Below are 72089 nucleotides of genomic sequence, written 5' to 3' on the forward strand. Positions count from 1 at the left end.
GATTGCTTTTTAGCTGCGGGTATGGTGGGTTCATGGACTCCTCTCTATAGGTGCAATCTGAATGACACATAAGCTAATTAGATGATTAGATTGCTTGCTCTTTTAGAGGGCATGCATCCTTCTTGACAAGAGAGATGCCCCTTACTAGAGTGCGGACAAATTAGGATGCTTTTCAGTTCGATCATTCATGAAGGTGATCTGCTGGTTGATTTGGGGTCCGATTTCAACTTCTTAACCTCTATATGGCATGTTCAAGCCCCTCTCAAGGTTCTAGCTTTCGGTTGGCTTGTTGGAAGGGGTAAAATTCTCACTCTAGATAACTTTCGCAAAAAAGGTATGATTTTACCCAATGTTCGCTCTCTTTGTAAGCAAGCAGCAGAATCTTTGGATCATATTTTCTTGCATTGCTTATTTGCAAAGGGAATATGAGACTCTATCCTTTCTGTGTTTAAGATCAATTGGGTTATGCCTAGGTCTATCAAACAGATGATGATTTCTTGGATTAGGGGCTGTCCTTTTGTGAAAGATAGCAAGAAATGGCAGCAGGCCTTGTTGGCAGTTTTTTGGAGCATTTGAAAGGAACAGAAAGATTGTTATTTCAGAAACCTCAGCCATCCCCTTAATCATACATTCACTAAAGTCTCTTTGATGCTCAAAGATTGGGATCCTTGACCAAAGGGCTGGTTTGTTGTATTTTTAGGTTTCGTTTTGTGCTTTCTGCTGTTTTTTTTTTGGCTTTGTGCCTTTTAATAAAGCTCATCCTTCAAAAAAAAAAAAAAATGGAAATGTAAGGAAACGTGGGAAAATGCTGGAATTTTTCAGTGAAACTTTTGGAGATGCTAAAATACACATATTTGCATATTTAGGAATCAAAATATCGCAAAAAGAATATATACATAATAAGTTTCCAATTAATAGGGGCCTCAAGAAATGGTCGACAACTATAAAGGAAATGAAAGATTGTGGTCTCGATCTCGCGCATGTTGTGATAACGATAATACCGCGGTGTTATATTAGCATCGACCAATTGAACATCATATACTACCATGTGCCCATAAAAAGTTTTTTAAATGAAATTTTTTTTAGTAAACAATATTTTGGCAATGTCGATACATTGGCAATTTTATTGAAATATCACCAATACACTGGCAATACAAGCAACACCTGCAATTTACATAGTAAAAAATATGGTGATATTGATACATGCCAATACAAGCGACGCCTGGAATTTACATATTCAAAAATATTGGCAATATCAATACCTTGTCGTTATTTAGCGCTACATCACCAATACCTGGAATTTCTGATACTACCAGCGTTCTCAGCATCACCGAGCTGGAGATATGGATAATATCGGGGATTCATCAACCAATGGTCCCAACTAATGATTAGTCCGCATCACTAAATCATAGGCCCAACTTTTCCAAACTGAAAATCCCAGTATATTGTCTTCTGAGGTCAAGGTCATCCTTCCATGTATTTAAATGCATGTTCAAGTAAGTAGGCTAGATAGTCTAGATTAGAAAAGAAATTATCATATTGTTCTTTGGGTTTCATAACTCCTTATTTGTAATTGACATTAAATTCCTCTTAGATTGCTTGTTCATAGGTAGTTGCAGTCAGAAAATGGGGAAAACTGTTGCTATTTGCCAGGTAGGTGGCGAGTTTGTAACAAACAACGATGGATCTATGTCATATACTGGTGGAGAAGCATATGCAATACCGGTTGTTCCCAACATGAAATTTGATGAATTCAAGTCAGAGATAGCTGAAATGTGCAATCGTGATGCAAGTACCTTATTGATAAAGTACTTCCTCCCAAGCAACAGACGGATTCCGATCACAGTATCCAATGACAAGCACATGCAGTGCATGATTGATTTTCATGAGGATTCAGCGACAATAGATGTTTTCGTTTTGGATGGGGAGACCGTTGCTCAGAACACTGACAAAATGGATAACAACCGGTAACTTTTCCTTGGTCAACTCCTGTTCGCGATCAATAACAGGGTCCTGCTCATGTGGGACCCGCGGTTCTGCGATAAATACCACTGATTTCACAGGCTCCGCTGTGGATGGGGCATGCCCTGAAAATCCCCACATCCAAAGATCCTGTTTGTGAGGAATTACAGGGTCCTGCTAATGTGATGCCCCTGGTTCTGAGATCCAGAGCATTGATTTAACAGGATGAAAATCTCCACATCGGGAGATACTAACCCCTTGATCTTTGTACTACACTCCCATTGAGTGGGGACTGTTCCTGCATTCTTCTGCTTAGTTTTCTAGGTGTAGGCCATTGACTGAAAGGTTGGGATCTTCCAATCTGGAAGTTTTTTCAAGGCATTCTCCATCCTTGGTGGGGTCATCAGATCAATGGTTTTGATTACAGAACCATGGCCTCTTGCATCAGCAATATGTGATTGCTGATGATGCTGACCCCTATATGAATTATACTTTTTGCATGAAATTAAATGGGATGCATTCTCTTGCAGGGCAAACAGAGCCACAAGTAGACCCACAAGTAGGACCACAAAAAGGGCTGCAGCCACTGACTCAATTACGCAAACTCTTACAACCATCGACAATGATAGAACTACAGTCCCTGATCCAGTGGCTTCAAATGCTGCCATGGCTGCCCCTGCCAGTGGTGATAACATTGTACGTAGGAACAGGAGCAGGATTACAACAATTGTCACTACAGTCACTGACCCAACCACCCCAATTTCCACCATCCCTGCCATTGGCAATGATAAGCGGCCAGCACAATACAGTTCGCCAGGAAACACTATCCTTGATATGGGCAAAGAATTTGATAGTGTCAGTGACTTCCGTGATGCATTGCGTATGTATGCCATTGCAAAAGGGTATGCATTAACGACCATTTATAGTAATCAATCCCGTGTGACTGCCAAATGTAGAGCTGAGGGCTGCCCATGGCGGGTGCATGCTTCCAGACTAGCATCTATGAAGAGGTTCAGGATTAAAAAGATGAACAATGTGCACACATGTGGTGGGGTTGGAAAAGACAGCCATCCGAATGCATCAATAATCTGGATTGCAAGCATTATAAAAGACAAGCTACGAGATAAGCCACATTATAAGCCAAAGGAAATCGTGAATGACATATATCAGGAGTATGGAATCATTGTCACATATACACGGGCGTGGAATGCGAAGGAGGTGGCCCAGAAGCAGCTTCAAGACTCCCAGCCAGACGCATATAGTCAGTTGCCTTGGTTCTGTAATAGGATAAAGGAGATGAATCCTGGTAGTCTTGTAACTCTGACAACAACAGACAAGTTGAATTTTCGCTGCCTTTTTGTCTCATTCCATGCTTCACGGCATGGGTTTGATAATGGTTGCCGCCCCCTCATTCTTCTCAACGGAACATCTCTAAGAGAGAAATGGCGAGGGACATTGTTAGCTGCGGTATCAGTTGATGGGGATGATGCCATCTTTCCCATTGGCTTCGCTATAGTGGATTTTGAATCCTGTGATAATTGGATTTGGTTTTTGACAGAATTGAAATCAGCCGTGTCAACAAATCGGACCATAACATTTGTATCTGATAGACGCAACGGTTTAGAGGAGGCCGTGCCACAGGTTTTCGAGGACAGCTATCATGCCTATTCTCTGCATCACCTTATTGAGGACTTCAAGCGGGTGTTGAAGGGCACATCACAGCCAGGGAAGGATGCATTGGCCGATGAGATTAAATGCGCTGCTTACTCGTCCAGCATTACCGATTTCAATGCTTGCATTGACAACATCCGGAATTTCTCACATGATGTCGCATCCTGGGTCTTGTTAAGCAAGCCTGAACATTGGTCGAATGCATTTTTTAAGGGCTTGCGATATGACCACCTATCATCGAACGTTGCAGAGTTGTTCTACAGTTGGATATCAGAGGAGTGCGACCTATCAATAATACATATGATCGACATGATACGGTGTAAGATGATGGAGATGATTTATGCCCGTAGAGAGGCTTCAAGCACATGGTCAACGATTCTCACACCTTCAATGGAGCAAAGACTAGAGTTAGAGATACACAACTCGCGCTCACTCAGTGTGTTGTTTTCATCAGGGAGTGTGTTCGAAGTCCGTGATGATTTAGTCAACATTGTGGACATTGAGACACGGGATTGTACGTGCCAGAGATGGAAGATGTCTGGGTTACCATGCATTCATGCAACCGCAGTTTTTGATCGCACAGGTCGAAATACTTATGATTACTGCTCAAGATACTTCAGGGTCGATTGTTACCGTTTGACATACTCGGAATCTATCCACCCAATACCAGATATAGGAAATCCTGTAAGCGAAGATTCTAACACCAAGCTGATTGTTCGTCCACCCCGCAGCCATCCTCCACCCCGTCCACGAGGCAAGCCAAAATCGAAGCAGACAGAATTGTTTGATCCGTATAAGAGGCTAAGGCTTTATGTAAATTGCACTAGGTGTGGTCAGTCCGGGCACACTAGGAAGAAGTGCAGAGAGGTGGAAGAGGGAAATCACTAGTGTTAATTTCAGTTGTGTTTAGGAGCTATTTTGTTTGATTTAAATACTAATGCCTTGAGGTGAATGTATTGGTGTTTGAGTAATTAGATGGTTAAAACCAGATTGAAGATCAACCCTCGGATCGTTTGACCAAAATGTACTCAACATTCTTAATTTTGAAATATGGGATTGACTTTTTTAAGAGTTGAGGTGCGTCTGGTAAGTCATGTTGCTTCAGCTACGTATGCATAGAGAAGCTGATCTCAATTTCTACTTATTCAGTGCACAATTATATTTGGTAAACTACATACTTAATCCTAAAAAGAATCCATAAATTACTTTTGCAACATCACTTGATGTATATCATCCAACATCTGGCCCACCTTTGTTGTAGGGCCATTCATCACGTGGGGTTCTCCTTTAATATCAACCATCCATCATGTGGGGCTTGCCTTTGATGTGTGTCATTCATTATGATGGGCCTACCTTGGGCCTATCTTCAATGTGAACCATCCATTATCTTGGGGTCTACCTTCAATGTGGGCCATCCACTTTGTGAGGCTCACCTTTGATGTGTGTTATCCATCATGCATGTCCCACCTTGGATGTGGCTTGTCCATCATCATGCAGGGCATAACTTTGAAGTCAGTCGTCCATCATGCAGGTTCATCATGCAGGACCCACCTTGAATGTGGACCAGCAATCATTAGGAGCTGACCTTACCTTTGACGTTGATTGTTAATATGACGCGTCTGACATTACCTTTGATGTTGATTGTCCATTAATGTGGGCTGCAGTGATGGTTTTTGTAAATTTTGGAGTTTGGACTTGAACAAAGTTTCATATTCCTTTCAGGAAGCTGTGATTCGAACCATGCCATTGAAACTATTCTTAGCATTCTTGAAGCGGACGATTTTGATTAGATGCTTGGGAATTCTCTCTCTCTCTCTCTCTCTCTCTCTCTCTCTCTCTCTCTCTCTCATCTCTCTTACCCTCTTCTCGGTGGACCCCACATCATTTATAGTCCAATCAATGTCCAAACATCTATTATCATCTATATGCACTATTATGTTCTTATTCAATCTTGATGGTTAGGACAATCAAATCTAATGAATTTTAAGAGGGGTTGGCAATCAAGGGTCACCGACCTTTTTTATTATTTAATTTGTCAGGTAGCTTCTTTCTCATGAAACGATTTCTCTTGAAAGGTGACATGATGATGAATGTCTATTAGTACCTAGGGTGAAAGCCTAAAAAAAAGCTTTTAACGCTTCTTTGTTCACATCAGTCTAGCCAAGTGTGACCCCTATAATAAATGAGTTAGCAGTGACACCTACTTGCGGTTGACCCATGAAGAATCTAATCTATGCATCAAAAGCCTCAGGATAGATGGAAACGCATCAAGCTAGGCTCTTTAAACCATTGGGATCTAACATTCTATCAAACTCGGTCAACGTTCATGGCGACCCACTCTCACTTGAGCCTCTAATCCAAGTAGCCCTTTTTTTAGGGTACCGTGGCCGCACTCTAGTTACCCAAGTAGATCACCCTTTTCATGATATGGCGGCTTTCACATTGGTTTAGGTTGCCCTTTTCTTAGGTTATACCTTATGTGACTCGAACATAGCACATGATGTTGGATCTAATATCAACTTTTAGGAGCCTAACCAATATGTCGAAATTTTCAAAATTGATTGGACGCATCAAGCTAGGCTTTTTAAACCATTGGGATCATAGCATGACTTGTATCCCAATGACTCGTGTCAAACCAGGTCGAGTCTGATTGAGTCCGGCCATATTCAGGTTAAGATTAGGAAATTTGGTATCATTGGCAGTGTGATGGATGATGCACAGGTACTTAGAACTTGCACATGTGGCATATAAATAGCCAATTTATGAGACCCAATTTAAACTTATCATGAAACAAATTAAGCCTATTTGATTATCTAAGTCTTGGATTGATGGACATTTATGGGTGGTTAAAAGTGAAAAATATCAAACGGTCCTACTTCCACAAACAAGTGTACAAAAATTAAAGGATACGATTGTTCAACTAGTCTGATCGGGGGATTGTAACGAGCTGCACAAAACTAGGCGTGCAATTTATGACTGTGCATCAAGCGTCATGGCAACCTGAGTATCATATGATGACTCAGAGAAGAAATTGAAACGTCTATTATTGGTAGTTGACAAATGCTGTAGCGCTCTCACAACTCTAAGTTACAGTGCACCTAGTTGCATCAGGACATTTGGACGGCCCAATCAATTGATCTGAACTGTCCATTGAATTAAGAACATATTTTCTACGCTACCATGAAAAATAGCACTGATGAGATTATCAAAACCATCCTTAATTTGGCCTTATTTTCTGTAGCCATCCTTTCTCCAAGCCATGGATCGGATGGTTAAGATTGCCTAACAAGATCGATTATTTAGAATCATAAGCAATTCATGCTGGCCCCTAACAAATAGATGTATCAAACTGTTGACTGGATTTATTTTACGTAAATGATCCTCACCGTCAATATTCACTGCCATTGATCAAATGGTTAATATTCATTAAATCAGTGTCATGTTTTCATTTTAGGTTGTGAAATATGCGTTGGACGTAGACAACTATCTTAATAAATGGCTTGGATTGCCTACGTGCATCAATGCAACTAGGAGCAAGTGTAATTTAGTTCTCCCAGAGCATTGGATGTATGCGTTGTGCATCCACGCCGTCCATCCATTTTGCTAGCTTATTTTAGAGCATGATCCAAAAAATAAGCAGATCCAAATCTAATTTGGACCGACCATACCACAGGAAATGGTAGTGATTTAATCCCCACTATTAAAAACTTCATGGGGGCACCGGGATGCTTATTTGCCATCCTACCTGTTGATGAAGTCACAAAGATCTGGATGAAGAGAACACACAAATATCAGCTTGATCCAAAGCTTTTGTGGCCCACAAGAAGTTTTTAATGGTTAATTACCACTGTTTTCTTTATTATGGTCCACCTGAGATTTGGATCTGCTTCATTTTTTCGGTCATTCTCTAAAATGATTTTTGAATATAGATGGACGGCGTTGATGTAGTCACATACATCACAGTGGGGCCCACGGTCAGGGGTCTCACCCACCTCGGTGGATTCTGAGTCTCACCTAATCCGCTACCCCCGGAATGGGTTTGACATGAGTCCGACTGGTTGAACCAGCTGATGTGCCTGCAAAGACTGGGAATGGAATTGCCTGTCAGGAGAAAGCTACGTGGGGCCTACTGAAATGTCAGTGAGAAATCGACTCCGTCCATGAGTTTAGAAAGATCACATTAGGAAAGGAGCCCAAAATTGAGGGAGACCCAAAACTCAGGGGAGTCACGCCACGGGAAAAAGGTGGGGATTGAATGCAAAACATTGAAACCTTCGAGAAGCAACGATAATTTTGGATCTGGATAATACGTGTTTTCAGTTCATCCCAACGGGAATAACTTTATGAACGGTTTGGTTGAAATATAAACATCATGATGAGCCGTGAAGGTTCAATCACAAGTGTTTCTTTTCCTGTGGCCCAATTGAGTTTTGGATCTGTCATGTTTTTGGGATCCCTTCCTACTGTGAAATTGCAAAATTGATGAACGGAGTGGATTTCGCACGGGCATCACGATGGGTCCCACATGGTTTCCACAAAGGGCTTCTGTTAGTGGGGCACAGGCGATTCAGGTCCGAAGACGGGTCAATGGTTCAATGGTGGTCTATGTGATGACGCTTCGAGATAGAGAAGGTAAATTTGCAAAAAAAAAAAATCCTCTTAGTTTTATGAAAATTGTTAAAACACCCTTTATTTGGACTATTTTAGTTGCCTCCCCTATTTTAGAGGACTTGAGGATTGTACTAGCCTTCAACTGAGCAGACATCACATCACATGTAATTCACAATATCAAACTAAGCTTATTACCAAAATAAGCATTTCACCATGCTTACTTTCAAATCTCTCCTTCAAAAGATGATTTCATTTACCAGTCCATTTATTCTCCATTCATTTCATTTTCATGCATTTACTTTTGTCAACCTCAAAAGTCATTCACCTCTATTTACTCCAATCCCATCCAAACAGCCCCATGTGTTTTGCTTATCAATTTAATTGAATGGGAAAAATTATTAGGGATTGTGCTACGGAATCACACAGAAATGGATCTAAGATAGTAATCCAAGTGCACAAAGCAAATATAAAAGAACACAAAGATTTAACATGGAAAATCCTTTCAGAAAAAAAAAACACGGCACAAAGTGACAAATCTTCACTATGGAAGCAAAAATTACAAAGAGAAAGGACTTACAAACTTGAGCAATCCTCAAATCTCTCCCTTACTCTACCCTTTTAGAAACCCTATAACCATTTTAGAAAGCTTTAGAATCCCTTAGAATGCTTCTCAATTCCATTTACACCCATATATATAATTTTAGAAAGAATCCCAAACAAAATTGGAAACAAATCCTGCAATTTCGCAATTGCATGGAAAAATCTGCGCAGAATTTTATTAGATTTAAGATATCAAATATAACAATCTCTATCATGTCTTCAATTTTCAAACGTGTAACTCCTTGTCCTACTCTCTTATCTCCGCCTCGCATCATAGCTTCATCAATGCTTTTCGTGCACACTCTGTCCTCCTATTACGTTATCGTCAAGCCTAGAGAAGTTGTACAGAACTTGAACTTCTCTATATGAACAACCATGGTGAGCATGTCTGCTGGATTCACGCTGGTGTGAATATTTTCCAGAGTTACGCCTTCTTCCTCAAGCACCTGTCGGATAAAATGGTGACGAACATCAATGTGTTTAATACGAGAGTGATAAACAGAATTTTTAGATAAATTAATAGTGCTCTCACTACCACAATTAACCGGCACGGCTTCCTAGTGAAGTCTCAACTGATTTATCATGCCTCTTAACCAAACACCTTCCTTAAATGCTTCTGTCACTGTCATATATTTTGCTTCGATCGTGGAAAGTGTCACCAGGGATTGAAGCTTCGACATCCAACTAATTGCTCTACCCGCTAGTACAAACAAGTATTCTGAAGTTGACTTTGTAGAATCCACATTGCTTGCATAGTTTGAATCCACATACCTACCAACTTTGTCCATGTCTTCTCAAAAGTTAAGACGTAGTCTTTTGTACCTCGAATGTATCGAAGTAGTCATTTCATCGCTTCCCAATGTTGCTTGTCGAGGTTTGACATATATCTGCTCACAAAACCGGCTTCCTGTATAATATCTGGTCTCGTACAGATCATGACATACATTAAACTGCTAACCGCATTTGAATAAAGCAAATGAGACATAACATGTTTTTCCTCATTTGATTTAGAACATTGTTCTAAGGAAAGCTTGAAGTGAGCCGCGTAAGGAACGCTCACCGACTTTTCCTGGTCCATCCCATACTTGATCAACACCTTTTCAAAATATTGTCTGTGATAATCAAAGCCTGCTCCTCTTTGTCTTTATGAATATCTATACCGAGATCCCTCTTTGTAGCCCGTAGATCTTTCATCTCGAACGTCCCTGATAACTGAGTCTTTGGTACGTTGATTTCAGACATATCATGACATGCGATCAACATATCATCAACATGCAATACTAGGATGATGAAATTGCCATCACTCAGTGTCTTTGTAATAGACACAGTGATCACATTCACTCCGAGTAAATTTTTGACTCAACATGAAATAATCAAATTTTTTATATACCATTGCCTAGGTAACTGTTTCATGCCGTACAACGACCTCATTAAGCTGCAAACATTTTTCTCTGCCCTTTTAACTTCGTAACTCTCTGGTTGCTCCATGTAGATCTGTTTTTCCAACTTCCCGTGCAGGAAAGCAGTCTTGACATCCGTCTGTTCCAGCTCGAGATCGTATTAGGCAACCAGTGCCAACACGAATTTGATGGATACTTGCTTAACCACTGGCACGAATATCTCTGTGAAGTCGATTCCTTCTCTCCGAGCAGACCCATTCGCTACCAACCTTACTTTGTATCTATCTGTTTCCTTTTGAATAACTACTTTCATCCGATCATTTTTTGGCCCATTGGAAGCTCCACCAGTTCCCATGTGTAATTTTTGTGTAACAAGTTCATCTCATCATCTATAGCCGCCTTCCATTTTTCTACATCAGGCTCATCAAGAGCCTCCTGAATAGTTGACGAGTCTTCTTCATCTGTAATGAGGGCATATGCGATATTAGAATCATCCTTATATCTTGTCGGTAGCCTACGATCACATGGTGGGTTTCTTCTCACAGGTGGCTGCTCCATTTGCTCTTGTACCTCTGTCTGCGCATCTGTTTCTACCTGAGTATCATTTGTGTCAATCTAGACGTCTACGATCAACCTTTCTAGTTCCTCTTGCTCCTTTTGATCATTCTTGCGGAATAGGGAGCTTTCATCGAATCTGACGTCACGACTAGTGATGACGTTGCGTGTGACCTTATCAAATAACCTGTGACATTTCACACCAATACCATAGCTAACAAAAATATACTTTTTGGCTCTATGGTCTAGCTTATCTCTCTCAACTGATGGTACATGGGAGTAAGTCTTACAACCAAATCTGCGCAAATGTGAATAGTCCAGCTTATTACCACTTCATACTTCCTTTGGAATTTTACATTTAATTGACGTAGACGGGTACCGGTTCACCAAATAGCAAACTGTGTTAATGGCCTTTATCCATAGATCTTTATCCAACGCAACATTACTTAACATACATTTGGCCCTCTCCAAGAGAGTCCGATTCATCCTTTCAGCCACACCGTTTTGTTCCAGCGTGTGGCGCACTGAGTTATGCCTGATGATCCTTTCATCCTTTCAATATTCATTAAACTTAGTGGAAGTGAATTCTACATCATTGTCAGTTCTTAAAACCTTTATTTTTCGCCATAACTGTTTTTCCACTATTACTTTCCAATGTTTGAATATGGTGAAAACTTCAGGTTTACGTTTCATGATGTAAACTCAAACTTTCCTAAAGTAGTCGTCAATGAATGAAACAAACCATGGCGACCCCCCAATAGAAACCTCTAGCGACGGTCCCCATACGTCAGAGTGTACATAATCAACGCTCGCATATATCTAAATCAGAATTTTAAAATGCTGAAATCAAACAACGATCAGATAGTATCTTCATGCCCTACTTGCTCATGTGGCCCAAATGAGCATACCACATATGTACAGACGTGGAATCTACAACAGTTGCTGCCGCTCCACCTGTTAAAGTGTTCCCGATCAACCTGTAAAGGTTTTCATGCCTTTCCGCTCTCATAACTGCGAGTGTCCCTTTTGAAACTTTAAGGACAACATCAATACCAGTGAACTTGCACCTTATAGCCTCGAGTGCATCAAAAGAAATCAGACTTTTCTTTATATCAGGAACGTGCCTGACATCAGTCAAGGTATGCTTCATCCCATTAAACATCTTAATGCTCATAGTACCAATAGTCATAACATTACATGTATTGTAATTGCCCATAAAGACCTGTCTACATCGCATTCTTTTGTAATTGGTGAACCAACTCCGATGAAAAGTCATGTGATATGATACTCCTATGTCAAGGATCTACTCATCTTTAAAATTGTCATGCAAGTGTCCGACCATAAACACAGATAAAACATCACATCCACTTGTTTCTTCATCAGATGTGACAACATTGACCTCTTTAGAAGAAGCTTCTGAATTTTCTTTCTTTGCTTTAAGATTTGCGCAATTCTTCTTCATGTATCTATTCATCTCACAATTCCAGCACTTTGGTTTTTCTTTGCCCTTACCATTGGATTTGGATATAGGTCTTGAAGATCCTGTACTTCGCTCAGTATTTTTTCCCCTCATAGACAGTGCATCAGAAGATGTCCCCCATGCCGTTGTTTAGCTTTCTCATGGCCTTCCCTTGAAGGGCTAAGATAACGGTGTTGACACTTAGGGTTTTATTTGCGGTGCACATTGTGTCCCTGAATGACTCATACGATGTCGAAAGAGAATTCAACAACATATGTGCTCATTCCTCATCTTTGATCACTTCCTCCATATCCAGCAGTTTGCAAACTAATTTATTAAAGTTGCTGATATGGGCCTCCAGATCTCCACCCTCTGCGATCTTGAAGGTATACTACTAAGTATATGTGATTTTCAGAGGATTTATTCGCATAGATATCCTCTAACTTCGCCCATAAACTAGCTGCAGTTTTCTCCCTTAAAACATTGTAAAGAACCTCATTCGTGAGACATAAACGGATGAAAGCTAAAGCATTCATGTCAAAAATATTCCAGTCTTCGTCATTCATAGTCGATTTCCAATCCTCAAGAGCCTTCACTTCTCCTTGCTTTGTTAATAGACTAATCATCTTGATCTTTCATAACTCAAAATTATTTTTGACTAAGTATTTCTTAATATCAAACTTAACGTTTCTCATTGATGCTAATCCTGCAGATTCAAATATGTGCCCCGACGATTTCTCTGATACCACTTGTTGGGGATTGTGCTGCAGAATCACACAAAGATGGATTTAGAATAACAATCCAAGAGCATCAAACAAACACAAGAGAACACAAAGATTTAACGTGGAAAACCCTTTCGAAAAAAACTATGGTATAAAAAGACAGATCTTCACTATGAAAACAGAAATTACAAAGAGAAAAGACTTTTTTTTTTTAACATGCACACACACACATACACTCACGCCTTAGTGGGATTTCACCACCTATGGATACTCGAACCCTTGACCGGGTGTTGAAACTCCTGAGAGTCTACCACTGGAACAAGAGTCAGGATCCAAAAAAGGAAAAAAAAAAAAAAAGGACTAATCAAATCTCTCTCTTCCTCCACCTTTTTAGAAAGCTTTAGAATCTCTTATAATGCCTCTCAATCCTGTTTACATCCATATATATAGTTTTAGAAGGAATCCTAAACAAAGTCGGAAAGAATCATAAATGAAATCAGAAACAAATCCCGCACTTCGTAGTTGCGCGAAAAAATCTGCAGAATCTAATTAGATTTAAGACATCAAATACAACAAAAATGTCTCAAATCCAATGGGCTAGACCACAAGGTACAGTTAGCTAAGTAGATAACTTCCAACCGAATCCTTTCAATCGGTTGGACCTACCATGAGGATAGCCTAATGAAAAAAATAATCATATCTATAGTACTTGTCAAGTGGGATACACTAAAAACAGTGTAGCCATTGATAAATAGCAAAATACAAGTGCAGTCGCCTGAATGAGTGGATATGGATTTTTATTTTTATTTGTTGCACAAGGCAGTCCTCATGATGGGGTTAACATATTGGATGGACTGGATCGCACAAACACGAGAAAAATTCCAAGTTATTCTCTGGGTGGACTGTACTTTGGTCCAACTGATTGTACTTGAGACCACCTCCCATTTAATCTGCGACTTACTCCTGCCATTCCAGGGTTGAGTCGAGTCAACCCAACTGCAAGAGGGCCGGCCCCTGCCAAACACAACCCTATATCCAATCCAATGGATTGGCTGCTAATCTGACTCTGTTGGGCTCATCACGATTTGTGTTTTATACATGCGGTCCATCAATTTTAGGGCATGAACCTAAAAATGAGGCAATCCCAAGCTTAACAAGAAGAATATTGGTACCAACCATTGAAACCTTTCTATGGCCCACCATGTTGTTTATTTGTCATCTAACATGTTATACCTTTTTTTAACGCAGATCCAAAACTCTTGTGGCCTTCAAGAAGTAGAGGTATACACGAGTTGATTTGAATTGAGTTGGGCACAGATCAACTCGGCCCGACCTCAACTTGAACTCGGCTCGGCTCAGTCCTTGAGCCTGACTTGCTAGCTGGCTTGGTTCGGCCAGCAGCTCGGGCCAGTTCGAGCCGAGTTCAAACCAAGATCGAGCTGAGTTCGCTTGTGCAGTATTTTCACAAACACATGGACTGCACCTTCAAATTCTCACTGTATGTAAAACAGTAGTAGCGGTTTTAAAAGTATTTCATCAAACACCTTATAAGCAACATTAAAAACAAGAAAAAATAATATTTGTTTGATGAAACATACATTCCTTGCCATCAGCCGACACTTTGTTGTGTCATTCCACCAAACACTGCGCTGAGCAACAGCAATATCAAAGTAACCAAGTCACCAAACAGGTTCAATCTGAGTTCCGTCCGATCCGAGTCGAGTCGATCTCGGGCAAGCCCGAACTCTGGTTCGAAATTTTTTCAAGCCCATCTAAGTAGTGGTTAGAATCTGATATACGTGTGCAGCGACTTCCGTTTCCCTCTTCAACGGTCAGATCTACCTTTACGAAAGAGCCCCTAAACAAATGTCTTTGTTCTCAGACGTCCTTGTATGTAATGACCTCTTAGTCCCTGTTTTAATGAGAAATGAAAAGAAAGACGTAGACGAAGACCCCTTTGATTTTGACGAAAACCCCCCAGCGTCTCTCTCTCTCTCTCCGAACAGCTCTCTGACAAGGTACCTTTTTGTATTTTTATTTTATTTTACCTTTCGATCTTATTTTCCTGCAATTGGGGGGTAATTTGTTTGATTTTTTATTTTTTTTTGCTCTTTGTTAGATAAATTTAGGGTTTTTTTTCCTGAAATTTTAGGGATGTTTAGCAATTTATGCCGTTTTTTCTGGGCTGTTTTTCGATATTTAATTTTCCAGTATTTAGGGGTTTTTACAAATTTTCTGGAAATTTAAGGCGGTTGTTAAAATTTGGAGGGTTTTTTTCTCGTTGTTAGGGTTTTGGCTTTTTCTGAAAAATTCAGGGTGTTTTCTGGTTTAGGTTAGGAGCTGGGGTTAGGTTTCTGAGAACTCAGTTTAGCATTTTTGGATTTCTTTTCTTGTCTTTTTAAATTTAGAGTTTAGGGTTCAGGAGTATTCTGCAAGTTTTAGTTCTCTTTGCCTGATTAAGGTTTATTTTTAGGGCCTGTTTGGGTGCCACTTCAAAATGAGTTTTGCTAAGGGCAATCATGATATCGAATACATAATTATGATTAACTAAAATGAGATGAACTCATTTTCAAGTGGCACCCAAATAGCCCCTTAAGGATTTTCTGGAAAATTTAGGCCCTGTTTGGTAGACGCCTAAAAATGAGTTCATCTCATTTTAATTAACAGTAATTTTGTATCATGATGTTGATCTCTAATACTTAATGAGTTCAAGTTCACATTGGTTATGTATCAGAGAATGAGATATCTTTACAACTGAAAAGGCATTGTACACGGTAAAACACAATGGTCGATACACACTCATGGGCCCACCGCGATGTGTACATCACATTCAAATCTGTTCATCGTGTTCATTCCTTGATGCTTTCCCATGCCACCCCAAAAAACGCCCGATTGATCATCAGATGGACCACATGTGATAATGTCCACTGTTAAAAACCTTCCAAATCACGTCCGGGACCTATTGTGATGAATGCAGGACATTCAATTCGTCCAATGTGTGCGTACTTTGATGCTTTCCTAGGCCAAAAAAATTGAGCTCTTCTTGGCGAGATTTACCACCCCAAGCTCTCTGTGGTGTGAATACCTACTTTATACATTGTAAATACTTTACAAGTTAGCCAAACACAATCTATTTACATATTAACAAATTACCACTTAAAAGCCAAATGGAATAGCATGTAAAGAGTTTACTCCTGAAACTCTTTTTAGGTGTAAAGTGTTTACAACTTAAAACTTTACAAGCATCCAAACAACCCCTTTTTGGTTTGGGAGTTCAAGACTGTGGTTTTAATATAGCTCCAAAATATAGGGTTGTGAGGACAAGTTATTTTTTTGGTTTAAGTTGCCTAGTAGTTGAGGAAAGAAATTTGGAGATAGCGATTTTCCAATGCTTTTAGAGTCTTAGCCCATACATCTAATCTAATAGGTCGGGTGAGATTTAGGATTTTGAGATAATGTTGGAATTAGGATTATGCATGGATGATCTATCTTTAAAGGTTTAGTAGAGAGACATATATAAGGATAGAATAATTCATCTTAGTAGTTGTACGGACGTTGACCCTGGAAGTGGTGTTTTATCAATGAATTTGTATTTGAGAATTGAACAACTAAAACTAGTCTAGCATAGGGGTTTTTTGGGCTTCCGGAATTTAAAAGGGCCTAAAGAATACGTTTCGAGGAAACAAAATCCCTGAGAAAAAGATTTTATTTGTAGTTTTGTGGGACTAAGAAATGGTGTTTGGGTGCTAGGAAAGAATTGATAGGAATTCTATTCATCATTATTGTCATTTAAGCCTTCTCGCAAGGTGAGCTACATGAATTGTTTGGCCATTCACTCTATTAAGGGCCATACCTTTAGTTAGATCATAAGTCATCAGGTCTTTTCTTACTACCTCCATCCATATCCTTTTCGGCCTTCCCCTTGACTTTTTAGAGCCTTCAACCTATACCAACTCACTCCTAACCGGCACGGTTCTTGGTCTCCGGTGCACATGACTAAACCATCTAAGTCTACTTAACCTCATTACCTATTGGTGCCACTCCTAAGTTCCCTCAAATGTATTCATTTCTAATTTTATCCTTGTATTGCCACTCATTCATCTCAACATCATCATTTCAACTATACATCTTTTGAACATGATATTCCTTAACTATCCAACATCGTTCCATGAAGCATGGTGTTCACAACCCCAAGTGTAGGATCGCGATGTAGTAATAATCTCGGTGAGACCGAGGTCGAATCCACAGGGACTAAACTTGTGTGTATTCTGAAAGTAACTAGAACTAGAATTAGAAGAAGATGTAAACCTAAACCTGGAATATTTGAGAGAGTAATTGTGATTAAAGTAATAAAAAACTAACAAATTCAAAGGTGGTAACTAGGGTTTCCAAGGATCCACTTGTAGAGATCAGGGAGATCTATGCTTGATTCAAGAACACAACTGGAATCGGAGTCCCATCTTATCCAATTAGAAGATATCTCAGTAAAATCAAATCTGAACTTCCTTTGACCTAATTCTCAATGGATGAGAGGTGTGAGAACTAGAAGTGATTCCATCACAAAACCATGCCCAGGAGACAAGGCAAACAACAGGATTTACCAATCCCACAACCAACATGAGAAATTTGTGAAAGTTAAGGAGGATTCCATCATCCAACCATGCCCAAGGGACGATGGTGAACAACAAGATTTCTTAATTTCACAATCTCAATACATGAAAAGAACATACTCAAAGCTATCGCAGATCTATTGTAATTTGAGTCACAACAAACCATTAAAAATTGAAAGTATTCCTTATAATCAAACTAGAATCAAAGAGAGTTCAATATAAACATGAATCAAAGCAATAGAAACATCTCATCAACCTAGACCAACACATCCTCAATTATCCCTCTCGGTACACGAATTGAGCGATCGGCAAGTTGTAATGTGGTCCATGTGGATTTCAATTCACCCAAACCTAGTTGTTCGTAGACCGAGTAAGGAATCAGATTTACGCTCTCTCCTAAGTCAAGAAGTGCGTGCTCAATCCGGTAGTTCCCAATTACGCAAGTGATGGTTGGGTTACCGGGATCTTTGTACTTTTGTGGCACATCTTGCTTTAGGATAACACTCACTGTTTTCTGTCAGATTTTTTTATTTATTTATTTTATACTTTGCCGTCTTTTAGTCGTACATAAGTCTTTCAGAAATTTGGCATATGAAGGTATTTGTTTTACGGCATCAAAGTAGAGGAATATTGACCTTGTTTCAACACTTCTAGAATGTCCTGAGAGTTAGAGAGAGGTTTTGGTGCAACCAACCGTTGGGTAAATGGGGCAATCGGCTTGCCTTGAAGTTCTGGTTCTAATTCTTGTGGAGCAGTGCTAGGTCTATCATTGTTGTCCTCTTTCAGGTCCTTGGGCAATTCAGCCCTAACCGGAATGGTTTTGTCAATGGTCTTCCCACTCCTAAGAGTGGTGATAGATTTAACTTGCTCCATCTGATTTGAAGAACTCGGGTCGCTAACTTCGTATTGTGGTTTTGGATTGGGAAGAGGTTGAGCTGGAAGGCTCCCCTTATTTCCAATCATATTCCTTATGTCAAGCCCTTGTATGGCTTTTGTAAGGTTTTGAAAGGCTTGTAGCATCCCCTGATTGAAAAGCTTTTGATTTTGAAGATGTTTTAGAACCGGATCCTCTTGACGTTTGCCTTGATTTGGAATTTGGTTGAAGAAACCTTGAGGGGTAGCAGTTTGTCCATTCCTCCAACTGAAGTTTGGATGATTTCTCCAACTAGGATTGTATGTATTGGAGGTAAGTCCATTGAAAGGTCTTTGGTAATTGTTCACGGCATTAGATTCCTCATTCAGCACCTCTTGAAAGGCAGGTATTGTTGGACAATTTTTAGTTGTGTGAACGTTGCAAGCACAAATACCACAATAGTTTCCTTAAACTTATCATTCTTTAGTTTCATGGCTTCAAATTTCCTTATGAGATTAGACACTTTAGCATTGATATCATCATCCTCTTTCAAAAGGTATAATCTGCCCCTCCTTTAATTGAGTGGGCCTAGAATTGGTGCTTGATTTTGGGGAGGTGTCCCATGATTGTGCGTTTTCAGCAAGTCTGTCCAAGTAGTCCCACACATCATTGATATTTTTATTCATGAATTCCCCATTGCACATTGTTTTGACCAATTGGCGCATGGAAGATGTTAGACCATCATAAAAAAAAAGTGTAATGCACCACGTTTCAAAACTGTGTTGTGGACATGAACTAACAAGATCCTTGAACTCCTCCCAACATTGGAAGAATGTTTCATCCTCCTTTTGGGCGAACTTCATGATTGACTTTCTAAGGGTGTTCGTTTTATAATGTGGAAAAAATTTCTTTATGAACTCTCTTATCATGTCATTCCATGTGCCAATAGATCGGGGACGTAGTGAATGCAACCACGTCTTAGCTTTCTCTTTCAAAGAAAAGGGAAAGAGTTTTAGTCTGACTGTGTCCTCAGACACGTTAGGAAAATATAAAGTGGCTATAATCTCATCAAACTCTTTCAAGTGTAGATATCGTCTTTCAAATTCAAGTCCATGGAATTTTGGAAGGAGTTGGATCACCCCTGGCTTAATATCCATGTCCCGTATTTTCTGGAAAAACCATGCATGAGGGCGTGCTCGCCCCCGCCGATTGTAAATAATCTCGCAAAGTACGAGGCGGGGGTGCTTGATGCGCCTCATTCTCATCCTGGACTTCCTCAACCCGAGGTTGAGGTTGTTTTCGCAGTTGATTAACCGGTTGATTGGCAGCCATGACTTCAATTGACTCTGAGGATCTCGAGTGGTGTATAATCTTGTGATGGATAGATAACCCCTCAACCAATCATCCTTCACTCAAAAGATGTCGAGTGTTGTCACGGACCCACTTGGCCATAAACCTAAAAAAGAAGAAGAAGGAAATAGAAATCTAGAAATAGAAAAAGAGAAGGAATTAGAAAGAAGTTACCAAATTAGAAGTTCCTAAATTGAGATCCTGTAAAACAAAACAAGTTAGTTTCTAAAAACAGAAGTTTTAAAAAGGGAAGTTTCTAAAAACAGAAAATAGAAAGTTTCTAAACTAAAATTAGAAAGTATATCTAAGAAAAATAGAAAAGGAAAGTTTCTAAAAACAAATTACGAAAGTTTTTAATCCTAAAAATAGAAAATAGAAAAACGCTAATCTTAAACTAATTCCAAAACTAGTTAATCTTGAAAAATGCAACCGTTAATCCCCGACAACGGCGCCAAAAACTTGTTCACAACCCCAAGTGTAAGATCGCGATGTAGTAATAATCTCGGTGAGACCGAGGTCGAATCCACAGGGATTAATCTTGTGTGTATTCTGAAAGTAACTAGAACTAGAACTAGAACTAGAAAAAGATATAAACCTAAATCTGGAATATTTGAGAGAGTAGTTGTGATTAAAGTGATTAAAAACTTCCAAATTCAAAGGTGGTAACTAGGGTTTCCAAGGATCCACTTGTAGAGATCAGGGAGATCTATGCTTGATTCAAGGACACAACTGGAATCAGAGTCCCATCTTATCCAATTGGAAGATATCTTAGTAAGATTAAATCTGAACTTCCTTTGACCTAATTCTCAATGGATGAGAGGTGTGAGAACTGGAAGTGATTCCATCACAAAACCATGCCCAGTAGACAAGGCAAATAACAGGATTTACCAATCCCACAACCAACATGAGAAAATTGTGAAAGTTAGGGAGGATTCCATCATCCAACCATGCCCAAGGGATGATGGTGAACAACAGGATTTCCTAATTTCACAATCTCAATACATGAAAAGAACATACTTAAAGCTTTCACAGATCTATTGTAATTTGAGTACAACAAACCATTAAAAACTAAAAGTATTCCTTATAATCAAACTAAAATCAAAGAGAGTTCAATATAAACATGAATCAAAGCAATAAAAACATCCCATCACACCACAAGCTTCACCTCTTAGCCCTAGCTAAGTAGTTTGGCCAACCATAGACATGATTGAATTAGAATCTCTTTAAAAAAGCATAAAAACAACTAAGGAAAATGAAGAAAAACTCTTAGCGATGGCTTCTCTACGCCTTTGCTCCACTCCTCAAACCCTAGATGATGCCTAAGAATGCCCCAGGGATTCCAATTTATATTTTTGCAACTCCAATTTTGGCACCGAGTTGGAGGAAACCGCCTCAAATTTCCATAATTTGTGTGTTGTCTGCATAACCTTAGACTGGTCGAGGATAACCCTTGACTGATCGAGGGTCACCTTCGACTGGTCGAGGATGACCTAATTTTAGAGGATTTTGCCGCTAGAGTTCGAGTCGAGGAATCCTCGACTGGTCGAGCTGGGCCAGGACTAGTCGAGTAGGAGCCAGGACTAGTCGAGGATTACGCAAATTCACTTTATAACTTCGATTCTTTTCATTCTTGACTTGGTTTTCTTAGATCTTCGGCATGTGAATTCTTCATTCTTGGTCTTTTAAGATCCATCCTTGGCTTTGGTGATTCTTGAGCTTTAAATTCATGCTTTTAGCATCCTTTTCAATCTAAGCTCTTAAATTCACCTTGCAACACAAACATGATTAAAATAGAACATTAAGCATTATCATGTTCATAAAACCAAGTAATAAATGGGGTCCAATATACAATATTTGACCCTCAACATATGGCTAGTCTCATAGCTATCCTATAAAATTTTCGTTTTAGTTTGAGTGGTAACATGACGATCACATAAAATTTTAGATTCCACCCATCTTCAATTCTATGGGCAACATCGTTATGAATCTCTCCATTCATGGTATTGAAAGTGGTCAATTTGTGAAGCTTCTTGGTCAACAATCTTAACTAATTCCTGGTTTTCACTCCTATTGTTACTACTATTTTAGTCCGACTGTTGTTGTCTTAACTAATTCCTCGTTTTCACCCCTCCATAAATCTAGCTTTGTTTTTACGCACTCCCTCATCTTTTCATTTAAAACTATGTTATTTATAAACAACATACCCCATGGGATCTCTTCCTATAAATGCCTAATTAGCTCATCCATAACCAAGAGAAAAGGACATACTTAATGTCAACCCCTGGTGCCAACCTACGATAACTGGGAAGTCACTTGTCTCTTTGCCAATGGACCTCAAATTTGTTATCGCTCTCTCATGCATATCCTTAATCACATTAAGATATCCTCTTGAAACTCCTTTCTTTCCAAACATCCACTAGGTTAACTCTCTGGGGACTATTATATGCTTTCTCTAAGTCAACAAAGACCATATGGATCTTCCTCCTCTCCTTGTATTTCTCCATCAATTATCTAAGTAGGAAAATAGATTCAATAGTGGACTTCTTAGGCATGAAACTAAACTGATTTTTTATTTTCTCTTATGTCTTACTCTTTACACAATCATTTTCTCCCAAAATTTCATAGTATGGCTTATGAGTTAATCACTCGATAGTTTGTGCAGCTCTCTGTATATCTCCTTTTCTTTTCTTATAAATAGGTACCAGTACCACAGCAATTTTCTTCCATTTGTCTAGCATTTTCTTTGATCTTACAATCTTCTTGAACAACTTTATCAACCAAAATAATCCAATATCTCCCTTATAGTTCGAAACCTCCATTGGTATACCATTTGGTCCAAGGGCCTTTCCTGTTTTCATCATTTTGAAGGCTTCTTTCACTTCAGATATCCTAATCCTATAAAAGTATCTATCATCTTCGACATCGTTTGAGTTTATGCTTCCTTCTATCCTTGCTCTCAGAGTGGTGGGACAAAGTTTGCAAGCCTATCAATAAAGAGGGAGCTGGCATAAAACCCTTGGCTAATATGAATACGACTCTCCCTTAGAATTAGATTGTTGATAGTTGAATGGGCTTCCTCTGCTTCTAAGCTTAAGGGGTGTAATATGGAGTTCCTCGGGATGTAGTTTAGACGCCATCTTGACATCCCTCTTTGCTGTTTTGCTCCTTTGTGTTGCTTTTTTTCGTTTGCCTTTGTTCTATTCTTAATAAAAATTTGTTATCTTTCAAGAAGAAAAAGAAAAAAGAATATGACTCTCTTAGGGAAATGGATATGGAGATTTAGCGAAGAGGAGGGCAAACTTTGGAGAAGCATGATAGCCGCTAGGTACGGTTTGCAAGAAAGTGGCTTTCTTGTAAAAACCTCTTTATATAGAGCATCAGGTGCTTGGAGAGCCATTGCAACTACACAACGCCTTTTGAGTAGCGGTATCTCTTTTAGGGTCAGAAAAGGATCTCGAGTCCGATTTTGGGTGGATGTTTGGTGCGGCAGTTAGGTGCTTTAGGACTTGTTCCCAAGGGTCGCTAGGCTCACTTCCGACCGAATTGTTCATGTGGTGGAGTGCTTATCTTGGGACAGGGAGCAGCATGTTGCAGGAATTTGGTAGATGACGAATTTGATGAGTTTCTTATCTCGTTGGATCTTCTAAAATCGATGAAGCTTGATATGCTAGAAGAAAGGATTGTATTTTAGGGCAATTCGGAGATGAAACTAAGAAGAGTGCTTGTTCTTCCCAACATATGCGTAATGTGCATGGACAATGAGGAGTCAATCGATCATCTCTCCATTCACTGTCCTTTTGTCATGAGAGTTTGGGATTATTTTCTTTCGTGGTTTCTCACAGATTGGGTCATGCTGAAGACTATGGAAGATCTGTTATGGGCTTGGCATGGAGGCAGAGTTGGTAAGCCCTGGAAAGCTATATGGTGGTTGCTAATCATGGTTTTGTTATGGAATATTTGGGGATCAAGGAATGGTTGTTATTTTCAGAATGAGAGTGAGCGGGTGAATGATGTCATTTTGAAAGTTAAATGCCTCGTGTCGGATTGGGCGGTGTATGTAAAGGTAGCTTCAATTGCCCTCCCCCTTTGAGAATTTCTGTTTTTGTTTCTTAGGTCGATATTCTTTCCTTGCTTGTTGTGAGCTTCTTAATAATAGTGTTATATATATATATATATATATATATATCTCCTCTCCTACCCAAGTTTTATTAATAAAATCCTATCGCTTTCCTAACATCTACAACTTTATCCTTTAAAGCTGTATCTACCACTATCCCCCCACCCCATTTCTGTTATTGTCCTTTCCTATTTAAAATATTGTGTCCATCAATTTCTCTAGTTTTGGCCTTTTTCTGCTTGGTCTCCTGAATGTAGGCCTAGCTTTTGAATTTGTTGGATGAGGCCTTTCGGTTGGCCCTATTCAAAATTTTAATTTTGATGGCCTAAGCATAGCCCATTGCCAGCCTTACCCGAACGCAAGTTTGAACTCTCCTTCATTTCATCGTATTTACTAACTCCATAGTACTCTTACCCGTTTATGATCCTATATATGTAGCAAGATGAATCCTATTGTCCTTGACTAGCTTTATTACCCACCACATCCAGAATGATGCAGGAACTCTTGCTTACTCCTCATAACAACCAGGCGTTGTTGCAACATGTCGCTTATAGGGGACACCTTAAGCAACCCTTCCCCATTTCTCACTACACATGGGTTTAAATGCAGCACGTCACTTACAAGGAATGCCCTAGCATGAGTTTGGAATGTCATATTGTTTGGATTCATGATGGAAGTTATGGCATAAGTTTGATGTTGGCTGCCAACCTGACGCAACCCTCCTTTATCCAGGCTGGGGAATAGCGATGAGAGCACAAAACTCCCATAGGCCCAATGTAATAGACCATAGCATAGGTCGTTATAGGTCGTTTACAATCAAGCAATATCTAATAGTCTATTACATAGGTTGATTACAATCAACGAGTTGTAGGAATTATACTACAAGGTACTATTTATTTAAAAAAACCGGGGGGGGGGGGGGGACGCGGCGGGGGTGTGTTTTCCATATGGCCGCCTACCTTTTCGGCTATGGACCAAAAACCTCCCGCTTTTAAATCCCACTTACCTATTTCATATACGTCCTGCAACCGCCTACACTAACGGATTGAGCCGTTAACTGCAGAAAAGTCTTTTTTATCCCTACTTGTCCGCATTTATTACTGTTTGACCCCTTTTCATTACATTTGCCAAATGACCGTACTACCCTCCATTTTGCCCTCCCATTTTGCTTCGTGGGGCCATTATGATGTCTATGTTTTATCTACACCATTCATCCATTTTTCCAAATCATTTTAGGGCATGATCCCAAAAATGAGTATATTCCAGGGTTCAATTGGGTCACACGATGGAAAATAGTGGGATCGAATGCCCACCATTGTGGTTGTTTGGCCATAGTTGTTCTCATTTTGCATATTTTCAATTTGTGTTTCTACCACTGGATTTTGGTTGTTTGACCATAGTTGTTTTCATCTTTGCATATTGACAATGCAAACCTTCTCATGTTAAAGATGTGTGAGAATCAACTTTGTTGTCCTAAATATGTGCACATTCAGAGCTAGTTTGTCCTCTTTTTTTCTTTTTTTTTTTATAAAAGGATAACTGCAATTTATTAAAGAAAAGAAAGAGAAAAGAAACAAGAGGGAGAAGAACACTGCTGAAGAGGCAGAAGGCTAACTCCCTAGGAAAAGCAAATCAACATCATTAGTCCCCTTTACAACGCCCGCCCATTCAAAAAGCAAAATTTTGGCTCTAGACCAAACTGCTTGGACTGAAGCAGGGATGTCTTTGAAGCAACTATTGTTCCTTTCCTCCCAAACGGACCACCATATGGTGATGATAGCCATCCCCCAAATGATTGTCCTCATTTTCCCTATCTTAGGCCCATGCCAAGCCTCGAGCAAGTTACATGTGGACCTCGGGTTGCACCAACAGATGTCGAATCGAGAGATAATCTCAGTCCAGATCTGGGAAATGAAAGAGCAATGAACCAGAAGGTAGTCGACTATTTCCTCAGCCTGCATACAACAAAGGCATATGTTGACGAGATTCATTCCCCTTTTTTTTTAAGTTATCCACCATGGGGATTCTAGTTTTCCCTACCAGCCATGCGAAGCAAATAAATTTGGGAGGGATAGCATATTTCCAAATAAAAGGGGCAGAAGGGCTCAATGAAGAACGCTGGGCGGCGAGCTGGGAATAGAAAGATCTAATTGAAAAAGCACTGCTCTTGTCCCGGGCCCACAAAATTTTGTCAAGAGAGGAAAGGTTGGGGACGGCCTTAGAGAGAAGGTCGAGGAGGTCTACAAGCTCGGGAATTTCTCAATCGTGGAGGTTTCTGAAGGCAGACACATTCCAAACAAAACCGGCGTTTGAAGCAGAGAAGCAGCTAGCCACGTCGACGCTTTTCTTAGGGGTTAAACAGTAGATGTTAGGAAACCGAGACTTCAACGGAACATCCCCTATCCATAAGTCATCCCAGAAGCGGATGGACTGGCCGTTTCCTAACTCGAAGGTGATGCTTTTGAGGAATTCCTTTTTAGATCGCAGAATGACTTTCCATAAAGGCGAAGCCCTATGAATAGAGGACTCCTTAGTCCACCACCCACCTTGAGAAGTGCCGTATTTACCCTTGACAATGGAATTCCAAAGCGTGCCTCCTTCATTGCCTAATCTCCACATCCACTTACCCAGAGGAGCCTTATTCATGATCGTTAGATTCTTGATGCCCGCACCACCTTGGAAATGTTTACAAACCTCCTGCCAGTCAAGGAGGTGGAATTTCTTCTGGTTATCTTTCCCGCACCACATAAAATCGCGTCTCAATTTATCGATGGCCTTCAGCACCGTAGAAGGACATCTAAAAAGGGACATGAAGTAGATGGGCAGGTTGGACAAGGCAACTTAATGAGGGTGAGATGACCCCCGAGAAATAGGTATCTGCATTTCCACCTGGCGAGGAACTTCTGAAATTTGTTGATGATACAGTCCCACATCGATTTCGGGGGGGGGGGGATATGACGAGAGGAAGGCCCACGAAGGAGGAAGAGAAGCGGAGTGGCATCCAATGGATGTAGTGAAAGAGTGAGTGTCGGCTTCCGATAAGTTGACGCCACAGAGCTTTGACTTGGCCAAGTTAATTCTTAGGCCAGATACAGCTTCAAAGCATCGGAGAGTGGTATGCAAATTGTCAATGTATTCCTGGGATGCCGCTAAAAAAATGAGAGTGTCATCGGCAAATTGGACGTGGAAAATCGGAGAAGGCACACCCGACATCTTGATTCCGCAAAGAACTCTTTCCTCCTAGCCTTTTTGTAGCATTTGAGATAAGGCCTCATCGACCAATAAAAAGAGGAGAGGGGATAGGGATCACCCTGGCGAAGACCTTTGGAGTTGTGGAAGAAACCAGTTGGAGTACCATTGAGGAGGATGGAGAAATGAGCCGATCCAATGCAAGTGCTAATCCAATTCCTCCATCTGGATCCAAACCCCAAGCGGCACAACATATATTGCAAGAATTCCTAGTTGACATGGTCGTAAGCTTTTTCAATGTCTAGCTTGCACAGGACAGCCTTCTCACCAGATTTATGGTAGGAATGAATGATTTCATTCGCGATGAGGGCGAAATCTATGATCTGTCTTACACGAATAAAGGGGCTCTGGTTCATAGAGATGAGCTTCCCCATGACCTTTGAGAGGCGAACAGAGAGCACCTTAGCTAGGATTTTATATGGACCCCCTATCAGACTGATAGGTCTAAATTCAGAAAAAGAGCTAGCCCTTGCAACCTTGGGGATTAGGGCAATGAAGGAAGCACCTAACCCTTTGGAAAGCCTTCCTCTGTTGTGGAACTCAAGGAGGAAATCCATGACATCAAACCTGATAATGTCCCAAAAGGATTGAAAGAAGGCCATCGGAAATCCATCAGGAACCGGGGCCTTGTCCCTACCTAGCGCCTGCTCTACCGCTTTCACTTCTTCCTTCGAGAAGGGATCCTCCAGCAAATTAGCTTCCGACGCATCCAAATTGTTGAACTGAATAGAATCAAGGCGCGGTCTGTTCCAACCTTCAGAAGAGAGGAGGGTTTTAAAGTGGTGGATGGCATGGTCTGCGATCTCCTTCCTATCTTCAATGATGGCACCATCGACAGTGATACTGAAAATAGCTTTAGCGCGGGCACGCATGTTGGCGATGCTGTGGAAGTATTTGGTGTTCTTATCTCCTTCAGCGATCCATCTCACTCTGGACTTCAGCTTCCAGGAGGTTTCATCCTGCAGCGCCCTGGAAGCGATGGCTTGGATGATCTGGATACGTCTTCCCAGGGTTTCAACAGACATCGGGGAGATCTCAACTTGAGCATCAATTTGCTGAAGTTCCGAGAGGAGAGCAGTCGATTCAGCCTTTCTCTTATCTACCTCATCTGCTTTCCAAGCCTTCAGTTTTTATTTGAGGAGTCGGAGTTTACAGAGGAGTTTGTGTTTGGCAAATCCATTCACCTGGATAGAAGCCCACCAATCCACGATGCGTTGGTGGAATCCTTCAAGAGAAATCCAGGTCGAGTTGAATCGGAAGGGTTTAGGACCCCAGTTGTCATCTTCCTAACGCAGCAAAATCGTACAATGATCGGAGGTGATTCTTAGGAGAGCTAGTTGGGAAGCAGTAGGGAAGGCCTCTAGCTAGTCGGCAGTCAGGAGGAATCTGTCAAGTCTGGATTGAATGGGCTTAAGGCGCCCATTGGTCCAGGTGTACCTAGCCCCTGAAAGCGGGAGATCTATTAACTCGTGGGACTGAATCCACTCGGAGAAGGCCTCCATAGCAGGAGAGATTCTTCTCTTCCTAGAGTGCTTCTCCGCGAACCTGATAACATTGAAGTCCCCGACAAAACAGCATGGACCTGAGAAGGAAAGTTTGGTAGCAGTCAGCTCATCCCAAAAAGATGGTCTAGCTGAAGGCAGGTTAGGACTGTAGACGGAAGAGATTAGGCAACAAAAATTAGAGAACTTATCTTTAAGGATGATGGAAACCGAAAATGACCCAACAGAGGAGGACTGAAGGTCCCATTTTGACGACTTCCAGGCAACGATAATGCCACCAGAACTACCCGAAGCATTGAGAGGGATCCCTTTAGCATCCGAGGGATTCCAAAGAGAAGCGAGGAGGCTATCTTTAAATAGGGAAACCTTGGTTTCCTGAAGAGAATCAACATCCGGATCTCATTTGCCTATGGAATCTTTGATGAGGTGCCTTTTCTGCTTGGATCTCACTCCCCTAACATTCCATGAGAGAATTCTCATTGGGTAACTGAGCTTCCCTGAGAACCTTGTCTTCCTTGGCGCAATTTGGCGGCCGACATGAATCCCGGGCTCGGTTAGAGACGTTGAAGTTCCCGGTTGCTTGAGGACCTGGGGGTGTGTTTCGATGGGGTGCATTGGGGGGGGGGGGGGGGTTTGGGGTGGTCTGCCTCTGTTTTCGATGCATTGAAAGAGGGTGATATAGTCTTCTGTCATATCTCCGAACGTCAGTCCAAACGATCTTCCGATGTGGCCCACCGCGTCTCTAATCCATTGTTTATTTTGAATAGTTTCGAACATTTCCTCGCTGCTTGTTTCTTCTTGGGTGGTCGAGTTTGTAACTTCCTGTTGTTGATGGGAGAAGTCTACACACATCTGCAAAGGTTCAATAGCAATCACGTCATCGGGCAGATCCTCTTGGAATAGGGTAATGGGGCCCATGTCTGCCCAGTCCTGAGAGTGAGGTATGGAGGTTGGTGGGGATGAAGGAAGGGATGAAAGGGTTTGAGGTTTGGAGTAGCGGTTGTCTGAGTCATCGGCTTTAGAAGGGTCGTCTCCCATGGAAAAGAATGGGAATAACCTTGGGAGTTGAAGGGTATTTGGTTTAGGACAGGCATGGGTTGTATCAGAGGAGTGGGTGGAGAGATTATCGGGCAGGGATACGACTTTAGGAATAGGAGGGAGGGAAAGGTGATCAGTTAAGGGATTGGAGATATTTGGGCTTAGGAGGGATTGATGGGGTTGGGCCCATGTAGAACCCAGGCACGACTCACTGGACTCTGGAATATGGGCCACATCAGAGACAGTAACGTGGCCCGAAGGAGCTGCCACGTGTAGAAGGTGGGATAGAAGAGGGGTAGCGTTGTATCGGGATCCGTCTTCGAGGTAGGTGGCCACGTGTCGACTCCCCAAGGATCGATCGCCGACGGAGCGTGGGTAGTACAGGTGATGGTGATGTGCCTAGCGACGTGGCTGCATGAGCACTGTCCGCGTGGCCGTATCTGTCATGCACATTATGATGGGCTGCGCTGGCTAACAGATCGTATTAGATGAGGTGCCACGTGGAGCACTCTCCTGCAACAAGAGCTAACGACTCATGGCCCAAGAGACTGAAGTGTCAAGACGCGACGGCGGTTTCTCGGCGATGGCGCCACGTGTGTCTTCTGTGGAGAGGAAGGAAGCGCGATCGTCAACGAGGACAGAGACGTTGACAGCATGAGGATCCGGTGCACTGCGGGAGAAAGAATGCCGTGCTCCTTCGTCACAATGGACGTCCGACAAGAGGGATTGAGTCGGAGGGGGGGTTTCTTTCGCCCTCCAAACGTCACCCCATCTGGGGTAGGCAGCGTCGGGCATTTCTCTCTGCAACGGGAGGAAGATTTGGCGATTATCTTTCTCCACAGTCAGGTGAGGGGGAAGGATTGGGGCCCCTTCTTCTGTCTCACACGGACTCTGATAACTCCTAGCTCCTCTCCGAGCTTCGTCTTGGAATCCAGCTCCAGAAGAGATCCAATACAAGAAGTAGCAGCTATAAAGAAATCATCGTTCCAGCATTCCTAGGGAATGCCCCATATGAAAATCCAGACGTTTTCCATTCCAAAAATGGAATAGTCTTCCTATGGCATGACTCTTACAACTAGCCCTTCCGAGTGCAAGTGGCCCGCCATTAATAACATGTCCAGGTTAATCCCCGAACAAACCTTGACCTAACCCCGGACAAACCTTGACCCACAGGTCGTTGAAGCCAATGGGTTTGATTATATAGTTGCCTGGGAGGAAACCTGTGCACTCCTTGATCCATTCCTTAACTTGCGAGAGCGAAGCTCCTTCCCTGGTCACGATCATCATTGTCTCTGCTGACTCTGCTTTAGCGCAATTGAAACTCGCCTGACTGACTGAGATAGAATGAGGCTTCTGAACTTCATTCTGGATTTCTGTGGGTGTTGTAGGCAAGTTGGTTTGTACCTTACCAGGATCGGCTTAAGGGATGGGTGGGGTGTTTGGGGTCAGTATATGGTTTAGAACGGCATCTCTGAAAGAGTGGCCATCCAAACGGATGGGCTGAGAGGAGGGATTGATGGATGTAGGGTTCTTGGGAGAATCGGATTTAGCTGCCTTCCTGTTCTGATCTCTGTATTTCGGTCCAAATCTCGCACGTTGGACAAGCATTGGAATATCTTCGTATTTTACGCCATGAAGCATTTCAACTGCTCTGGCGAGCTCAACTTCCGAACTCATTCTGACGAGAGCGAATCCCCGATAGAACCTGCTTACTCTATCTTGCGGCATAACTACGTCCATGACCGCGCCAGCTCGCCCAAATACCCGTGAGATGTTAATTGGGAGCCATCCTTCCGGATAACCCTTGACGAAAAGAGTAGGATATGAGTTCCACTTTTTCTTCGCGTGGGAAGAGGATGTAGAGATGCGTTTAGCGTAGGATACCTGCTTCCATCCCTGATCTCCATACTTCTCAGCTTCCGATAGATCGTCATCGTCAGTAGACTCCAAAGTGTCTCTTGATTTACCCCTAACGTCTTCTCTTAGGTTTCCGCTCGCCGTAGAGAACTTCTTGCGACGAACGTCGTTTCTCGCCATCAGTACCCTGACAATCAATGTTCTCTTGATGACAGGATTCTCAAAACCTCGTCATCGTCAGTAGACTCCAAAGCGTCGGTAAACTTCTCAGCTTCCGATAGCTAGTCATCGTCAGTAGACTCCAAAGCAGAGCTAGTTTGTCCTTACCTCTAGAAATCTAGTAATAAAAGAATATATGGACAACCTGGCCAGGCATATAGTGTTTTCTTGGGAATTCTGTCACTACCATGAATTTGGGTGATAACTGATCATATTGTTCTTTGGCTTTCATATCTCCTTATTTGTAATTGACATTAAATTCCTCTTAGATTGCTTGTTCATAGGTAGTCGCAGTTGGAAAATGGGGAAAACTGTTGCTATTTGCCAGGTTGGTGGCGAGTTTGTAACAAACAATGATGGATCTATGTCATATACCGGTGGAGAAGCATATGCAATACCGGTTGTTCCCAACATGAAATTTGATGAATTCAAGTCAGAGATAGCTGAAATGTGCAATCGTAATGCAAGTACCTTATTGATAAAGTACTTCCTCCCAAGCAACAGACGGATTCCGATCACAGTATCCAATGACAAGCACATGCAGTGCATGATTGATTTTCATGAGGATTCCGCAACAATAGATGTTTTCGTTTTGGATGGGGAGACCGTTGCTCAGAACACTGACAAAACGGATGACAACCGGTAACTTTTCCTTGGTCAACTCCTGTTTGCGATCAATAACAGGGTCCTGCTGACATGGGACCCACGGTTCTGTGATAAATACCACTGATTTCACAGGCTCCGCTGTGGATGGGGCATGCCCTGAAAATCCCCACATCCGAAGATCCTGTTTGTGAGGAATTACAGAGTCCTGCTAATGTGATGCCCCTGGTTCCGAGATCCAGAACATTGATTTAACAGGATGAAAATCTCCACATCGGGAGATACTAACCCCTTGATCTTTGTACTACACTCCCATTGAGTGGGGACTGTTCCTGCATTCTTCTGCTTAGTTTTCTAGGTGTAGGCCATTGACTGAAAGGTTGGGATCTTCCAATCTGGAAGTTTTTTCAAGGCATTCTCCATCCTTGGTGGGGTCATCAGATCAATGGTTTTGATTACAGAACCATGGCCTCTTGCATCAGCAATATGTGATTGCTGATGATGCTGACCCCTATATGAATTATACTTTTTGAATGAAATTAAATGGGGTGCATTCTCTTGCAGGGCAAACAGAGCCACAAGTAAAACAAGTAGACCCACAAGTAGGACCACAAAAAGGGCTGCAGCCACTGACTCAATCACGCAAACTCCTACAACCGTCGACAATGATAGGGAAGGAAGGAGAACTACAGTCCCTGATCCAGTGGCTTCAAATGCTGCCATGGCTGCCCCTGCCAGTGGTGATAGCATTGCACGTAGGACCAGGAGCAGGATTTCAGCAATTGTCACTACAGACACTGACCCAACCACCCCAATTTCCACCATCCCTGCCGTTGCCAATGATAAGGGGCCAGCACAATACAGTTCACCAGGAAACACTATCCTTAATATGGGCAAAGAATTTGATAGCGTCAGTGACTTCCGTGATGCATTGCGTACGTATGCCATTGCAAAAGGGTATGCATTAAAGAACATTTATAGTTCTCAATCCCGTGTGACTGCCAAATGTAGAGCTCAGGGCTGCCCATGGCGGGTGCATGCTTCCAGACTAGCATCCATGAAGAGGTTCAAGATTAGAAGGATGAAGAATGTGCACACATGTGGTGGGGTTGGAAAAGACAGCCATCCGAATGCATCAACAATCTGGATTGTGAGCATTATAAAAGACAAGCTACGCGATAAACCACATTATAAACCAACGGAAATCGTGAATGACATATATCAGGAGTATGGAATCAATGTCACATATAGACGGGCGTGGATAGCAAAGGAGGTGGCCCAGAAGCAGCTTCAAGACTCCCAGTCAGACGCATATAGTCAGTTGCCTTGGTTCTGCAATAGGATAAAGGAGACGAATCCTGGTAGTCTTGTAACTCTGACAACAACAGACAAGTTGAATTTTCGCTGCCTTTTTGTCTCATTCCATGCTTCACGGCATGGGTTTGATAATGGTTGCCGCCCCCTCATTCTTCTCGACGGAACATCTCTAAGAGAGAAATGGCGAGGGACATTGTTAGCTGCGGTATCAGTTGATGGGGATGATGCCATATTTCCCATTGCCTTCGCTATAGTGGATTTTGATTCCCATGATAATTGGATTTGGTTTTTGACAGAATTGAAATCAGCCGTGTCAACAAATCGGACCATAACATTTGTATCTGACAGACGCAACGGTTTAGAGGAGGCTGTGCCACAGGTTTTCGAGGACAGCTATCATGCCTATTCTCTGCATCACCTTACTGAGGACTTCAAGCGGGTGTTGAAGGGCCCATCACAGCCGGCGAAGGATGCACTGGCCGATGAGATTAAACGCGCTGCTTACTCGTGCAGCATTACCGATTTCAATGCTTGCATTGACAACATCCGGAATTTCTCACATGATGTCGCTTCCTGGGTCTTGTTAAGCAAGCCTGAACATTGGTCGAATGCATTCTTTAAGGGCTTGCGATATGACCACCTATCATCGAACGTTGCAGAGTTGTTCTACAGTTGGATATCAGAGGAGTGTGACCTATCAATAATACATATGATCGACATGATACGGTGTAAGATGATGGAGATGATTTATTCCCGTCGAGAGGCTTCAAGCACATGGTCGACGATTCTCACACCTTCAATGGAGCAAAGACTAGAGTTAGAGATATACAACTCGCACTCGCTCAGCGTGTTGTTTTCATCAGGGAGTGTGTTCGAAGTCCGTGATGATTCAGTCAACATTGTGGACATTGAGACGCAGGATTGTACGTGCCAGAGATGGAAGATGTCTGGGTTGCCATGCATTCATGCAGCCGCAGTTTTCGATCGCACAGGTCGAAATACTTATGATTACTGCTCAAGATACTTCACGGTCGATTGCTACCGTTTGACATACTCCGAATCTATCCACCCAATACCAGATATAGGAAATCCTGTAAGTGAAGATTCTAACACCGAGCTGATTGTTCGTCCACCCCGTCCACGAGGCAAGCCAAAATCGAAGCAGACAGAATTGTTTGATCCGAGTAAGAGGCTAAAGCTTAATGTAAATTGCACTAGGTGTGGTCAGGCCGGGCACAGAAAGAAGACATGCAGAGAGGTGGAAGAGGGTGATCACTAGTGTTAATTTCAGTTGTGTTTAGGAGCTATTTAGTTTGATTTAAATACTAATGCCTTGAGGTGAATGTATTGGTGTTTGAGTATTTAGATGGTTAAAACCAGATTGAAGATCAACCCTCGGATCTTTTGACCAAAATGTACTCAGCATTCTTAATTTTGAAATATGGGATTAACTTTTAAGAGTTGAGGTACGTCTGGTAAGTCATGTTGCTTCAGCTACTAATGCATCGAGAAGCTGATCTCAATTTCTACTTATTCAGTGCACAGGTATATTTGGTAAACAACGTGCTTAATCCTAAAAAGAATCCATAAATTACTTTTGCAATATCACTTGATGTATATCATCTAACATCTGACCCACCTTTGTTGTGGGGCCATTCATCACGTGGGGTTCACCTTTAATATCAACCATCCATCATGTAGGGCTTGCCTTTGATGTCCATTTCATTATGATGGGCCCACCTTGGGCCTATCTTCAATGTCAACCATCCATTATCTGGGATCTACCTTCAATGTGGGCCATCCACTTTGTGAGGCTCCCCTTTGATGTGAGTTATCCATCATGCACGTCCCACCTTGGATGTGGGCCGTCCATCGTGTTGGAAATTGGATGTGGATCATCCATCATGCAAGGCCCACCTTTGGTATTGACTGTTCATCATGTGGGGCATAACTTTGAAGTCAGTCGTCCATCATGCAGGGCCCATCTTGAATGTGGACCAGCAATCATTAGGGGCTGACCTTACCTTTGATGTTGATTGTCCATTAATGTGATGGGGCTGACCTTACCTTTGATGTTGATTGTCTATTAATGTGGGGCTGAGTGATGATTTTGATTAGATGCTTGGGAACTCTCTCTCTCTCTCTCATCTCCTATCTTTCTTACCCTTTTCTCGGTGAACCCCACATCATATATAGTCCAATCCATGTCCAAACATCTATTATCATCTATATGCGCTATTATGTTCTTATTCAATCTTGATGGTTAGGACGATCAAATCTAATGACTTTTAAGAGGGATTGACAATCAAGGGTTTCATAGCTTTTTTATTATTTTCTTTGTCAGATAGCTTCTTTCTCATGAAACGATTTCTCTTGAAAGGTGACATGATGATGAATTTCCATGAATGCCTTGGGTGAAAGCCTAAAAAAGGCTTTTTATAGGCTTCTTTGTTCACATCAGAGTGGCCAAGTGTGATCCCTTTAATAAATGGGTTAGTAGTGACACCTACTTATGGTTGACCCGTGAAGAATCTAAACTATGCATCAAAAGCCTCGGGATGGATGTAAACGCGTCAAGCTAGGCTCTTTAAACCATTGAGATATAACATTCTATCACACTTAGTCGATGTTCAAGGCAGCCCACTCACTTGGGCCTCTAATACAAGTAGCCCTTTTTCAAGGTATGGCGGCTGCAATCTAGTTACTCAAGTATATCACCCTCTTCATGCTTTGGCAGCTTTCACGTTGGTCTAGGTTGCCCTTTTCATAGGTTATACCTTATGTGACTTGAACATAGCATGTGATGTTGGATCTAATATCAACTTTTAGGAGCCTAACCACTATGCTGAAAAATTCTAAAATTGATTGAACACATCAAGCTATGCTCTTAAAACCATTGGGATCGTTGTCTCCCGATGAATCGTGGTGTGAAACCGGGTTGAGTCTGGTCAAGACTAGGAACTCTAGTATTACTGGCAGTGTATGATGGATGATACACAGGGACTTAGAAATTGCACACATGGCATATAAATAGTCAAATTATGGGACCCAATTTAGACTTATCATGAAACAAATTAAGCCTATTTGATTATCTAAGTCATGGATTGATGGATATTTATGTGTGGTTAAAAGTGAAAAATATCGATGGTCCTATTTCCACAGACAAGTGTACAAAAATTAAAGGATTTGATTGTTCAACTAGTCTGATCATGGGATTGTAACGAGCTGCACAAAACTACGCGTGCGATTTATGAGTGCCTGCGCATCAAGCGTCATGGCAACCTGAGTACCGAATGCATGGGTAATTTCCTATGCAAATAGTGTGTCCGTACAGAATGGTTTGCTTTGGGAAAGTAATGTTTGGGAGCGTGTTGAAAAGACGCCGGGTAAAAGGTGGCGTCTACAATGGTCAATTTCTCGTCTCTTATTGTTAGATGACAAATGCCGTAGAGCTCTGACATCTCTAAGTTATAGTGCACCTAGTTGCATCAGGACATTTCGACGGCCCAATCAATTGATCTGAACGGTTCATTAAATAAAGAATATATTTTTGTAGGCTACCATGAACAATGGCACTGATCAGATTATCAAAACCATCCTTAATTTGGCCTTGTTTTCTGTAGCCATCCTTATTTCCAAGTCATGAATGGGATGGTGAAGATTGCCTAACAAAAGTGATTCTTTAGAATCATAAGCAATTCATGCTGGCCCTAACAAATAGATGTATCAAACTGTTGACTGGATCTATTTTATGTAAATGATCCTCACCGTCAATATTCACTGCTATTGATTAAATCGTTAATATTTAATAAATCAGTCTGATGTTTTCATTTTAGCCTGTGAAATATGCGTTGGACCTAGACAACTATCTTAATCAATGGCTTGGATTGCCTACGTCCATCAATGCAACTAGGAGCAAATGTAACTTAGTTCTCCGAGAGCACTGCCGTCCATCCATTTTGCTAGCTTATCTTAGGGCATGACCAAAAAAATAGAGCAAATCCGAATCTTACGGGGATGCCACATGAAACAGCAGTGATTTAATCCTCACTATTAAAAATTTCATGGGGCCACTGGGATGCTTATTTGCCATCCTATCTGTTGATAAGGTCACAAAGATTTGGATGAAGAGTCCACATAAATATCAGCTTGATCAAAAACTTTTGTGGCTCACGGTAAGTTTTTAATGGTCAATTACCACTTTTTCTATATTATGGTCCACTTGAGATTTGGATCTGCTTCATTTTTTCGATCATGCCCTAAGATGAGTTTTCAATACAGATGGACAGTGTGGATGTAGTCACATACATCACAGTGGATCCCACACTAAGGGGTCTCCCAAACTCAAATCGGATTGCCCATTGAGTTACTTATTATGCTCCTATCGTACAGAGTAAAATCAGTTGGGCCACCGTCAATATATGTGGTCTATCCCTGCCATCCATCCGTTTTTCCATCTAAATTAAGGGGTTGAGCTTAAAATAGAAGCATATCCAAAGGTCAAGTGGATCATTACACAGGAATGGGGATAATGATTTCCACCGTTGAAACCTTGCTAAGCCACACAATGATATTTTTTTGCCATCCAACCTGTTAATAAGATCATAAAGACATGGATCAAGGGAAAAAACAAATATAAGTTTGATCCAAAATTTCTGTGGCCCCTGAGAATTTTTCAATAGTAGAAGTTCAATTCAACTATTTCCTATGGTGTGTTACATCTGAACATTGTATATACTTCAATTTTGGGACCGAGCTCTAAAATTATCTGTTAAAATGGATGAACGGAGCGGATAAAATCATGGTGGACCTCACAGAGTTTACTCAATCTACTTCCTCACCCACCTCCGTGGAACCGAATGCAAATTGTGTCCTACCCGGCCTAGATGATAATTTGTCCGGGCAGGGCTCTATGGGGCCCACCATGATGTAAGTATTTTATCGATGTTGTTCATCTCTTTTCTCAAATCATTTTAAGATATGATACAAAAAACGAGGCAGGTCAAAGTCTTAAGTGGACCACAAAATGGGGATTGAATTTTCACCATTAAAAATTTCTCGGGAGCCGGAGAAATTTCAGATCAAGCTGATATTTGTGTTTTCACTTCATCCACGTCTACATGACCTTATGAATATGTCAGGTGGTAAAAAAAACATAACAGTGGCCCTTAGAAAGCTTTCAACGGCGGGTGTCATTATCACTTTAGATTCCTTTGGTGTGGTCCATTGGAGAAGTGGACCTGCCTCATTTTTGGAATCATATCTTAAAATGATCTGATAAAATAGATGAACGGAGTGGATAAACCACTTACATCACAGTGTGCCCCCACAGAGCCCTGCCCGCCTGGATTATCGTCCTGGCAGGGGTTGGATGCAATCCGCGTCCGGTGGATGCTAGGTCTCACCTAGAGGTGTACACAAACCGAGCTAACTCAGTTAGCTCGCTCGACTCGACTTGAAAAAGCTCAATTCAACTCGGTTCAAAGCTGACTTCGAATTGAGTAGAGCTGATTTTTTGAGCTCGAAAATGAGTTCGAGCTGGCCCCAGCTCGACTCAAGTCGAAGCGAACTCAGCTCGAATCGAACTCGAATTAAACTAGTTCAGTGACTTGATTACTTTGATATTGATGTTGCTCACCCAGTGTTTGATGAAATTATCCAACGAAGTATGGCCGATGGCAAGGAAGGTCTGGATATGAAACCAATACCCTTTTTTTCTTATTTTTATGTTTTTTAGAAGGTATTTGATAAAATACTTGTAAAATTATTGTGATTGTCTTAAATGTAGTGAGATTTTGAAGGTGTAGTCCAGGTGTTTGTAAAAATACTGCACAGGTGAACTCGGCTCGATCTTGTCTCGAACTGGCCTGAGCTGCTGACCGAACTGAGCCGAGCTGGCTAGTCAGGCTCTAGGACTGAGTTGAGCCGAGTTTGTGCTGAGGTCAGCTAGTGGCTGAGCCGAGTTGAGCAGAGACCAACTCGACTAAGCTCGACTCCGTGTACACCCCTAATCTCACCTAATCCGCTCCGGCGAAAATGGGTCGGACATGAGTTTGACTAGTTGAAACAGCTGATGTGTCTGCGGAGATAGGGAATGGAACGGCCAGGATGAAGCTATGTGTGGCCTACCGTAATCTCAGTGAGAAATCGACTTCGTCCATAAGTTTAGCAAGCTCACGTTAGGAAAGGAGCCGAAAATTGAGGCAGACCCTTAACTCACGGGGGGTCACGCCACAGGAAAACGATGGGGATTGAATGCAAAACATTGAAACCTTCGAGAAGCAACGATAGTTTTGGATCTGGATAATATGTGTTTTCAGTTCATCCCAACGGGAATAACTTTATGAACGGTTTGGATGAAATATAAACGTCATGATGAGCCGTGAATGTTTCAACAGTGGAGGTTCAATCACAACTGTTTCTTTTCCTGTGACCCCTTTGAGTTGTGGATCTGCCATCTTTTTAGGATTCTTTCCTACTGTGAAATTGCAAAATTGATGAACGGAGTGGATTTCGCAAGGGCATCACGGTGGGTCCCACATGGCTTACACAAGGAGCTTCTGTTGCCGGGGAACAGACTATTCACGTCCAAATGACGGGTGAAGGTGGTTTATGAGGTGACGCTATGAGATGGAGAAGGGAAATTTGTAGAAAAATCCTATTAATTTTATAAAAATTATAAAACCGACATTTCTTTTGGACTATTTTGTTGCCTCCCCTATTTTAGAGAAGTTGAGGATTGTATTAGCCTTCAACTGAGCAGACATCGTATCATATATAATTCACAGTATCAAAATAAGCTTATTATCAGAATAAGCATTTAACCGTACTTTTTTTTAAAATTTTTTCTTTTCTTTTTTTTTCTTTACACACCCACACACTCAGGCCAGTGGAATTTCACCACCCATGGATATTCGAACCCTTGACGGCTGTTGAAACTACCACCCCCGAGCATTTCACCGTACTTGCTTTTAAATCTCTCCTTCAAAAGATTCATTTACCAGATCATTTATTCTCCATTCATTTCATTTATATGCATTTATTGTTGTCAACCTCAAAAGTCATTCACCTCTGTTTACTCCGATCCCATCCAAACAGCCCCATGCGTTTTGCATCTCAATTTAATGAAAAATGTCTCAAATCCAATGAACTAGACCACAAGGTACAGTCAGCTAAGTAGATAACTTTCAACAGAATCCTTTCTGGACCTACCGTGAGGATTGCGTGATGAAAAATAAAAATAAAAAATCATATCTACAGTACTTATCAAGTGGGCTAGACAATAAAAACAATGCGTAGCCATTGATAAATAGCAAAATACAAGTGTAGTCACCTGAATGAGTGGATTTGGGATTTTATTTTATTTTGCACAAGGTAATAATTCTCATATGGGGTTAACATATTGGATGGACTGGATTGCACAAGCACGAGAAAAATTCTAAGTTATTCTCTGTGTGGACCCTACTTCTTGTCCATCTGATTATACTTAAGACCACCTCCCATTTAATTTGCAACTTACTCCTGCCATTCCGGGGTCCAGTCGAGTCAAACCAACTTCAAGAGGGTTGGCCTTTGCCCAAACCCAACCCTATATCCAATTCAATGGATTTGCTGCTGATCTGACTCAATGCGGCCCATATCACGATTCATGTGTTTTATACAAGATGTCCATCCATTTTAGGGCATGTATCAAAAAATAAGGCAATCCCAAGCTAAAGAATACGAATATTGGTACCAACCGTGGAAACCTTTCTATGGCCCGCTATGATATTTATTTGTCATCTAACATGTTATAACTTTTTTTTAACGCAGATCTAAAACTCTTGTGGCCTTCAAGAAGTAGAGGTGTACATGAGTTGATTCGAATGTAGCCGAGCACAGTTGGACTCGGCTGGGCCACTAGCTGACCTCAGCTTGAACTCGGCTCGGCTTAGTCCTGTGCTTGACTGGCCAGCTCGGCTCGAGTCGATTAGTAACTCGGGTCAGTTTGAGCCAAGTTCGAACCAAGATCGAGCCGAGTTCGCTTGTGCAATATTTTCACAAACACATATATTGTACTTTCAAATTCTCACTGTACGTAAAATAGTAGCAACGATTTTACAAGTATTTTATCAAACACATTATACGCAACATTAAAAACAAAAAAAAAAAGGCATTTGTTTGATGAAACATACCTTTTTTATCACCAGCCCACACTTCGTTGAGTCATTTCATCAAACAATTGGTGAGCAACATTAATATCAAAGTAATTGACTCATCCAACGGGTTCAATCCAAGCTCGATATGAGTTGGGTTCAATCTAAGTCGAGTCGAGCTCGGGCAAGCTCGAACTCGGTTCAAAATTTTTTTGAGCTTAAAAAATCAATTTGACTTAGCTCAAACTCAATTTCAAACCGAGTCGATTTGAACTTCTTCAAGCTAAGATGAGCGGGGTAACCGAGCTAACTCGGTTCGTGTACATCCCTATCAAGAAATTTTCAATAAGAGTTCAATTTTCATTGTTTGATATGGTATGGTCCTCTTGAGCTTTAGATCTTCTTTGTATTTGGCTCATGTTCTAAAATGGTCTCAAAACAGATGTGGCATGGATAAAACACAAACATCACGGTAGACCCCACGGATTCTCCTGTCAACCAGCGTCCCTGATAGGGGAACATCGAAGAAACACTAGCGAGTGCGCGAAGAGCGACAATGAAGGCGATCCGCGTGAAGTGGGCCACATGAGCGTTTATTATAAGAATTGTCCTCGATTCTCTTTTAACCGTCCATTGTCTTCACACTGATGTGAACAACCTCGGCTTATAGTTTATTAGCCAGCGCATTTTCAAGGTCGGCCCATCTAACTAGTGGTTAGAATCTCATATACGTGTGCAGAGACTTCCGTTTCCCTCTTCAACGGTCAGATCTACCTTTACGAAAGAGCCCCTAAACAAATGTATTTGTCCTCAGACGTCCTTGTATGTAATGGCCTCTTAGTCCCTGTCTTAATGAGAAATGAAAAGAAAGGCGTAGACGAAAACCTTTGATTTTGACGAAAGCCCCCCAGCGTCTCTCTCTCTCTCTTCGAACTGCTCTCTGACAAGGTACCATTTTGTATTTTTTTTTAATTTTATTTTACCCTTCGATCTTATTTTCCTGCAATTGGAGGGTAATTTGTTTGGTTTCTTTTTTTTTTTCTGCACTTTGTTAGATTAATGTATGGAATGGTTTGGGTTTTCGGGTTAGGGATTTTTTTTTCCTGAAATTTTAGGGATGTTTAGCAATTTATGTCGTTTTTCTGGGCTGTTTTTCGATATTTATTTTTCCAGGATTTAGGGGTTTTTACAAATTTTCTGGAAATTTAAGGGGGTTGTTGAAATTTGGAGGTTTTTTTTTCTCGTTGATAGGGTTTTGGTAGGTTTCTGAAAACTCTTTAAGGTTTAGCGTTTTTGGATTTCTTTTCTTTTCTCTTTTTAAATTTAGGGTTTAGGGTTCAGGAGTATTCTGGAAGTTTTAGTTCTCTTTGCCTGATTAAGGTTTAGTTTTAGGGCCTGTTTGGGTGCCACTTAAAAATGAGTTTTGCTAAGGGCAATCATGATATCTAATACATAATTACGTTGAAGTAAAATGAGATGAACTAATTTTCAAGTGGCACCCAAATAGCCCCGTAAGGATTTTCTGGAAAATTTAGGCCCTGTTTGGTAGACGCCTAAAAATGAGTTCATCTCATTTTAATTAACAGTGATTTTGTATTATGATGTTGATCTCTAATACTTAATGAGTTCAAGTTGACATTGGTTATGTATCAGAGAATGAGATATCTTTACAACTGAAAAGGCATTGTACACGGTAAAACACAATGATCGATACACACTCATGGGCCCACCGCGATGTGTACATCACATTCAAATCTGTCCATCGTGTTCATTCCTTGATGCTTTCTGATGCCCCCCCCCCCCCCCCCCCAGCCTGATTGATCATCAGATGGACCACACGTGATAACCTCCACCGTTAAAAACCTTCCAGATCACGTCCGGGACCCATTGTGATGAATGCAGGACATCCAATTCGTCTAATGTGTGTGTACTTTGATGCTCTCCTAGGCCAAAAAAATCGAGCTCTTCTTGGCGGGATTTACCGCCCCAAGCTCTCTGTGGTGCGAATACCTACTTTATACATTGTAAATACTTTACAAGTTAGCCAAGCACAATCTATTTACCTATTAACAAATTACCACTTAAAAGCCAACCGGAATAGCATGCAAAGAGTTTACTCCTGAAACTCTTTTCAGGTGTAAAGTGTTTACAACTTAAAACTTTACAAGCATCCAAACAACCCCTTTTTGGTTTGGGAGTTCAAGATTGGTTTTACTATAGCTACAAAATTTAGGGTTGTGAGGACAAGTTATTTTTTTGGTTTAAGTTGCCTAGTAGTTGAGGAAAGAAATTTGGAGATAGCGATTTTCCAGTGCTTTTGGAGTCTTAGCCCGTACATCTAATCTCGTAGGTCAGGTGGGATTTAGGATTTTGAGATAATGTAGGAATTAGGATTATGCATGGATGATCTATCTTTAAAGCTTTAGTAGAGAGACATATATAAGGATAGAATAATTCATCTTAGTAGTTGTACAGATGTTGACTCGGGAAGTGGTGTTTTATCAATGAATTTGTATTTGAGAATTGAACAACAAAAACCAGTCTAGCCTAGGGGTTTGTTGGGCTTCTGGAATTTAAAAGGGCCTAAAGAATACGTTTCGAAAAAACAAAATCCCTGAGAAAAAGATTTTATTTGTAGTTTTGTGGGACTAAGAAATGGTGTTTGGGTGTTAGGAAAATATTGATAGGAATTCTATTCATCATTATTGTCATTTTAGCCTTATCCCAAGGTGAGCTAGATGAACTGTTTGGCCATTCACTCTATCGAGGGCCAGACCTTTAGTTAGATCATAGGTCATCGGGTCTTTTCTTACTACCTCCATCCATATCCTTTTCGGCCTTCCCCTTGACTTTTTAGAGCCTTCAACCTGTACCAACTCACCCCTAACCGGCACAGTTCTAGTTCTTGGTCTCTGGTGCACATGACCAAACCATCTAAGTCTACTTAACCTCATTACCTATTGGTGCCACTCCTAAGTTCCCTCAAATGCATTCATTTCTAATTTTATCCTTGTCTTGCCACTCATTCATCTCAACATCATCATTTCAACTATACATCTTATGAACATGATATTCCTTAACTATCCAACATCGTTCCATGAAGCATGGCCGGTCTCATAGCTATCCTATAAAATTTTCGTTTCAGTTTGAGTGGTACATGATGATCACATAAAATTTTAGATTCCACCCATCTTGAATTCTATGGGCAACATCCTTATCAATCTCTCCATTCAAGGTATTGAAAGTGGTCAATTTGTGAAGCTTCTTGGTCAACAATCTTAACTAATTCCTCGTTTTCACTCCTATTGTTACTACTATTTTAGTCCAACTGTTTTAGTATTAAACAATTCCTCGTTTTCACCCCTCCATAAATCTAGCTTTGTTTTTACGCACTCCCTCATCTTGTCATTTAAAACTATGTTATCTGCAAACAACATACCCCATGGGATCTCTTCCTATAAATGCCTCATTAGCTCATCCATAACCAAGAGAACAAGTACATACTTAATGTCAACCCCTGGTGCCAACCTACGATAACTGGGAACTCACTTGTCTCTTTGCAAATGGTCCTCAAATTTGTTATCGCTCTCTCATGCATATCCTTAATCACGTTAAGATATCCTCTTGAAACTCCTTTCTTTCCCAACATCTACTAGATTAACTCTTTAGGGACTCTATTATATGCTTTCTCTAAGTCAACAAAAACCATATGGATCTTCCTCCGCTCCTTGTATTTCTCCATCAATTATCTAAGTAGGAAAATAGCTTCAATTGTGGACTTCCTAGGCATGAAACTAAACTGATTTTTATTTATTTATTTATTTTGTCTTATGCCTTAGTCTTTGCTCAATCATTCTCTCCCAAAATTTCATAGTATGGCTTATGAGTTAATCACACGATAGTTTGTGCAACTCTGTATATCTCCTTTTTCTTTTCTTATAAATAGGTACCATAGTAATTTTCTTCCATTTGTCTAGCATTTTCATTGATCTTACAATCTTCTTGAACAACTTTATCAACCAAAATAACCCAATTTCTCCCATATAGTTCGAAACCTCCATTGGTATACCATTTGGTCCAAGGGCCTTTTCTGTTTTCATCATTTTGAAGGCTTCTTTCACTTCAAATATCCTAATCCTATAAAAGTATTTATCATCTTCGACATCATTTGAGTTTATGCTTCCTTCTATCCTTGCTCTCAGAGTTGTGGGCAAAGTTTGCGAGCCTATCAATGAAGGGGGAGCTGGCCTAAAACCCTTAGGGCGTGTTTGGATGCCAGGCCCATAACATAATGTATCGTATATGTCAGTGAAATACATCCTAAAATCGACGCTATCCAAACACCGCCACGTGGTACGCTGGCGACCCGAGTACGTCGCCAACCCAGTTTCTCGAAACGACACGTCTTGTAAAACACTGTTACAACGCAGGCGTCTGTGTAGTAGACGAGAGTTTTAAGAAAAAAATTAAAAAATCCCGAGATTGCAAGTGGTTCAGCGGACATATACGATCATCAGTGCCTTCCCTGTGAGCACACGTCGGGCGAAAGGAAAGAAGCAGCTGAGGAAGGAAGAAATGGTTGGGTTCGCAAGATCGAGGATTTTCATCGGAAGCATATTTCCGAAAGGAGAGCCTCTCGTTTCGAAACTCATAATCTTCTCTCAATACATAGTATTCCCAGGCGCTATGTTCGCCTCCCTTTACTACTGCCCCGAAGACCATCCCAACAAGAAGAAGATTTCCTCTTCCTCTGCCTGACTTCTTCCTCCATCCTTCCCATCCTTTTCCAGGTTTTTTGTGGATGAGCTACAGGTAAAAAAAATCGCATCCGCTCATTGAATGTGGACCGCTGCTCCAACCGTTATCGATGTGGTGGGCCACGAGATAGCCTTTCGATCGCCAGGCCAATTTGCAACCCGTGTGCCACGAGGAGGGAACTGCATATTAGCGTTCCTCTTTGATGGATGATGTTGAAGTTAGGTTTGCTCATTAGGCTCATAGATCAACACGAGGGGCACATGTGCCAGATTAGAATTCCCCTCTGCCATTCTCACTATGTAGATGCCCTATTGAAGGAAACAGGCTCTTCTCATCACCAGGCGAATGAACGTTAATTTCATACCTATTTAATGTTTGGGAAGCAGTGCGGTTGATGAACACTCCATTCCCAAACACTGATTTCGGAAACCATGGTCTCGTGTGATTACAAGTGCACTCTTATCCAAACATTGTGAGTGGTTTGCAATTTGCAGACGCTTTACCGCTGCAGGACCACTAATACCTTGATGGGACAATTTTACTTCCCTCTACAATACTATACGCGAATCCAAACATGCCCTTAGCTATTATGAATACGGCTCTCACTTAGAATTAGATTGTTGATAGTTGAACGGGCTTCCTCTGCTTCCTGGGGATGTAGTTTAGACGCCATCTTGACGTCCCTCTTTGCTGTTTTGCTCCATTGTGTTGCTTTTTTTCGTTTGCCTTTGTTCTGTTCTTAATAAAAAATTGTTGTCTTTCAAAAAGAAAAAGAAAAAAGAATATGACTCTCTTAGGGAAATGGATATGGAGATTTAGCGAAGAGGAGGGCAAACTTTGGAGAAGCATGATAGCCGCTAGGTTCAGTTTGCAAGAAAGTGGCTTTCTTGTAAAAACCTCTTTATATAGAGCATCAGGTGCTTGGAGAGCCATTGCAACTACGCAACGCCTTTTGAGTAGAGGTATCTCTTTTAGGGTCGGAAAAGGATCTCGAGTCCGATTTTGGGTGGATGTTTGGTGCGGCAGTTAGGTGCTTTAGGACTTGTTCCCAAGGGTCGCTAGGCTCACTTCCGACCGAATTGTTCATGTGGTGGAGTGCTAATCTTGGGACAGGGAGCAGCATGTTGCAGGAATTTGGTAGATGACGAATTTGATGAGTTTCTTATCTCGTTGGATCTTCTAAAATCGATGAAGCTTGGTATGCTAGAAGAAAGGATTGTATTTTAGGGCAATTCGGAGATGAAACTGAGAAGAGTGCTTGTTCTTCCCAACATATGCTTAATGTGCATGGACAAGGAGGAGTCAATCGACCATCTCTCCATTCACTGTCCTTATGTCACGCGAGTTTGGGATTATTTTCTTTCGTGGTTTCACACTGATTGGGTCATGCCGAAGACTATGGAAGATCTGTTATGGGCTTGGCATGGAGGCAGAGTTGGCAAGCCCTAGAAAACTATATGGTGATTGCTAATCATGGTTTTGTTATGGAATATTTGGGGATCAAGGAATGGCTGTTATTTTCAGAATGAGAGTGAGGGGGTGAACGATGTCATTTAGAAAGTTAAATGCCTCGTGTCGGATTGGGTGGTGTATGTAAAGGGAGCTTCAATTGCCCTCCCCCTTTGAGACTTTCTGTTTTTGTTTCTTAGGTCTATATTCTTTCCTTGCTTGTTGTGAGCTTCTTAATAATAGTGTTGTTATATATATATATATATAAAGAAACATTATCACCTCTCCTACCCAAGTTTTATTAATAAAATCCTATTGCTTTCCTAACATCTACAACTTTATCCTTTAAAGTTGTATCTGCCACTATCCCCACCCCATTTCTATTATTGTTCTTTCCTATTTAAAATATTGTATCCATCAATTTCTCTAGTTTTGGCCTTTTTCTGCTTGGTCTCCTGAATGTAGGCCTAGCTTTTGAATTTGTTGGACCAGGCCTTTGGGTTGCCCTATTCAAAATTTTAATTTTGATGGCCTAAGCATAGCCCATTGCCAGCCTTACCTGAACACAAGTTTGAACTCTCCTTTATTTCATCGTATTTACTAACTCCATACTCTTACCCGTTAATGATCCTATATATGTAGCAAGATGAATCCTATTGTCCTTGACTAGCTTTATTACCCGCCACATCCAAAATGATGCCGGAACTCTTGCTTACTCCTCATAGCAACCAGGGGTTGTTGCAGCATGTCGCTTATAGCGGACACCCTAAGCAACCCTTCCCCATTTCTCACTACACATGGGTTTAAATGCAGCAGGTCGCTTACAAGGAATGCCCTAGCATGAGTTTGGAATGTCATATTGATCAGATTCATGATGGAAGTTATGGCATAAGTTTGACGTTGGCTGCCAACCTGACGCAGCCCTCCTTTATCTAGGCTGGGGAATAGTGATGAGAGCACAAAACTACCATAGGCCCAATGTAATAGACCATAACATAGGTCGTTTACAATCAAGCAATATCTAATAGTCCATTACATAGGTTGATTACAATCAATGAGTTGTAGGGGGGGTTTCCGTATGGCTGCCTACCTTTTCGGCTATGGACCAAAAACCTCCCGCTTTTAAATCCACTTACCTATTTCATATACATCTTGCAACCGCCTACACTAACGGATTGAGCCGTTAACTGCAGAAAAGTCTTTTTTATCCCTGCTTGTCTGCATTTATTACTGTTTGACCCCTTTTCATTACATTCACCAAATGACCATACTACCCTCCATTTTGCCCTCCCATTTTGCTTCGTGGGGCCATTGTGATGTCTATGTTTTATCTACACCATCCATCCATTTTTCCAGATCATTTTAGGGCATGATCCCAAAAATGAGGATATTCCAGGGCTCAATTGGGTCACACGATGGAAAATAGTGGGATCGAATGCCCGCCATTGTGGTTGTTTGACCATGGTTGTTTTCATCTTTGCATATTTTTCAATTGGTGTTTCTACCACTGGATTGTGGTTGTTTGACCATAGCTGTTTTCATCTTTGCATATTGACAATGCAAACCTTCTCATGTTAAAGATGTGTGAGAATCAACTTTGTTGTCCTAAATATGTGCACATTCAGAGCTAGTTTGCCCTTCCCTCTAGAAATCTAGTAATAAAAGAATATATGGACAAACTGGCCAGGAATAAAGGGTTTTCTTGGGAATTTTGTCACTACCATGAATTTGGGTGATAAATGATCATATTGTTCTTTGGGTTTCATATCTCCTTATTTGTAATTGACATTAAATTCCTCTTAGATTGCTTGTTCATAGGTAGTTGCGGTCAGAAAATGGGGAAAACTGTTGCCATTTGCCAGGTTGGTGGCGAGTTTGTAACAAACAACGATGGATCTATGTCATATACTGGTGGAGAAGCATATGCAATACCGGTTGTTCCCAACATGAAATTTGATGAATTCAAGTCAGAGATAGCTGAAATGTGCAATCGTGATGCAAGTACCTTGTTGATAAAGTACTTCCTCCCAAGCAACAGACGGATTCCAATCACAGTATCCAATGACAAGCACATGCAGTGCATGATTGATTTTCATGAGGATTCAGCGACAATAGATGTTTTCGTTTTGGATGGGGAGACCATTGCTCGGAACACTGACAAAACGGATAACAACCGGTAACTTTTCCTTGGTCAACTCCTGTTTGCGATCGATAACAGGGTCCTGCCCATGTGGGACCCGCAGTTCTGTGATAAATACCACTGATTTAACAGGCTCCACTGTGGATGGGGCATGCCCTGAAAATCCCCACATCTGAAGATCCTGTTTGTGAGGAATTACAGGGTCCTGCTAATGTGATGCCCCTGCTAACAGGATGAAAATCTCCACATCGGGAGATACTGACCCCTTGATCTTTGTACTACACTCCCATTGAGTGGGGACTGTTCCTGCATTCTTCTGCTTAGTTTTCTAGGTGTAGGCCATCGACTGAAAGGTTGGGATCTTCCAATCTGGAAGTTTTTTCATGGCATTCTCCATCCTTGGTGGGGTCATGAGATCAATGGTTTTGATTACAGAACCATGGCCTCTTGCATCAGCAATATGTGATTGCTGACGATGCTGACTCCTATATGAATTATACTTGTTGCATGAAATTAAATGGGGTGCATTCTCTTGCAGGGCCAACAGAGCCACAAGTAAAACAAGTAGACCCACAAGTAGGTCCACAAAAAGGGCTGCAGCCACTGACTCAATCACGCAAACTCCTACAACTGTCAACAATGATGGGAAAGGAAGGAGAACTACAGTCCCTGATCCAGTGGCTTCAACTGCTGCCGTGGCTGCCCCTGCCAGTGGTGATAGAATTGCACGTAGGACCAGCAGCAGGATTACAGCAATTGTCACTACAGGCACTGACCCAACCACCCCAATTTCCACCATCCCTGCTGCTGGCAATGATAAGCAGTCAGCACAATACAGTTCACCAGGAAACACTATCCTTGATATGGGCAAAGAATTTGATAGTGTCAGTGACTTCCGTGATGCATTGCGTATGTATGCCATTGCAAAAGGGTATGCATTAAAGACCATTTATAGTTCTCAATCCCGTGTGACTGCCAAATGTAGAGCTCAGGGCTGCCCATGGCGGGTGCATGCTTCCAGACTAGCATCCATGAAGAGGTTCAAGATTAGAAAGATGAACAATGTGCACACATGCGGTGGGGTTGGAAAAGACAGCCATCCGAATGCATCAAATATCTGGATTGCGAGCATTATAAAAGACAAGCTACGAGATAAGCCACATTATAAGCCAAAGGAAATCGTGAATGACATATATCAGGAGTATGGAATCAATGTCACGTATAGACGGGCGTGGAATGCGAAGGAGGCGGCCCAGAAGCAGCTTCTAGACTCCCAGTCAGACGCATATAGTCAGTTGCCTTGGTTCTGCAATAGGATAAAGGAGACGAATCCTGGTAGTCTTGTAACTCTGACAACAACAGACAAGTTGAATTTTCGCTGCCTTTTTGTCTCATTCCATGCTTTACAGCATGGGTTTGATAATGGTTGCCGCCCCCTCATTCTTCTCGACGGAACATCTCTAAGAGAGAAATGTCGAGGGACATTGTTAGCTGCGGTATCAGTTGATGGGGATGATGCCATCTTTCCCATTGCCTTCGCTATAGTGGATTTTGAATCCTATGATAATTGGATTTGGTTTTTGACAGAATTGAAATCAGCCGTGTCAACAAATCGGACCATAACATTTGTATCTGATAGACGCAACCGTTTAGAGGAGGCTGTGCCGCAGGTTTTCGAGGACAGCTATCATGCCTATTCTTTGAATCACCTTACTGAGGACTTCAAGCGGGTGTTGAAGGACACATCACAGCCGGTGAAGGATGCACTGGCCAATGAAATTAAACGCGCTGCTTACTCGTGCAGCATTACCGATTTCAATGCTTGCATTGACAACATCCGGAATTTCTCACATGATGTCGCATCCTGGGTCTTGTCAAGCAAGCCTGAACATTGGTCGAATGCATTCTTTAAGGGGTTGCGATATGACCACCTATCATCGAACGTTGCAGAGTTGTTCTACAGTTGGATATCAGAGGAGTGCGACCTATCAATAATACATATGATTGACATAATACGGTGTAAGATGATGGAGATGATTTATGCCCGTAGAGAGGCTTCAAGCACATGGTCAACAATTCTCACACCTTCAATGGAGCAAAGACTGGAGTTAGAGATACACAACTCGCACTCGCTCAGCGTGTTGTTTTCATCAGGGAGTGTGTTCGAAGTCCGTGATGATTCAGTCAACATTGTGGACATTGAGACACGGGATTGTACGTGCCAGAGATGGAAGATGTCTGGGTTGCCATGCATTCATGCAGCCGCAGTTTTTGATCGCATGGGTCGAAATACTTATGATTACTGCTCAAGATACTTCATGGTCGATTGTTACCGTTTGACATACTCGGAATCTATCCACCCAATACCAGATATAGGAAATCCTGTAAGTGAAGATTCTAACACCGAGCTGATTGTTCGTCCACCCCGTAGCCATCGTCCACACCGTCCACGAGGCAGGCCAAAATCGAAGCAGACAGAATTGTTTGATCCGCGTAAGAGGCGAAGGCTTTATGTAAATTGCACTAGGTGTGGTCAGTCCGGGCACAGTAGGAAGAATTGCAGAGAGGTGGAAGAGGGAAATCACTAGTGTTAATTTCATTTGTGTTTAGGAGCTATTTAGTTTGATTTAAATACTAATGCCTTGAGGTGAATGTATTGGTGTTTGAGTATTTAGATGGTTAAAACCAGATTGAAGATCAACCCTCGGATCTTTTGACCACAATGTACTCAGCATTCTTAATTTTGAAATATGGGATTAACTTTTTTAAGAGTTGAGGTGCGTCTGGTAAGTCATGTTGCTTCAGCTACTTACGCATCGACAAGCTGATCTCAATTTCTACTTATTCAGTGCACAATTATATTTGGTAAACAACATACTTAATCCTAAAAAGAATCCATAAATTACTTTTGCAACATCACTTGATGTATATCATCCAACATCTGGCCCACCTTTGTTGTGGGGCCATTCATCACGTGGGGTTCACCTTTAATATCAACCATCCATCATGTGGGGCTTGCCTTTGATGTGCGTCATTTGTTATGATGGGCCCACCTTGGACCTATCTTCATTGTGAACCATCCATTATCTGGGGTCTACCTTCAATGTGGGCCATCCACTTTGTGAGGCTCACCTTTGATGTGTGTTATCCATCATGCATGTCCCACCCTGGATGTGGCTTGTCCATCATGTTGGAAAATGGATTTCGATCATCCATCTGGCGAGGCCCACCTTTGATATGGACTGTTCATCATGCGGGGGCATAACTTTGAAGTCAGTCGTCCATCATGCAGGGCCCACCTTGAATGTGGACCAGTAATCATTAGGAGCTGACCTTACCTTTGACGTTGATTGTTCGTTAATATTGACGGGGCTGACATTACCTTTGATGTTGATTGTCCATTAATGTGGGCTGCAGTGATGATTTTTTGTAGATTTTGGAGTTTGGACTTGAACAGAAGTTTCATGTTCTTTTCAATATTCTTTTCAGGAAGCTGTGATTCGAACCATGCCATTGAAACTCTTCTTAGCATTCTTGAAGCGGAAGATTTTGATTAGATGCTTGGGAAGATTTTGATTAGATGCTCTCTCTCTCTCTCTCTCTCTCTCTCTCTCTCTCTCTCTCTCTCATCTCTCTTACCCTCTTCTCGGTGGACCCCACATCATATATAGTCCAATCGATGTCCAAACGTCTATTATCATCTATATGCACTATTATGTTCTTATTCAATCTTGATGGTTAGGACAATCAATTCTAATGAATTTTAAGAGCGGTTGGCAATCAAGGGTTACCTACCTTTTTTATTATTTTATTTGTCAGATAGCTTCTTTCTCATGAAACGATTTCTCTTGAAAGGTGACATGATGATGAATATCTATAAATGCATGAAACGATTTCTCTTGAAAGGTGGCATGATGATGAATATCTATAAATGCCTAGGGTGAAAGCCTAAAAAAGGCTTTTTAGGCTTCTTTGTTCACATTAGTCTGGCCATGTGTGACCCATCTTATAAATGGGTTAGCAGTGACACCTACTTGAGGTTGACCCGTGAAGAATCTAATCTATGCATCAAAAGCCTCGGGATATATAGAAACGCGTCAAGCTAGGCTCTTTAAATCATTGGGATCCGATCTAACATTCCATCACACTGGGTTGATGTTCATGGTGACCTACTCTCACTTGGGCCTCTAATCCAAGTAGCCCTTTTTTAGGGTACCGTGGCTGCACTCTAGTTACCCAAGTAGATCACCCTTTTCATGATAGGGTGGCTTTTATATTGGTTTAGGTTGCCTTTTTCTTAGGTTATACCTTACATGACTCAAACATAGCACCTGATGTTCGATCTAATATCAACTTTTAGGAGCCTAACTAGTATGTCGAAATTTTCAAAATTGACCGGACGCATCAAGATAGGCTCTTTAAACTATTGGGATCGTAGTATGACTTGTATCTCAATGACTTGTGTCAAACCGGGTCTGAGTCTGGTTGAGTCCGGCCATATTCGGGTTAAGATTAGGAACTTTGGTATTATTGGCAGTGTCATGGATGATACACAGGTACTTAGAAATTGCACATGTGGCATATAAATAGTCAATTTATGAGATCTAATTTAGACTTATCATGAAACAAATTAAGCCTATTTGATTATCTAAATCTTGGATTGATGGATATTTATGGGTGGTTAAAAGTGAAAAATATCAAACGGTCCTATTTCCACAAACAAGTGTACAAAAATTAAAGGATATGATTGTCCAACTAGTCTGATCGTCGGATTGTAACGAGCTGCACAAAACTAGGCGTGCAATTTATGACAGTGCATCAAGCGTCATGGCAACCTGAGTATCATATGATGACTCAAAGAAGAAATTGAAACGTCTCTTATTGGTATTTGACAAATGCTGTAGTGCTCTCACAACTCTAAGTTATAGTGCGCCTAGTTGCATAAGGACATTTGGACAGCCCAATCAATTGATCTGAACTGTCCATTAAATTAAGAGCATATTTTGTAGGCTACCATGAAAAATAGCACTGATGAGATTATCAAAACCATCCTTAATTTGGCCTTATTTTCTGTAGCCATCCTTTCTCCAAGCCATGGATCGGATGGTTAAGATTGCCTAACAAAATCGATTATTTAGAATCATAAGCAATTCATGCTGGCCCCTAACAAATAGATGTATCAAACTGTTGACTGGATTTATTTTATGTAAATGATCCTCACCGTCAATATTCACTGCCATTGATCAAATGGTTAATATTTATTAAATCAGGGTGATGTTTTCATTTTTGCCTGTAAAATATGCGTTGGTCCTAGACAACTATCTTAATCAATGGCTTGGATTGCCTCTGTGCACCAATGCAACTGGGAGCAATGTAATTTAGTTGTCCGAGAGCACTGGATGTATGCGTTGTGTATCCACGCAGTCCATCCATTTTTGGCTAGCTTATTTTAGGGTATGATTCAAAAAATAAAGCAGATCTAAATCTTATGCGGACCATACCATAGGAAACAGTAGTGATTTAATCCCCACTATTAAAAACTTCATAGGGGGCACCGGGATGCTTATTTGCCATCCTACCCGTTGATGAGGTCACAAAGATCTGGATGAAGAGACCACACAGATATCAACTTGATCCAAAGCTTTTGTGGCCCACAAGAAGTTTTTAATGTCAATTACCACTGTTTTCTGTATTATGGTCTACCCGAGATTTGGATCTGCTTCATTTTTTCGGTCATGCTCTAAAATGATTTGTCAATATGGATGGACAGCGTGGATGTAGTCACATACATCACAGTGGGGCCAACGGTCAGGGGTATCACCCACCTCGGTGGATTCTGAGTCTCACCTGATCGGCTCCCCCAGAATGGGTTTGACATGAGTCCGACTGGTTGAACCAGCTGATGTGCCTGCGGAGACAGGGAATGGAATTGCCCGTCAGGAGAAAGCTATGTGGGCCCTACTGAAATGTCAGTGAGAAATCAACTCCGTCCATGAATTTAGAAAGATCACATTAGGAAAGGAGCCCAAAATTAAGGCAGACCCAAAACTCAGGGGGGTCACGCCACGGGAAAACGGTGGGGATTGAATGCAAAACATTGAAACCTTCAAGAAGCAACGATAGTTTTGGATCTGGATAATATGTGTTTTCAGTTCATCCCAACGGGAATAACTTTATGAACGGTTTGGATGAAATATAAACATCATGATGAGCCGTGAAGGTTCAATCACAACTGTTTCTTTTCCTGTGGCATGCTTGAGTTCTGGATCTGCTATCTTTTTGGGATCCCTTCCAAGTGTGAAATTGCAAAATTGATGAATGGAGTGGATTTCGCACGGCATCACGGTGGGTTCCACATGGTTTTCAGGCGGACCTTTTGTTAGCGGGGCACAGGCGATTCACGTCCGAAGAAGGGTCAATGGTTCCATGGTAGTTCATGAGATGCGCGCCGGATAGAGAAGGGAAAATTGTAAAAATTTCCTCTTAGTTTTATGAAAATTGTAAAAACGCCCTTTATTTTAGACTATTTTAGTTGCCTCCCCTATTTTAGAGAAGTTGAGGATTGTATTAGCCTTCAACTGAGGACGTGTTTGGATTCACGTAAAGTATTGTTTTGCATTGTAAATATGTACAGACCTGGTATTTCAGACACTGTAACAAAGTTCACGTCCAAATGACGGTCAACAACCAGTGTTTGGTTACGAGTAACTTCGTCTATGTATATGTTGCGGAAAACAGTATCCACGTTTGGGAATAGAGTCTTGGTTCTGCTGGGCACATGTGTTATTATGAAGTACGACAAACTAAGTTGTATATCGCACAAATGGCATCGTTGAAAATCTGACGATTTAGAAACATAGTGAGACCCACCATTACAGTCAAACGTGACCATACATAATCCGGATTAAACTGATCTTCAATAATTCGCAAAGTTTATGGTCTATATGAACCAATGAATGGATTGAATGTTTCAAATCATGAGTATAGTTGCCCCCAGGAGGCTTTTAACGATGGATTTCCAATCACTACCCTATTCGTGTAGCGTGGTCCACCTGCTGGATCTATAACCCTCTCAATGGCGGATGACAGTCCATATAATGATATTAAAAAATTAAGACTGGAATAGATCAAATAGGAAGATCCTGGAAGGGCCCACACACTGTAACGGCTTCATATTGTCCTTGTATATTCATTTATCGATGCCTAGGGAATGAACGTGACTATGTAATTTAAACTAAACTAAATTCATGTTGTTACTGTTAACTTTAATTCAGTCATTCAAAACAGATCAAACATAAGTTCTATACATATTTCAAAGTCGTCAGCATAACACATGAAGTAGGGACAGTCATCTCCATGCTCCGTTATCGTGTTGGATCAGCTGCTATGACCTGTTACTCCTCCCTTCTGAGATGCGATTTGAAACAATCTTGCCGACTACCACATATATAAGCAATACTCCTATCACAACTTTCAATATAGCAGAACCATCAGCAAACGAATCGTAGTCTCTTTTCAGATCCGGCATTGCCTCATCGGAGACCTGCAGCCCTTCAATCTTTTCCTTAATTATAGCAGATTCATGAGCACGTTGAACTTCCAACTTGAATCTCCTGAAAATTGTTTGATCACGATCATTCTGCCAATTGGCCTACAGTAATCATAAAAAAGTGAAAATTAAACCAAAAAACAAGATTGCTGATATGATTTACATTCGAATTTGGACAAAAATTCCTGAGAAAGGTACTCTTTCCTGCATTAAACAACCTATAACATACCTAAAATTTTCCCAAGCTCGAATAGCCTCATCATATGATTTGTACGACTGGTGACTGCATCCTGAGTATTGATCAATCTACGCATGTGCATCCTCCCATCTGTCATACAAGCCTGAAACTATTCCTACAAAGACCATATAAAATTTCTTCATACCATCCTGAAAAAATAAACAACCACTATCAGACCTTCCTAATGTGAACTTTTTATAGCTTCGATAAACAGGACAGTAAATAAAATATTATAGCATAAATCACTGAATTATTTCTTATTTCTATGAAGAATAAATGGAAATCCTCCATGACATGAATAGTTGAATAGTCTCACCTCCTCAATTTTATGAATCTGATAAGTTGATATTAAATTCCATGAAAAAATTGAATCTGATATTTTCTGTTGTATCAACATTAATACGATCCTTGTTACGGATTTAAGCTTCATATAAGTCCAAAAATAAATAGAGGTATTTGAATTCATTCATCAGAAAACAGAACCGACAAGCATCATATATCACTATGTCCACTTCAAAAACAAACTAACATATCATCAACAAATTCATAGCACTTTCAGACCAATGAAATAACCACAACAGTCAAAATCTTCTAACAATCGATTATTCAAGCGTTCAGAGGTAGGTACTCTGTTGTACCTGAACATATGAATATCAAATAAAACCCATTTTAGTTAGATAACTGAGAAAACAGAATATCGAGTAAGATAGATCAAAGATTGTGTCACCATCAGTTAGATAAGTTTCGAGTAGACCCATATAGCAGATAGTTATGTACTCATCGAGTACCCAAAATATCCATCCAAAAACCACATTAAAATATACACACCACATAATAAAATAAAAGTTTAGTTGTTTAAGATGCCCAGTGCACCAAACGCAGAATTGTTTTAGATATGAGGATTGTGGTCAAGTAGTCTCTGGACTCACTCCTTCCTCCTCTCATGCCCCATTTTGATGAAAAAATCAGCATTAACTATATCTTCCTGCATCAACTGCGTAGCACGGACCTGATCCTCATGGTTGAGGCCTTCTACTTCCTCTAGTATACCCAAAAACTTCTGTAGTCGGGTCATAGTTTTGCCATGTACCATCGTTATGGTAAGAGTCCTGATAGCCTCAGCCATTTCTCCCATTTTGTCACCAATGTGCTCGCTTGGCTTACCCCTTCGCCCACGGGTCATGCCAGTTGTAGTGCTTTGACTATTTATAGACCCACGTTAGGTCTCCATAGATCCTGTATTGACCCTTTTTTGCCGTTGATGTGATCCCTCATTGGGATGAATTGTCGGACCACTATCGTCGTCACCATCTTCATTTGAAAATAGATGAACAGTTTCAGTCCCATTATCATCAGAATATTCATCAGAATCAAGGTCATCTCTACCGCGACGCCGGCCAAAAAGAGGAGATGAGTACGCTGTGCTTGCATAAGAGCCATGAGCGCAGTCATTTCCAAACATATACGTTAAATCATTATATCTGTCGATGTGTTTACCACGCACTCTCTGAGCATATGGGTGAGACTGCAAGGCCATATCAGTATATTATGACGCAGAAACTATAACAACACCTTTACACCGAATACGACCTCACAGATAAAGCATTAAATGGGTGATAATTGAAGAGTATAATAAAATTATTACTTACCTCAATGTAGATAGACCAGACATTATCCATAGTAACCACCATTTTTAGGTCGGCATCCCAGCCAAAACCACTGGCATTCAGTATATTCTTCACTGCCCAATAAAATCTCTTTAATGTACGGAGACGGTTAGAGATATATCTATTCTCTAACTCTACACCACATCTATTGAACATTTCAGTGATGGTAGCCTTATATGTTTCTGGCTTAAAGCCCATGTCACTTTTTCGACCCAGATTAACCTGCTCCACTAATGCATCTACCAATGCATTATCCATTAGTTTGCTCCATTAAATGTGCACTGATTTCTTACTTTCTCTACTCTTTAGAGTGCGAGTATTTAGACTGACCGGGGATGGAGCTGTTTGTATTGTTGAGAAGCTTTTCTTTGCCGGGGTACCGAAAATACTGCTTTGTGATGTCATACTCTTCTTGGGAGTGGTTGTACATTTTGAGAGGGATGCAGCCTGATTCTTATCTTTCCCCACCTTGTTTGAGCTCCGTAGGAAATTCATGTTACCTATGCATGCTCAGAACAGTCAATGGATCGATAATCTCATGATCCAACTAAAGTCATAAATTAAAGGTCCAAAGAAAAACATGGGGATTAAATCAGTGAGACCTGAAATATAAAACATGATAAGTGCTAGCATATAATGAAATCCATGTAAAGTATTCAAATATTCATAACAAACAAACCACCTAAGACCAAAAATTCAAAGAACAAAGTATCCAAGGTTACAATAATGCTGTTACATGAACAACACAAAACAGTCACTGAATTTAAAGAAAAATCAACGTCGCTGCCGGGTCCAAGGAAGGCTGTTATTTCACATTCTGTCCGCAATATCGTCCCTCTTTTTTGCTCATTCCTCTCTCGCGCGGTCTGTCACAGTAGACCCTGTGTGCTCTTCTTCAGCATTAGTGACGTTTATAGGAGATGGCGAAATCTCCTCAGTACTATCGCCACTATCTTCAACTGTTTCAACAAATCCATCTTCAGTACTAATACGGATGAAGTTATGCACAACACAACAAGCGATAACAATTTTCACTTGGGTTTTAAATTTGAACTATGGTGCTATACGGAGTATAGGAAATCGGCCTTTTAAAAGACCGAAACACCGTTCAATTACATTTCGCAGTTGGGCATGACGATATTTGGAGAGTTCTTTCTTATTATCAAGCTTCCTCCCTGTATGAAATTCATTCAAATGATAACGAACACCTCGATAAGGTACCATAAATCCAAGAGAATGGGTATATCCTGCATCGACAACATAATATTTTCTTACACAAAGCAATATGTAAATATTAAGCACCAGCAAAATCGCATCCTATATAACTATATTAAACTAACAACAATTATTCTTTACCATGAGGCACAAGACAATAATTAGGTCGACGAGTTAATGCATTTTACAACACACAATTGTCAGAGGCAGAACCATCCCAACCCGCTAGCACATATACGAATTTCATATCGAATGTACAGGCAGTCATTACATTCTGGGACAGGAAACATTTTCGATTTCGAAAAGTTGAACTTGCTTCTTTCGGCAAATAGGCCGGTATGTGGGTGCCATTGAGTGCACCAATGCAGTCCTACAAGCAACATAGTTTCTGACTTTTAGGTTGATATTAATGATGCAACAGTAAAATTGTATAGTAATTGTAAATTTCTATATTATATTACCTGAAAATATGGGCTCCACATTGGATTATCATATATCTCTTTCGGGATATGTAACTCGAGGAACTTGACATATTCTGGATAAAGGCCAATTACTACATCAAGAACTCTATTGAAGTGTCGACTCACGATTTCTCCAGAATGTGAAAACCGATGACCAATAACACGGTTTCACATGTTGTGGCCAATAGTATGCAAGAACATGATGACCTGTTCATCTAAACTGCATCTTCTTATATCGGACAACAAATTCTTATCTCTTAACAAAGAACAAGCTCGAAGAACTTATCACGACCCATTCGTAACTGTGCAAAACAGTCTATGTCGCTCTTCTTTATGATTCTGTTAATAAATCTATTTCTATATATTTAACACTCTCGAGGCAACGATTTCATACAATAACGAAGATAATATTCAACAGCTCCCATAACACATGCAGAGGCTGCAACTGCAGTTAATGTAGCTGCCATTTCAGTTTCGTTCAAATCACTATTGGAAGACTCCTCCCAGCTAGAGTCACCACTGTGAGACCCCATCGTTGAAAATGGTGTAGTGACCTGTTTCTATTTTATATTACCTTGCTTTTAGAGGTGTAACTAACAAAAAAAAGGTACAGAGATGCACTAACATTCATATATTTCCTTATAGAACATTAAAACAATTATTATAAGAAATATATTTCCTTGAAGAACATTAACACAATCGTTATAGGAGTAAATAACGGTATAACAGAAATCACGTTACAAGATTTCTACAGATTATTTCATTTTTTTTAAGATACATATAATCATTCAATCATAGTATAACCATTCTTATTCAAGCATAACACATGATAGAGTCGATGGTACCACATACATAATATGAAACAGTAATCGGTCAATCAACACAAGTAATATCAAATGCAAATGAAAAGCATATTAGTATAAGATACCACAATGACCAGTTTCATACACACATGTTAACAGATTTTAAATTGACAAGTACAAATAACTTTGATGATCAGCACACCTGCGAGACTGGACTACAGCAAAGGGCTACAATTAGACCTTGTTTAATTTTAAAATGATGGTTCAGTAAGGAAGAACGAACATGATCCTGGAGAATGTGTTAGGAAGATGAGGTATTTCACTGAAAATATAAGATTAAATTACAAATTTCATACAAACACGGATTATTTCTTAATATTAAGACACATTTATCTCAAATAATGCCTTCATATGTGCCAACAATGCCTTCATATGTGCCACATATGAAACATTTTTAATTCAGAACAAGATGATCGATCCATTACAGATCTCTGCAAAATTGAGATTAGAATATTACCTCCACTGTACTTTAGCAGCTGGGACTCACAAGACACCCAACAATATTTCAGAAAGAATGGGTTAATGGTGATTCACCGTCATTCAAGTTATTGTTATATATCCATTCTCGATATGGTTCGGATTACAGAAGTAGATCATAACTCCCAGTCCCTTTGACATGCACAAGTCATGTCACAGGTTACTGGAGGTGAATCCATCTGCTGATTTTTTGTAGATATGCAGTAATGATTCAATGGTACAGCGGGAGGGATAAATAATTTCGAAAGTATTGTATGGGTTGTGGGCATCGTAGTCGGGAGAGGAAATATGCCGTCTACTTCCCTATCAGATGTGAATGCAAAAAAAAATGGGTGATTCGTGCAATATATAGAGATTTCGCGGAAGAAGATGGAAGGGATAAGATCCTCCATAGAACGGGATGGTACCTCTCTTCCCCAAAATGCAACTATAGTTTATGATCCATACCCATCCTGAAAATGTCTCCATGCACTATACCTAGACCCGGTGGAAACCTGCACTAACAACACTGCTGTAATACGTGGAACGAAGGTGGATTAAGGGCAACTTCAATGGTGAGTCGACAATGATGCTATGCATAGACGACTCAATAACCATGACATGCTCAGAACATGCAATACCGCAACCTCTTCTAATCTCCGATCTGTTAGGTATCCACACCAACTTCTCAAGCAATGACAGTGAGGATGGAGAGATAGGGTGAGGGAGAGTTTACCAGAGAATGATGGTCCACAGGAATAAAAAAGCAGATTATTTTATTTTATTTTATTTTTGCATTGGCAGTGCAATGCAATGACTCCATCACTCTTACCGACGCACTGTACACTGACAGCACTTACGCGTGGAAGTGGTGAGTTGGTTCGGCGTCATACTCGGGTCGGTTGTGGACGCCCGTTTTTAATTAAAATTCAAACACTGGAAATGTACTATTTACATCAATTTATAGTACAGTACCATGTGGGCCCGAAATCCAAACACGCCCTGAGTAGACAGCATATCACATACAATTCACAATATCGAAATAAGTTTATTACCAAAACAAGCATTTCGCTGTACTTACTTTCAAATCTCTCCTTCGAGAGAAGATTTCATTCACCGGTCCATTTATTCTCCATTCATTTCATTTGCACCTATTTACTGTTGTCAACCTCAAAAGTCATTCACCTCTATTTACTCCAATCCCATTCAAAAAGCCCCATGCGTTTTGCTTCTCAATTTAATTTAATGGGGAAAATGTCTCAAATCCAATAGGCTAGACCATAAGGTACAGTCAGCTAAGTAGATAATTTTCAACCGAATCCTTTCAATAGGTTTAACCTACCATGAGGATTGCCTAATGAAAAAAAAAAAAATCATATCTACGGTACTTATCAAGTGGGCTACACAAGATTTTTATTTTTATTTTATTTTATTTTGCACAAGGTAATAATTCTCATGATGGGTTAACATATTGGATGGACTGGATTGCACAAGCACAAGTAAAATTCCAGGTTATTCTCTAGGTGGACCGTACTTCTTGTCGAAGTGATTATACTCAACTGATTATACTTAAGACCACCTCCCATTTAATTCGGGACTTACTCCTGCCATTCCGGGGTCCAGTCGAGTCAACCCAACTTCAAGAGGGTTGGCCTCTGCCCAAACCCAACCCTATATCCAATCCAATGGATTGGCTGCTGATCTAAGTATGTGGGGCCCATCACGAGTTATGTGTTTTCTATGCGCTGTCCATGCATTTTAGGGCATGAACTCAAAAATGAGCAATCCCAAGCTTAACAATAGGCATATTGGTACCAACAGTTGAAACCTTTCTATGCCCCTCCATGATCTTTATTTGTCATCTAACATGTTATGCCTTTTTTTAAGATAGATCCAAAACTCGTGGCCTTCAAGAAGTAGAGGTGTACACAAGTCGATTCGAGTTAACTTGGGCATAGCTCGACTTGGCTTGGCCACTAGCTGACCTCAGCTCGAACTCGGCTTGGCTCAGTCCCCGAGCTTGACTGGCCAGCTCGGCTTGGTTTGGTCAGCGGCTCGGGCCAATTCGAGCCAAGTTTGAACCAAGATCGAGCCAAGTTCACTTGTGCAGTACTTTCACAAACACATGGACTGCACCTTCAAATTATCACTGTATGTAAAACAGTAGCAACAGTTTTACAAGTATTTCATCTAACACCTTATATGCAACATCAAAAACAAGAAAAAATGGTATTTGTTTGATGAAATATACCTTTTTTGCTATCAGCCGACACTTCGTTGAGTTATTTCATCAAACACTTGGTGAACAACATCAATATCAAAGCAACGAGTCATTGAATAGGTTCAATCCAAGTTCGATTTGATTTGGGTTCAATCGAAGTTGAGTCAAGCTCGGGCAAGCTCAAACCTGGTTTGAAAGCTTTTTGAGCTAAAAAATCAGCTCGACTTGGCTCAAATTCAATTTCAAACCAAGTTAAATTAGCCTTTTTTGAGTCAATCGAGTGAGCAAACCCAGCTAACTCAGTTCGTGTACAGCCCTATCAAGAAGTTTTCAATAGGAGTTCATCTCCATTGTTTCATGTGGTATCGCCCACTTGAGCTTCAGATCTTCCTCGTATTTGGCTCATGCTCTAAAATAGTCTCAAAACAGATGTGGCATGGATAAAACAAATACATCACGGTGGGCCCCACAGATTCTCCTGTCAATCAGCTTCCCTAATATGGAACATTAGAGAAACACTAGCGACTCGCGCGAATAGCGATAATGAAGGCGAACCGTTTGAAGTGGGCCACATGAGCGTTTTGTATATGAACTGTCCTCGATTCTCTTTCAACCGTCCATTATCTTCACACTGATGTGAACAACCTCGGCTTATAATTTATCAGCCAGCGCATTTTCAAGGTCGGCCCATCTAACTAGTGGTTAGAATCTCATATACGTGTGCAGCGACTTCCGTTTCCCTCTTCAACGGTCAGATCTACCTTTACGAAAGAGCCCCTAAACAAATGTCTTTGTTCTCAGACGTCCTTGCATGCAATGGCCTTTTAGTCCCTGTCTTAATGAGAAATGAAAAGAAAGACGTAGACGAAGGCCCCTTTGATTTTGACGAAAACCCCCCGGCGTCTCTCTCTCTCTCTCTCTCTCTCTCTCTCTTCGAACTGCTCTCTGACAAGGTACCATTTTGTATTTTTTTCTTTTTAAATTTTATTTTACCTTTCGATCTTATTTTCCTGCAATTGGGGAGTAATTTGTTTGATTTTTTTTGCTCTTTGTTTGATTAATGTGTGGAATGGTTTGGATTTTCGGGTTATGGATTTTTTTCTTCTGAAATTTTAGGGATGTTTAGCAATTTTTGTCGTTTTTCTGGGCTGCTTTTCGATATTAATTTTGCAGGATTTAGGGGTTTTTACAAATTTTCTGGAAATTTAAGGGGGTTGTTGAAATTTGGAGGTTTTTTTTCTCGTTGATAGGGTTTTGGTAGGTTTCTGAGAACTCTTTAAGGTTTAGCGTTTTTGGATTTCTTTTCTTCTCTCTTTTTAAATTTAGGGTTTAGGGTTCAGGAGTATTCTGGAAGTTTTAGTTCTCTTTGCCTGATTAAGGTTTAGTTTTAGGGCCTGTTTGGGTGCCACTTAAACATGAGTTTTGCTAAGGGCAATCATGATATCTAATACATAATTATGATTAACTAAAATGAGATGAACTCATTTTCAAGTGGCACCCAAATAGCGCCTCAAGGATTTTCTGGAAAATTTAGGCCCTGTTTGGTAGATGCCTAAAAATGAGTTCATCTCATTTTAATTAACAGTAATTTTGCATTATGATGTTGATCTCTAATACTTAATGAGCTCATGTCGGCATAGGTTATGTATCAGAGAATGAGATATCTTTACAACGGAAAAGGCATTGTACACAGTAAAACACAATGGTCGATACACACTCATGGGCCCACCGCGATGTGTACATCACATTCAAATCTGTCCATCGTGTTCATTCCTTGATGCTTTCCTATGCCCCCCCAAAAAACAGCCCGATTGATCATCAGATGGACCACACGTGATAACCTCCACTGCTAAAAACCTTCCAGATCACAGCCGGGACCCATTGTGATGAATGCAGGACATCAAATTCGTCCAATGTGTGCGTAGTTTGATGCTCTCCTAGGCCAAAAAAATCGAGCCCTTCTTGGCGAGATTTACCGCCCCAAGCTCTCTATGGTGTGAATACCTACTTTATACATTGTAAATACTTTACAAGTTAGCCAAATACAATCTATTTACCTATTAACAAATTACCACTTAAAAGCCAAACAGAATAGCATGTAAAGAGTTTACTCCTGAAACTCTTTTCAGGTGTAAAGTGTTTACAACTAAAAACTTTACGTAAAGTGTTTACATCTTAAAACTTTACAAGCATCCAAACAACCCCCTTTTGGTTTGGGAGTTCAAGACTGTGGTTTTAATATAGCTCCAAAATTTAGGGTTGTGAGGACAAGTTATTTTTTTGGTTTAAGTTGCCTAGTAGATGAGGAAAGAAATTTTGAGATATTGATTTTCCAATGCTTTTGGACTCTTAGCCCATACATCTAGTCTAGTAGGTCGGGTGGGATTTAGGATTTTGAGATAATGTAGGAATTAGGATTATGCATGGATGATCTATCTTTAAAGGTTTAGTAGAGAGACATATATAAGGATAGAATAATTCATCTTGGAAGTTGTACGGATGTTGACCTGGGAAGTGGTGTTTAATCAATGAATTTGTATTTGAGAATTGAACAACAAAAAGTCTAGCCTAGGGGTTTGTTGGGCATCTGGAATTTAAAAGGGCCTAAAGAATACGTTTCGAGGAAACAAAATCCCTGAGAAAAAAGATTTTTTTGTAGTTTTGTGGGACTAAGAAATGGTGTTTGGGTGCTAGGAAAGAATTGATAGGAATTCTATTCATCATTATTGTCATTTAAGCCAAGGTGAGCTACATGAACTGTTTGGCCATTCACTCTATCAAGGGCCATACCTTTAGTTAGATCATAGGTCATCAGGTCTTTTCTTACTACCTCCATCCATATCCTTTTCGGCCTTCCCCTTGACTTTTTATAGCCTTCAACCTGTACCAACTCACTCCTAACCGGCACGGTTCTTGGTGTCCGGTGCACATGACCAAACCATCTAAGTCTACTTAACATCATTACCTATTAGTGCCACTCCTAAGTTCCCTCAAATGCATTCATTTCTAATTTTATCCTTATCTTGCCACTCATTCATCTCAACATCATCATTTAAACTATACATCTTATGAACATGATATTCCTTAACTATCCAACATCGTTCCATGAAGCATGGCTGGTCTCATAGCTATCCTATAAAATTTTCGTTTCAGTTTGAGTGGTACATGATGATCACATAAAATTTTAGATTCCACCCATCTTGAATTCTATGGGCAACATCCTTATCAATCTCTCCATTCAAGGTATTGAAGGTGGTCAATTTGTGAAGCTTCTTGGTCAACAATCTTAACTAATTCCTCATTTTCACTCCTATTGTTACTACTATTTTAGTCTGACTGTTTTAGTCTTAACTAATTCCTCGTTTTCACCCCTCCATAAATCTAGCTTTGTTTTTATGCACTCTCTCATCTTGTCATTTAAAACTATGTTATCTGCAAACAACATACCCCATGGGATCTCTTCCTATAAATGCCTAATTAGCTCATCCATAAACAAGAGAAAATGTACATACTTAATGTCAACCCTTGGTGCCAACCTACGATAACTGGGAACTCACTTGTCTCTTTGCCAATGGTCCTCAAATTTGTTATCACTCTCTCATGCATATCCTTAATCACGTTAAGATATCCTCTTGAAACTCCTTTCTTTCCCAACATCCACTAGATTAACTCTCTAGGGACTCTATTATATGCTTTCTCTAAGTCAACAAAGACCATATGGATCTTCCTCCTCTCCTTGTATTTCTCCATCAATTATCTAAGTAGGAAAATAGCTTCAATAGTGGACTTCCTAGGCATGAAACTAAACTGATTTTTTATTTTTTTGTCTTATGCCTTATTCTTTGCTAAATCATTCTCTCCCAAAATTTCATAGTATGGCTTATGAGTTAATCACACGATAATTTGTGCAGCTCTGTATATTTCCTTTTCTTTTCTTATAAATAGGTACCATAGTAATTTTCTTCCACTTTTCTAGCATTTTCTTTGATCTTACAATCTTCTTGGACAACTTTATCTACCAAAATAATCCAATATCTCCCATATAGTTCGAAACCTCCATTGGCATACGATTTGGTCCAGGGGCCTTTTCTGTTTTCATCATTTTGAAGGCTTCTTTCACTTCAGATATTCTAATCCTATAAAAGTATATATCATCTTCGACATCATTTGAGTTTGTGCTTCCTTCTATCCTTGCTCTTAGAGCGGTGGGACAAAGTTTGCAAGCCTATCAATGAAGGGGGAGCTGGCATAAAACCCTTGGCTAATATGAATATGACTCTCCCTTAGAATTAGATTGTTGATAGTTGAACGGGCTTCCTCTGCTTCTAAGCTTAAGGGGTGTAATATGGAGTTCCTCGGGATGTAGTTTAGACGCCATTTCGACGTCCCTCTTTGTTTTGCTCCTTTGTGTTGCTTTTTTTCGTTTGCCTTTGTTCTATTCTTAATAAAAAATTATTATCTTTCAAAAAGAAAAAGAAAAAAGAATATGACTCTCTTAGATAAATGGATATGGAGATTTAGCGAAGAGGAGGGCAAACTTTGGAGAAGCATGATAGCCGCTTGGTACAGTTTGCAAGAAAGTGGCTTTCTTGTAAAAACCTCTTTATATAGAGCATTGGGTGCTTGGAAAGCAATTGCAGCTACGCAACGCCTTTTGAGTAGGGGTATCTCTTTTAGGGTTGGAAAAGGATCTCAAGTCCGATTTTGGGTGGATGTTTGGTGCGGCAGTTAGGTGCTTTAGAACTTGTTCCCAAGGGTCGCTAGGCTCACTTCTGACCGAATTGTTCATGTGGTGGAGTGCTTATCTTGGGATAGGGAGCAGCATGTTGCAGGAATTTGGTAGATGATGAATTTGATGAGTTTCTTATCTCGTTGGATCTTCTAAAATCGATGAAGCTTGATATGCTAGAAGAAAGGATTGTATTTTAGGGCAATTCGGAGATGAAACTTAGAAGAGTGCTTGTTCTTCCCAACATATGCATAATGTGCATGGACAATGAGGAGTGAATCAACCATCTCTCCATTCACTGTCCTTTTCTCATGAGAGTTTGGGATTATTTTCTTTCGTGGTTTCACACTGATTGGGTCATGCCGAAGACTATGGAAGATCTGTTATGGGCTTGGCATGGAGGCAGAGTTGGCAAGCCCTGGAAAGCTATATGGTGGTTGCTAATCATGGTTTTGTTATGGAATATTTGGGGATCAAGGAATGGCCGTTATTTTCAAAATGAGAGTGAGTGGTTGAACGATGTCATTTTGAAAGTTAAATGCCTCGTGTCGGATTGGGCGGTGTATGTAAAGGTAGCTTCAATTGCCCTCCCCCTTTGAGACTTTCTGTTTTTGTTTCTTAGGTCGATATTCTTTCCTTGCTTGTTGTGAGCTTCTTAATAATAGTGTTATATATATATATATATATATATATATATATAGAGAGAGAGAGAGAGAGAGAGAGAGAGAGAGAGAGAGAGAGAGAGAGGAACGCTCAACTACGCACCGATCCGCACGTCATTACGTGCGAACCTTCCTATCAATCGTCGGATAAGGCATACGGTCTGGATGAAGGTGCTCTTAGCGTGAGCTTGAAAGAGCGAGTTTCCTTCCCTCGCACGCCTCTTTATCCACGCGGCGGAAGCCTTTTCACATGAAATTTTTTTGCTATGATACTAGTTGGGGTCCCACCAAGATGTTAATGATAAATCTATGCCGTCCATATATTTTTAAAAATAATATTATGGTATGAACCCAAAACTAAGGTAGATCAAAATCTCAATTGGGCCACATAGTGTGGATTGAACTCTCACCATTAAAAACTTCCCTGGGCTACCAAATTTTTGGATCAAGCTGATGTTTTTTTTTTTTTTTTTTTTTTTCTATCATCCAGGTCTGTATAACCTAATCTACAGGTTAGATGTCAAATAAATATCATGGTGGGCCCTAAAAAATATTTAATGGTGTAAATCGTTATCACTGCTACTTCCTGTGGTGTGGTCCACTTGAGATTTGGATCTGCCTTAGTTTTGGGATAATGCCCTGAAATGATAAGGAAAAACGGATGGAAGGGGTAGATTTCTCAAAAACATCATGGTGGGACCCACCTAGGTTTCTAGCGCGCGAAGGGCTTTCACAGGAAATCCGCGTTCGAAAAAACCGCGCTGCCGGATTTTATGGGAAAGCCTTTTACACGAAGTTCCTGCGTTGGAAACCTAAGTAGGACCCACCGTGATGTTTTTGAGAAATCCAATCCGTCCATCTGTTTTATGGGATCATTTTAGGACATGCATACAAAAACGAGCCGAATCCAATACTCAAGTGGGCTAAAAATGTGAAGATTGAACTTACACAGTTGAAATATTCATAGGTCACGAAAGTTTTGAATTAGGATAATATTTATGTTCTCAGCTAATCCTAGTAGGAATGACGTTATGAATGGTATAGATGGCATGTAAATATCACTGTCGACTCCAAGGAGGTTTCAACGGTAGGAATTTCCCTATCCCCCTTTTCCTTCGGTACGGCTCAATTGAGTATTGTATGCTGCTCGCATTTGGTCTCAAGTCCTAAAATGAGCTCAAAAAATGGATGAACGGGATAGATTTCTCACAAACATCATGGTGGGCCCCACCTAGATTTCCAGCAAGCTTAGAAAATTGCGTGCGTCATTAGGGGACACTAATTAGATACTGACAGAGGTTGAGTAGCTGATTCGGATTGGATACTGACAGTGGTTGAGTAGCTAATTCAGATTGGATACTGACAGAGGTTGAGTAGCCAGACTCGCTACTGAAGTGACGTCACCAAGTTCCGTGGGCCACACCATGATGTATGGTTTGTATCTACACAGCCCATCCATTTGGAGAGATCATATTAGGGCATGATCCAAAGATCTAGAGGACCCCACCACAGAAAATAGTGGGGAGAGTGACGCCCACCATTAAAAAGTTCTAAGGGTCACAAAAGTTTTCGATCAAGCTAATATTTGTGTTTTCCCTTCTTTCATGTCTGCGTTAACACATGAACATATTGGATCTCAAATAAAAATCATGGTGGGTTTCAACGGTGGGCGTCACTCTCACCACTGTTTTCTATGGTGGGGTCCACCCAACCTTGGATCTACCTCGTTCTTTGGACCATATCCTAAAATGATCTCTCCAAAATGTATGGACGGTGGGGATACAACACATACATCATGGTGGGGCCCACGGAACTTAGTGACATCACTTCAGTAGCCAGTCTGGCTACTCA

At 40.8% G+C, this 72089-nt stretch overlaps 5 protein-coding genes across 10 annotated transcripts in view; 4 read left to right on the top strand and 1 right to left on the bottom strand.

The window, feature by feature from the left end:
- The window catches only part of LOC131246539 (uncharacterized), a 16645-nt gene extending 11943 nt beyond the window's left edge, over positions 1 to 4702 (top strand). Inside the window, exons 3-4 of the mRNA XM_058246768.1 lie at positions 1595 to 1967; positions 2493 to 4702. Of these exons, the coding sequence (XP_058102751.1) occupies positions 1595 to 1967; positions 2493 to 4521 (2402 nt within the window). The 3' untranslated portion in view covers positions 4522 to 4702. The remainder of the gene's footprint in view (positions 1 to 1594; positions 1968 to 2492) is intronic.
- A 10075-nt stretch (positions 4703 to 14777) lies between these two features.
- On the top strand, positions 14778 to 35153 carry LOC131246547 (uncharacterized). 3 transcript variants are annotated; one of them, XM_058246787.1, is made up of 3 exons: positions 14864 to 14998; positions 32045 to 32417; positions 32943 to 35153. In XM_058246787.1, the coding sequence occupies exons 2-3, from the start codon at positions 32077 to 32079 to the stop codon at positions 34972 to 34974; spliced, it is 2373 nt and encodes a 790-aa protein (XP_058102770.1). In that variant the 5' UTR covers positions 14864 to 14998; positions 32045 to 32076; the 3' UTR covers positions 34975 to 35153. The 3 variants fall into 3 exon arrangements, with proteins under 3 accessions (XP_058102772.1, XP_058102770.1, XP_058102771.1); XM_058246788.1 differs by having other exon boundaries at positions 14883 to 14998; positions 32060 to 32417; XM_058246789.1 differs by lacking the exon at positions 32045 to 32417 and having other exon boundaries at positions 14778 to 14998.
- Positions 35154 to 42495: 7342 nt separating this feature from the next.
- LOC131246545 (uncharacterized) lies at positions 42496 to 52946 on the top strand. Of its 2 annotated transcripts, none has more exons than XM_058246785.1 (3): positions 42496 to 42778; positions 49841 to 50213; positions 50716 to 52946. In XM_058246785.1, exons 2-3 carry the CDS (start codon positions 49873 to 49875, stop codon positions 52763 to 52765), a joined length of 2391 nt encoding a protein of 796 aa, XP_058102768.1. In that variant the 5' UTR covers positions 42496 to 42778; positions 49841 to 49872; the 3' UTR covers positions 52766 to 52946. The 2 variants fall into 2 exon arrangements, with proteins under 2 accessions (XP_058102768.1, XP_058102769.1); XM_058246786.1 differs by having other exon boundaries at positions 49856 to 50213.
- A 6237-nt stretch (positions 52947 to 59183) lies between these two features.
- Positions 59184 to 59889, bottom strand: LOC131247135 (uncharacterized protein At2g29880-like). Its single transcript, XM_058247571.1, has 2 exons — positions 59614 to 59889; positions 59184 to 59489 (listed from the first exon to the last, which is right to left on the bottom strand). The coding sequence occupies exons 1-2, from the start codon at positions 59887 to 59889 to the stop codon at positions 59184 to 59186; spliced, it is 582 nt and encodes a 193-aa protein (XP_058103554.1).
- Positions 59890 to 65457: 5568 nt separating this feature from the next.
- Positions 65458 to 72089, top strand: part of LOC131246543 (uncharacterized) — a 16559-nt gene continuing 9927 nt past the window's right edge. The window contains exon 1 of one of the 3 annotated variants that reach the window (XM_058246781.1): positions 65458 to 65800. Coding sequence is in view for 1 of the 3 variants with exons in the window: in XM_058246779.1 (XP_058102762.1) it covers positions 70115 to 70148 (34 nt within the window). In the remaining 2 variants the exon portion in view is untranslated. Of the gene's footprint in view, positions 65801 to 69899; positions 70149 to 72089 lie in introns of those variants that run through there. The other 2 variants (XM_058246780.1, XM_058246779.1) reach the window with 2 other exon arrangements.

Source organism: Magnolia sinica, chromosome 5, assembly GCF_029962835.1.
Source record: "Magnolia sinica isolate HGM2019 chromosome 5, MsV1, whole genome shotgun sequence".
NCBI lineage: Eukaryota > Viridiplantae > Streptophyta > Magnoliopsida > Magnoliales > Magnoliaceae > Magnolia > Magnolia sinica.

Bases quoted from the DNA above. Each gene is read 5' to 3' on its own strand.
- LOC131246547 (XM_058246787.1), top strand. From the start codon at position 32,077: ATGGGGAAAACTGTTGCTATTTGCCAGGTTGGTGGCGAGTTTGTAACA. The intron at 32,418-32,942 runs GTAACTTTTCCT...ATTCTCTTGCAG, and splicing joins GACAAAACGGATGACAACCG to GGCAAACAGAGCCACAAGTA.
- LOC131247135 (XM_058247571.1), bottom strand. From the start codon at position 59,889: ATGGATAATGCATTGGTAGATGCATTAGTGGAGCAGGTTAATCTGGGT. The intron at 59,490-59,613 runs GTAAGTAATAAT...ATGGCCTTGCAG, and splicing joins TCTGGTCTATCTACATTGAG to TCTCACCCATATGCTCAGAG.
- LOC131246545 (XM_058246785.1), top strand. From the start codon at position 49,873: ATGGGGAAAACTGTTGCCATTTGCCAGGTTGGTGGCGAGTTTGTAACA. The intron at 50,214-50,715 runs GTAACTTTTCCT...ATTCTCTTGCAG, and splicing joins GACAAAACGGATAACAACCG to GGCCAACAGAGCCACAAGTA.